Source organism: Cibotium barometz, chromosome 4 (genome assembly GCF_041138505.1).
Source record: "Cibotium barometz isolate CiBa-2024 chromosome 4, ASM4113850v1, whole genome shotgun sequence".
Lineage (NCBI taxonomy): Eukaryota > Viridiplantae > Streptophyta > Polypodiopsida > Cyatheales > Cibotiaceae > Cibotium > Cibotium barometz.
The window spans coordinates 56277541-56349629 of record NC_141049.1 but is presented as its reverse complement, the minus strand read 5'-3'; the positions used below and the strand labels follow the sequence as shown (position 1 = coordinate 56349629).

Sequence of the window (72089 nt, the reverse complement as noted above, 5' to 3'; positions counted from 1 at the left end):
TCTTCCTTCCGCCTCCCTCCACACAGTCGCGATTGTGGAGATAAGGATAAGAGTTTTTTGAATGGTTGAAAACCATTGACGGTCCCCCGGTCACGCACAGACCCTGACCCAATCGAAACTCATGCAGGGATACCAGTGTTAGATTACTGTAACACCACTACGGGCGTTACCACAAGAGGGGATGGCCTCTGGCTCACCACCCAGCCATAGAGGAAGAATGAGGATTTCCCCTCATCCCCCAAGCTATATAGTGTGTGGCCTGCCGTCCACACTAGCCATCCGGTCTGCCGTCGGTCTCATAGGCTTTATAGCCTACGTGATCGAAGAGGAGAAAATTGAGAAGAAGAGATGCAACTATTATCGAAAACTTGGTCATGTGATTGAGGAATACCGGAAGCGGACATATAGTGAAAAAAAGAAACACAATAGCAAGGATTTATTGCAATTACAGTTGACAATGCCAAGCAAGAAAATCTTGCATATGATCGCTATGCCCTGACAATCACATGCAACAATTTGCCTGCTTCTTGTCTATCATTATTGGATGTTGATTGGTACTTTGATTCAGGATTGTCACAAAACTGATGTTGGTTCATCTAATATAAATGAAGAGGCTAATATAGCTCATGATAATTATGCCTTACTATATCTTCATTGCATGATGTTGCTATGCCAGACAATTATGTGGATGATATCCCACCAATAGTTTACAGGTTATGTGAAACCACTTTGGTATACTTTAGTTATAGCATATTTATAGTTTCAGCTCATATATTTAGGTTCACACTATGAACCGATTTTTGTTTGTTATAGAAGGAGATTACTTTCCCTTATAGTATGTTATGGTTGTAAAGAAGAGAAGAGAATAGAAGAAAATTCAGCCATCCATCTCTTTTGTGTACTTGTATGCTCTTGTGTGTGTGTGCTTGCAAGGCACTCAATCTCATCCTCTTCCCCACATTATTCGCAACTAGTGGTCAAGGGCTTTGCATAAGTTGAGGGATTTGACTTGCAAGAGACATTAATCCCCAGAGCCAGGTTGACTCTCGGTACTAGCTTTGACTGCTCATGAGATGTGTCCAGTAATGTAGATGGATGTGTAGTTCACCTTTTTGAATGAACAGATCCTAGTCATGATCCATACTCCGATGATTATGCTTTATAGAAAATTTCAACTAAGTTTTCTCTATGGGTGTTGCACTTGAGGGGCGACACATGTTGTGTATTGCTATTGGTGATGTCCTTTGTCACTTATGCATTTGACCTCTCAAATATGTTATCTTGGAGACATACCTATACACAATGATGTTTTCTCTATGGGTGTTGCACTTGAGGGGGGATACATGTTGTGTATTGCTATTGGTGATGTCCTTTGTCACTTATGCATATTTGACCTCTCAAATATGTTGTCTTGGAGGCATACCTATACACAATGATGTTTAGGCTTGCTGAGATGTATTACTCTCTTTCCTAGCTTCTTATTCGAGTTGCCTCATCTTTGTAACTCATTTACATAGATGCTAATGGTGTCAAAATGTTACATAGTCTTCAACTTTGTTGCCTTGTCACTATGCATAATTCAAGCATTTCTTTACATCAATCTATGTGGGATTACCCATCTCTTTTATTTTGTCATACACACCACTGCGCATGGTGTTGCTAAGAGGTTGCCTTGTACTGTCATAGTAATGGCTAGATGTATGTCTTGCTTCCCTCACTTAAAAAATACTTACTTTCATTTTGGATTTGCTAAGAGGTTGCCGGCACTCTCATAGTAATGGCTAGATGTATGTCTTTCTTTCCCCCTTTAATAGATACTTTCTTTCCCCACTTTTGGATTTCTTTCTCTTTATTTTCAGCATTTTCAGCCCACTTACCATGTTGAATTTTTTATATATCAGCCCATTTCCATTGTTGATTTATCACCTTGTCGACTTGACTATTGACTAAGGTTACTTTGTTGATGTATGACATTCATTGAACCTTAACAACTTATGCATTACTAATGAAAATTATCCACATTGCTTACGTCTTCATGCTTATTACCAAATGTGATAAGCCTCCTTTGGCTCCAAATCAACCTTCAATTGTTGTTACAATCAACAAAATCAATAGAAATTAGCTGTGCAAATAGGTTGTAATGTGCATCAATTGGATGTCCCTACAGAGAGTACTCTCTATGTTTGCAAACAAATGGATCATTTCATCATCCTATTACTTTAGATGTGCAAATAGGTTGGAATGTGCATCAATTGGATGTCCCATCATCCTATTACTTTAGGTGGATGATTTGTTGTGATTAGCCTTGAAGAGGAACAAATTTTAACATTCATCTCGCTGAATTTCATCTTGCATTTAATGTTACAAACATGGGATTTTTACATTAAATTATTTGTGTATTCAGTTTATACAAAGTTAAGAACAATATCATGCTCATCGCTTGAGAAATCTTTTGAGCCTTTTGATGTTGCCACTGATCAAAATGCTATTGGATACTTTATATATCTATGCACTATTCATCTTTATCGACCAACATGATAGAGTCCAAGATAAGCAATCTGGAACTTGTAAGACTATCCCCATTTCATTACCTGAAAATCTAGTTAATAAATGGAGTTCTTCTTACCCAAGAACGGGAAATTGTGGGTCTGTGTTTTGGCCCTCATCCTCCAGTAGAATTTCTTCATACATGGATTAGGAATAACTAGACAGTAAGGGGCTGGGAAGTCGAGAAAACTCAATTTCTTCTCAATAATTACTTTTGTTTTCTCTTTAAAAACGAACAAATGGCTCTCAACGTACTTGGCGTAGGACAATGGATGATTTTTTCCATTGTCTATTTTAAAATGGTCTCCGAACTTCTCTCCCTTGGGTCCCAAACCCTTGATAGCTCCCAAATCTGTTACATCTTTATCCACTGCTAAAGCTTATTGTTAACCCGTTGGGAAGGCTACTAGGGATAAAACCTATTGATGACCTCAACCCGAGATTGCATCCTAGATTGCTTTGATTGAGATAGATATTACTCAAGAACTTCCAGTGAGCTTATCCATTTTTGTAGGTAGTGGGTACTCAATAGACCAGCCGCGATCATATATAGGAATATCCCTAATACAGGCTTCCATTGCGGAGCGAAGATCATTATATTAGGAACTGTCCTATTGAATTTCCTCCCCCTTCTTCTAAGCCAAAAGATCAAATGACCCCCGAGCTGCCGGGCGGACAATCAAGGATTTCAGAACGTAGGAAGGAGGAACAAACCCTTCGCCACCAGAAGCTAGCATCCCAAGGGTAATTCCAAAGTTAAACATAATAATAGATTTGCCTCCCTTCTCATGGACCTTGCTGATCCTTCCCAGCCTAAGGAGGAGTCATCAAGTGATGTGGAGGAATTTGTTCCGAGTTCTCAGGCAACAAAAAGACAAGGTACATCTGCTAAGGAAGTGGATGACATGGAATTCCAAGAGGAGCTTCATGTAGAGCAACTCCTCCCCTTGCAAGCAGATGAAGAGTTCTTTCTTGGGGAAGGAACAAAAAATCCCTCTTTAGCTGCAATTAAACAAGGGATAAGGAATGGTAACCTTAGTGACATAGGAACCTCCAAAAGAAGGCAATCTCAAGTGGGAGGGATGCATTCCCCAGCCCCCAATGAGAAGACCCCCAAGCCCTCTGGGAAACCTCCTTTCGAAACCCCCAGAACATGATGCTAGACAACTTAACAGCTTTGTTCTTTAATACTAAAGGACTCACTGATCAAATTAGACCCAGAGTGATAAAAGACTGGTTATGGTAGTCAGAATTAAAGCCTGCCATTATATGCCTTCAAGAAATCAAGGTTGTGGGAGACATATTGCAGAGGAATCTTTTGACAGTGTCCAAGAACCACCATTGGTTTGTGACAGATCATATGCAGGGTAGCGGAGGGACAGCCATGGACATAGTTGAATCTCTAGTTGTATAAATTAAAGACGTTAACATTGACCCCAAACACAGGTGGCTTGCTGTACAAATTAATACAGGGAAAGACATGTTTACTGTTATGTCAGTTTATGCCTCGGGCTGCCCTACAAGGTCCAGGCTGGAGTTGTGGACATCCTTGATGGCAATACAACCACCAATTCTCCTGCTTGGAGACTTTACCATGGTGGAAGCTCAGACAAATAGATACAAACAAATGGGGCACACTATCAGAGGCCAAGAAAGGAAAAGCTGGGAAGAATGCAAACTGTTCCATTCCCTTCATGATTTGGCATCCTCAAATGACTTCACTTGGAGCAATGGTAGATCAGAGCTACTAACAAGGAAGGCTCGGTTGGATAGATACTATTTGTCAGATGCCCTTAGTCAAAAATATCTGAGCTCAACCGTAAAAGTCATGAACATTGTTCTTTTTTCAAATCACTACTCCATTGTTGTTGCAACTATCAAATCATCGTATGTAAGGATAAAATCTAGATGGTTCCATACAGACCCAAAACTATTCCAAATGCCTTCAGTTCAAGAAGGAATCAAACAAATTTCCATTCGTGCTATGGCTAGAGCTTGTTGGTCCACAAGTAGTGAGAGAATCTCAAAACTTTTTAGTATTTGATAAAAAAGAGGTGACCAAAGCTTGTGCTCACAGAAGGAACAGCAAATACTCCCATCTTAAGGAGCTTGAGAGCAGAATGTCCACATCTCAGGATGACCTAAGTTGTGAGATTAATGTTCTCAGCAGAGAAGAGCTGAGGAATGAGGAAATAATTCAAAGCCAATATTTGAAACTTTTCATTAGGGAGTGATGTGCTGGAAAAATAGACAAGCCTTCCAAAGAGATAATTAAAATTCTTAAGAAGAAAGCAAACAAGGACTATTGCCCTTCCTTTAAAACCCTGCATGGACAGTTGGCAGAATCTATAAAAGAAAACATGAACACTGTGACACGAAGTTGGGGTTTGGACTTTGGCCACTTCTTAAAATCAAAACACACTTGTATGAAACCTCACAGCCTCCTCACCTCCCTTTCTCTCCCTAGGTTAAGATAAAGATATACACATCAAAGGTGAGATCATAATTCATGGAAGGGAAGATGAAAGGCTCCGGAGAAGCAAGAATTTCTGCCAGTCTTGCAGCTCCAAACAAGAGGGCGATTCTTTGTTGGAAGAAAATCTTCCGACTCACGATTATGTGAACGGAAACATACGGGGAATATTGGTAAGGTTCATCCGTTTGAATTGGGCGATTTGGACAGAACATATTAAAGAAAATGAATATAGCAATCACTTACAAGAGGATAAGACACATGGGGTTTGCCTTTTGATAAGAGATTAGGAGGAATTAATCATGATTAAGAAGAAAGAATGGCCAAAAGTCTATAAAAACAAAGATACACAGGGAATTACAATTTTAAATCCATAAAGGCTGTGCAAGAGAGGATTATATAGATGCGTAGAGCTTGAAGAGAGCTTCACGTCTATATAAAAACTTTCAAAAACGGGCAATCGAGTGAAAAGTTATGAGCATTTTACTACAAGACTATGAAACTGCCGAAATTCACCTAAAAGTTAGCAACTTTGGGAGAAATTCTGATCATAAATGAAGTGAGGGATTAAGAAATTAGTTACATGAGTGGGAAGAGCATATAAAGAGCTTCCTAGCTATATAATCAATTTAAGAAACCAACACGCGAGTGATGAGTAATTACCGGTTGAAAATTAGGTATTGGACCACAAAAACTACACTTCTCTCTTTGCATGAAACCTCAATTTTTACATAGCCTCTTGCCTTTCATCTCCTTCATGATTCAAGCTAGAGGGTAAGGGTTAACATTGCTCAGCGAACAATCGTAAAGATTTACCTATAGTCCCCAAAGTCTTTCCGCATGCTCATTACCGCTAAAACCATTGGTACCTCCAAAGGAGGGTGACAATAAGGCAAGGGCTACCTTGAGAAGTCACAGGCCCACCAAGATAATAACTCCTTATCCCACTTATCATGAATCATCAAAGAGGTCCAAAATTGGGTTAAGCATGAGGAGCTAATGCTAAATGAGACATTCACATGTAAAGAGAGTGTTTGAATAGCATTTGAAAGATAAGAGAATGGCAATGACACAAAATGCTCAATTGAGGAGGCTCATTCCTTGATTTGAAAGGGAGAGGAGGGCTCCTTTTATAGGTGGAGAATCACCCTCTCTTCCATTGTTACAAATTACAACATAAAAATCTTCAACCCTTCAGTGACATAAGGGTAGATGTCACCCCATCAATTGTCCTCTTAGGCTAAGTCTTCTATTGATTATTAAATTGAAGACTTTTTGACTTTGAGAGTGTGATGAGATAATAGCCAAGTCTAAGTGGCATGTAGGTGGAGATCCCACTTACACATGGCGGAATTCTCCTCTTCCATGTAGGCATTCTAGAAGAATCTTTCCCAATTATGCACCTACACACAGTCCTCCACATGCCTTCCACACTCCCCAACTTGTAGCCTTATGGTGAATACCATATTAATAATACAATAAAAATCCATGTGAGCATGAAGGCCCACTTTTATTTTCCACATCACTAGCCTATCTATCATACCAAAGTATTTATCAAGCATACTTGTGGCATTTACAATGTGTGCACCCTAAATCAAGTAAAACCATTATATTTGAAGATAGAATGCTGTTATCGGGGTAGCCGCCAAGCCGCCGCATCACCAGGCCGTTATTGCATTGTGGGCGCCGCAATCTTCTTAGACAAGCTTCCACCTTATTACCATTGAGAAACCATCAAAATATGCACAAAATTGACAATGAAAGATATCAATTTTTCACGTCACATCTTTCCCCCCCAGTAGATCCTCCATGCTTGTCTGGGGGGTCTGCTGGCCATGGTGGTCGAGGGTAGAATATCTTTAGCCGGTACTCATTGGCACGTCCGGGAACCTCCTGGCCACTTGCATCCTCTAGGAGATAGGTGTTTTTTTTGAACTTTTGCTTTATCCTGAAAGGGCCTTCCCAGCGTCGAAGAAGCTTCTTATCTAACCGTTTCTCCACACGGCCATCATACCTCATAACTAAGCTTCCTTGCTTGAGTTCTGGCTTCTTCTTCTTCTTCGTGAGAGTGTCATGCCTTGCCTTGCGCCGTTGTTGTGCAGCCTCCAAATTTTGAAGTGCCTGAAGTCGCCTCTCATCCAAGATCTCCAGTTGTGCTAGGCATTGGGCATGTGTTTCTTCTTCATTATTCAAGCGTGCAAAAGATTTGCGAAGGCTTGTGATTTCCAATTCTATTGGCAAAATAGCCTTCATTCCATAAACTAACTGAAAAGGTGTGAAACCAAGAGAGAGTTTGTGACTTGTCCTATAGGCCCATAGGACCTCTGGCAAATGCACATCCCACTTTCTCTTCATAGTATCCACTAGCTTAGACAAAGATCCACAAAGCAGTCCATTAGTTTTTTCTACTAAACCATTACATTGGGGATAATAGGGAGTTGACATAGCATGCTTTATTTTTAATTTCTGCACCAAAGCTTCAATCAAGTCATTCCTGAAAGACCTCCCCCCATCCATAAGGATTTCTAATGGACATCCAAATCGGGCACATATGTATTCCCTGAGAAAGGACGCCATAGCCACTGCTTTATTATTGACCATTGCCTTTGCTTCTGCCCACCTTGTTGCATAATCTGTGGCCACCAATATGTAATACTTCCCGTGTGAGGAACGAGAAAATGGGCCCACAAAATCTAATCCCCACCTTTCAAATGGACCATATGCTGGGATAGGGTTTAAGGGTCCAGGAACCAATTTCTTATGCCCATATGCCTGGCATACTTCACACCTTCTGCACCACTCATGGACATCTTTGCTGAGTCGAGGCCAATAACACCCTGTGTTAAGGATCCTTCGAGTTGTGCTGGCTGAGGCAAAGTGACATGAACATTCATGACGTAATTCCATAATCCTTTTAGACTTCTCTAGGCTCACCACCCTCCTAAGAATCTTATCCTTACCTTGCTTGTAAAGAACATCCCCTAGAATTGTGTAAGGATGAGCTTTCCTGGTAAGCCTTTGCTTCTGTTGAGGATTCAATCCAGGAGGGAAGTATCCTGTATCTAAATAGTGTTGAACATCTTGGAGCTCAGGCCAACCTGTATCCATTAATGCAAGAGTAGCTACTTTGAAAGAAGCCAAGGTTTTAGTAGCCAATTCATCAACCTTTTGATTATCCTTCCTATTAACATGCACAAATTTACAAAACTCAAAAGCTTCTTTCAACTCCATTGCCCTTTTATACAATTCTTGGTCCTTGCCTTATATTCTCCTTTCATTTGTCGGATGACCAATTGCGAATCCCCTTTAACCTCTACCTCTTCAATTCCATCTTTTATGCAATCTTCTAATCCCCAAATTAATGCATTATACTCAGCCACATTATTTGATATAGCCTTCGAAAATTCCCTACCCTTGGCCCATACCTCGTTTCCTTCTGGATCAAATAAAACTATCCCCCCAGCCCCACATTGCCTGGAAGGGCTAAAGGCTCCATCAAAATGCATAGTGAAAGCAGTTGGTGGTGTCTCCAAATCTTCATATACTTCTTCCTTTGCTCCTGTTCCTTCTTCCTCTTCCTTCCTGGTAAGCAAATCTGCAAGAGAGTCCCTAGTGGTGTTTTCTGTAATAAAAGTGAAAGAGAATTCTTGAAGCTCACAAATCCACTTTGCAAACTTCCCTCCTGCAGGATTGGGTTTGCGGACCAAGAATTGTAAAGAAGGTTGAGATGTGAGGAAGAAAAAAGGGTGAGGTAATAAGTATGACCTGAACTTCTTTTACTGCAAAAACAAGAGACAAACCACCTTTCTCCATTTCACCATACCTCTCCTTGGCATTAGTGAGTTGTCGGCTTGCATAATACATTGGTTGCATATGCCCTTGCTCTCCTTTTTGCAAGAGTATAGCACCCACTGAATGTGATGAGACACTTGGGTTCACATAAAAGTCCTCCTCCCACCTAGGAGGCTGCACAATTGGACTTTGACTCATGCATTCCTCAAGCAAACAAAAAGATTGAATTTGATCGGGGGCCCATTGGAAAGAAACATTCTTCTTTGTTAACAGATTTATAGGATACATCTTCTCAGAGAACATGTCAACAAAGCATTGGTAATACTTTGTTTTACCCAAAATCCTCCTTACCTCCCTTACATTGGTAGGTGGTGGGAGGGCCACAATTGCCTACACCTTCTCAGGATCCATCTCTATGCCTGCTTCTGAGATAATATGTCCCAAGAGAACCACCTTCCTTCGTGCCAAGCAGCATTTTCTAGGATTAAGACACCCTTTTGCATCATCAATACTTTGCAAGGCCAACCTCAACTTTTCCAAGTGATCCATGCGGCTTGAATAAATGCAAAAATCATCCAGAAAGACCCTTATAAACTTCCCCAAGTAAGGTGCAAATACCTGACTCATGAAGCGTTGAAAAGTTGCTGGTGCATTGGTCAAGCCAAATGGCATCACCCTATAGGCATACACTCCCTAAGGGGTGATAAATGAGGTTTTCCTTTGATCTTCTTCACAAATCCGGATTTGAAAGTATCCAGAGTATCCATCACACACTGAATACAACTCATGACCTACAACTTGATCCAAAATCTCATCCTGAAAGGGTAGAGGATAATAATCCCTCTTTGTGCATGCATTCAGAGGGTGAAAGTCCACACACACATGCCATTTTCCACCCTTTTTGGGAGTGACTACAACTAGGGAAATCCATTCTGAATTCTCTACTGGAAAAATAAATCCAGCTTTAAGCAAATTTGTTACCTCCTTCTTAAGCACCTCTGCTTGCACTACTCCCAAACGCCTTAGCCGCTGCACCACTGGCTTACTTTGGGGCTTGAGATCAATCTTGTGCTCTACTAGGGTAACTTGGCGTACTTGTGAGTAGCTGTTTGCAAAAAGGTTAGGAAATCCATCCAACATTTTTAAGTAATTCTCCCTTTTAGTACCTGCTATGGACTCATCTCAAGAAGAAGTTCATTTTGTTGGTGAGACTAATGAGGTCCACATCTCCTTTCTTACACATGGTTGAAGAAGCTTCCCCTTCCAAGGCTCCATTGTCTTCAGCATCTCCTCGATCCCTTCCTAGGGAAAGACCAAATGCAACTCCCTCCACCTCTCCTTTTGAGATGGAATCCGCGGAGCTACCACTTGTCTCTTCTTCATCGGATGACTCTGACTCTGAACTTTCGGAAGTTGAAGGTTCACCTCTTACCACCTTCTTGTGACGACTCTTGATGTTGTAGTGGACCTTCTTATTCTCACCTTGTAGAATAAGATCACCTGTCTCCCACTTTTAAATTGCCTTCACTTGGCGAAGCCATGGCCTACCCAATATCAATGGGTAAGCCCTAGCATCAAGCTTTGTAGGAATGACCTAGAAAGTTGTAGGCACAGAAATACCACATACATCCACTCCCAAATTCCTGACAATTCCTAAGGTTTTCACCCTAGTATTATCAGCAAGTTTGATATGATAGGGAGAGTTAGAAGAAGACAACTTTAAATCAGCATCTTTCATTGTTTTTTCACTCATGACATTGATTGATGCACCTCCATCAATGTATGCATTAGAAATTGTTTGCCCCTCAATGATGACATCAATCATCACAGGCACATCATCTCCTACATCAATATCTACCTTCTGAACCATAGGAGTCCCATTATCCCTCTTCTTCTTTTTCTTAGATTCCCTTGTGCTAGCCAGCTTACCCCATTCCTTTCTGAGCTTTGGAGAGAGTGCCAAAAGCTGCCCAAATGTGATTTCTTCTTCCAATTTTTCTTCTAGACGACTTCTTCTTCTTCTTATTTTTCTCCTCTTCTTCAAATTTATCTTCTTGTTCTTCTTCTTCCTGGCTTCTAGTTTTACGACCCCCCCTTTTGCCATTAACGGCATCAATGTTTCCTCTTCTTCTGAGCATATTTCCTCTAAAAGTGCTAAACTTTTATCCTCACTTTTCCTCAACTTTGGACACTCATCAGTGCGATAGTGCCCCTTCTCTTGACATTCATAGCATGTGACACTACTTCTATCCCTAGGTTTATCCTCAGCTCGTGGAACCCTAGGTGGCCTTGCATTGACTAAGTGTAACTTCAAATCAGTGCGATAGTGCCCCTTCTCTTGACATTCATAGCATGTGACACTACTTCTATCCCTAGGTTTATCCTCAGCTCGTGGAACCCTAGGTGGCCTTGCATTGACTAAGTGTAACTTCAAATCAGCAAATTCTGCCATAAGTTGTGCAATGTTATGATCCAAGAATGGAGCTTGTACCTGAGATGTTGAGGCTATCTCTGCTCGTGGTGGGGTTGGCACATTCGGAGAAGATTGGAATGTGAACTCAATATGAAGAGTGGCCTCCTTCTTCAAAGCAATACGAAGAGCCTCTTTAAAATTACTATGATCTTTGCTAAGAACTTTTTCATGCAAGCGAGGATCCAAAGCCCTGATAAACTTGCTCATCTTAAGGTGCTCCATTGCTAAAGAACTTTTTGAATCTTCCATAGAAGGTGAAGAAGAAGCAACAACATGTAAAGCAGCTTGTTGATATTTGATGAATAAGGCTTCATACCTCACTGAAAAGGCAGAAACTGACTCTCCATCCTTTTGAAAAATTTGGTCCAATTGCAATAGTAAAGCATTTGGCAACTCCACTGTGCCAAATCTCTCCTTCATTGCTTTGGTCAACCTTTCCCAATCATTCTTGGACTCCTCTGGCAAAGCCTCATGCCAAACCCTCTAAGAAATCTGGGAGTATTTCTGCCCTCTCCTTCATAGACCAACCCGTCAAGCGGCATGCTCGGTTAAACTCTCGGAGATAACTCCCCGGGTCTTCTCCTTCCCTTCCTTGGAACACCGGAATGTTGAACATCTTGAAACACCAAAAGATGAGTAGCAACAAGGGAAATTTACTTGTTTCAAAATAGCTTTCCTTCAATCATGCGGGACCTTGAGGTTGAAATAGAATAATTCTAAGTAAAACTTGCCCGCTCTCTCCACCAAAAGATGTGACACGAAGTTGGGGTTTGGACTTCGGTCACTTCTTAAAATCAAAACACACTTGTATGAAACCTCACAGCCTCCTCACCTCCCTTTCTCTCCTTAGGTTAAGATAAAGATATACACATCAAAGGTGAGATCATAATTCATGGAAGGGTCCGACTCAGGATTATGTGAACGGAAACATACGGGGAATATTGGTAAGGTTCATCCGTTCGAATTGGGCGATTTGGACAGAACATATTAAAGAAAATGAATATAGCAATCACTTACAAGAGGATAAGACACATGGGGTTTGCCTTTTGATAAGAGATTAGGAGGAATTAATCATGATTAAGAAGAAAGAATGGCCAAAAGTCTATAAAAACAAAGATACACAGGGAATTACAATTTTAAATCCATAAAGGCTGTGCAAGAGAGGATTATATATATGCGTAGAGCTTGAAGAGAGCTTCGCGTCTATATAAAAACTTTCAAAAATGGGCAACCGAACGAAAAGTTATGAGCATTTTACTACAAGACTATGAAACTGCCAAAATTCGCCTAAAAGTTAGCAACTTTGGGAGAAATTCTGATCATAAATGAAGTGAGGGATTAAGAAATTAGTTACATGAGTGGAAAGAGCATATAAAGAGCTTCCTAGCCATATAATCAATTTAAGAAACCAACACCCGAGTGATGAGTAATTACCGGTTGAAAATTGGGTATTGGACCACAAAAACTGCACTTCCCTCTCTTTGCATGAAACCTCAATTTTTACATAGCCTCTTGCCTTTCATCTCCTTCATGATTCAAGCTAGAGAGTAAGGGTTAACATTGCTCAACGAACAATCGTAAAGATTTACCTATGGTCCCCAAAGTCTTTCCGCATGCTCATTACCGCTAAAACCATTGGTACCTCCAAAGGAGGGTGGCAGCAATAAGGCAAGGGCTACCTTGAGAAGTCACAGGCCCACCAAGATACTCCTTATCCCACTTATCATGAATCATCAAAGAGGTCCAAAATTGGGTTAAGCATGAGGAGCTAATGCTAAATGAGACATTCACATGTAAAGAGAGTGTTTGAATAGGGTTTGAAAGATAAGAGAATGGCAATGACACAAAATGCTCAATTGAGGAGGCTCATTCCTTGATTTGAAAGGGAGAGGAGGGGGTGGAGAATCACCCTCTCTTCCATTGTTACAACAAATTACAACATAAAAATCTTCAACCCTTCAATGACATAAGGGTAGATGTCACCATCAATTGTCCTCTTAGGCTAAGTCTTCTATTGATTATTAAATTGAAGACTTTTTGACTTTGAGAGTGTGATGAGATAATAGCCAAGTCTAAGTGGCATGTAGGTGGAGATCCCACTTACACATGGCAGAATTCTCCTCTTCCATGTAGGCATTCTAGAAGAATCTTTCCCAATTATGCACCTACACATACTCCTCCACATGCCTTCCACACTCCCCAACTTGTAGCCTTATGGTGAATACCATATTAATAATACAATAAAAATCCATGTGAGCATGAAGGCCCACTTTTATTTTCCACATCACTAGCCTATCTATCATACCAAAGTATTTATCAAGCATACTTGTGGCATTTACAATGTGTGCACCCTAAATCAAGTAAAACCATTATATTTGAAGATAGAATGCTGTTATCGGGGTAGCCGCCAAGCCGTTCACCACGCCGTTATTCCATTGTGGGCGTCACAATCTTCTTGGACAAGCTTCCACCTTATTACCATTGAGAAACCATCAAAATATGCACAAAATTAACAATGAAAGATATCAAATTTTCACGTCACAACACAACAAAAGAATATTTCTCAAATATATTTAGTAAGCCTTCAGTAAAAAATGAAGAGAAAGACAAGGCACGCAAGGTGATTGCAAATTGCAGACAAAAAACGGTCCCTAGCTCCATAGCATCAACTCTAGAAGCTGACATCACTGAGGAAGAAATTGCAGATGCAGTAGATAGTCTCAAGAATGGAAAAAGCCCAAGCATTGATGAGCTCCCGATCGAATTCTTTAAATAGTTCAAGTAGGTTCTTACCCCAACTCTTCTTCGGGTGTGGCAAGAGAGCGTTGAATATGGAGCTCTTCCAATATCTTTGAATGAAGGGGTTATTAAATTGATTCACAAAAGGGAAGCAAAAGAAGACCTTTCCAACTCTGGAGACCAATTTCCATCCTACTGCCTACTACTGCATACAAGACCTTTGCTAAAGTTATGGCAAGAAGGCTTAGTGATAAATTGAAAATGTGGACCAGGGAGGAATAGAAAGGATGTATAAAGGGCCGCTTTATTCTAGTAGATGCCATTATTTCTTTATGGAAAGGTGTGGTACATGCCCAAGAGACGAACCAAGACTTCATTTTCTTCAAAATTGATTTTGATAAAGCCTATGATAGGCTTGAATGGGACTTCATCCTCCAATCCTTAAAGGATATGGAGTTAGGTCCTCAATTCATCCAAAAGGTTGCAACCTTATTTGAGAATGCTAGAGCAAGAGTAGTGATTAATGACAAATTATTCGCACCTTTTGAGCTTAAGAAATTTATAAGATAGGGGTGCCCTCTAGCCCCTCCTTTTTGCAATAGCTGCAAATGCTCTAGGTTGGCTTGTACAAGATGTAATGCAGAAAGGGGATATGAAAGGTATTGAACTGCCTCACAACAAGGGACAAATGTGCCTACAGCTTTTTGCAGATGACACCAATGCCAGATTGATTCATAATGATGACAAATCTATCAAAACTTTCTGGGAATGACTTCAGATCTTTTGCACGGCCTCTAGGTCCCGAATTAATCATCAAAAAATAGGAATCAAAATGATGATCAATGACCCACCATATTGGATTGTTCAACATGGATGCCAAATTTTAAAAGAGGGTGGTATTTTTTGACTACCGATCATTCCAATGGGTTCAGAGTCTCATCCAAACAACGGTTGGCAGTGGGTTATGGAAAAAGTTAAAGCAAAGTTTGACAGATGGAAGGGATACCAACAGAACTTAGCAAGAAGATGCCGGGTGCTCAAGCACCTTCTTATACCTACAACCATCTACTTCCTATCGTGTTGGATGCCATCCAAGAATAATATTAAAGAGCTAAAGTCAGTATGCTTGCAGGAACTTCCTATGGTCAGGAGATGCGGACATGTACAAAATCCCTAAGATGGCTTGAAATTACTGTACACAACCTAAACAGAAAACCTAAACAGAAAGGAGGACTTGGACTCCCAAATATAGAAAACCTTGCCACTCGATTGGAGCTAAATGGATTATAAGAATCTTGTCCCAACCAAATTCAAACTTATCAATCCTTATTCACAAGAATTTGAGTGCTCGTCGCACAGGATAATGAAAGACCGCAATGGAGAAACATTCTATTTGTACCTCTGTTCTTTAGTAGCATTATGTGATGAAAAACAGGTAGAGGGAGAGGAGACACACACACAAGAGCAAACCCTAATGTATATTGCAAACCCTAACCATAGAGGGAAGCCATCTCCCTTCTCACACAATGCATAAAGGCATAATCCATAATACACAAGACACACTATGAGTTGTGTCCACACACTACTAACCTAGCTAATGTCCACACACTATGACCAGCTGGACGCGGTCATTTATGTCTCATACATGCTGCTACCTAACATGCCAGCACATAGCACAGCTGGCACACACTGACATCGAGCTTGAATCTCAACAGCCCCTCTCAAGCTCATGATGTATTGCCATAGATGAAGATGTAGATGAGCTTGGGCTATCAAAGCTCTCAACACTCCCCCTCAAGCTCATCCCATGTACTCCCAACATAGTACGAAAGTACTCAAACTTCTCCCTACTAATAATAAGTGGCTTTGTAAAGATGTCGGCCACCTGCTCTTCAGTCTTCACATACTGTAGATCCACTGTACCATCCAGCACTTTCTCTCTAACAAAGTGATAATGGACCTCTATGTGTTTGGTGTGTGCATGAAAAATTGGATTCTTGGCCAACTGTATTCTGCTCATGTTGTCACAATGAATGACAACCTTGCCATCAATAGGCTCACCCAAATCAACCAAGAGATTCTTTAACCATATTACTTCACATGTAGCAATGGCTGCACCCCTGTATTCAGCCTCTGTACTGGATAAAGCAACAGTAGGTTGCTTCTTGCTACTCCAACTCACCCACGACACTTCCAAGTGTAAAGGCATAACCACTAGTAGACCTCCTATCATATGAGCTACTTGCCCAATCAGCATCTATGTAGCCATGTATATCCAAGCCTTTACCATTCTCATAAAGAAGACCATAATGTGCAGTGGTCTTTACATATCGCATAATGCGTCTCACTGCATCCAAATGAGGTTTTTTGGGGCTTTGCATAAATTGGCTTACTAGCCCCACAACATAACTCAAATCCGGGCATGTGATAGTCATGTAAATGAGACTACCAACCATCTTTCTGTACATAGATGGATAATCCAACTCCTCACAAAAATCAGCCCGCAACTTCACATTCTGCTCCAAAGGTGTACTCATTGGCTTACACCCTGTCATGCCATATTTTGCCAACATATCCAATGCATATTGGCATTGCACTAACCATGTACCTACATGGTCTTTGATCACTTCAATTCCAAGAAAGTATCTCACTTCACCCAAGTCTTTCATGTCAAACTGCCCACTCAATGCCTTCTTAACATGCATAATATCTGTAGCGTGATCTCCTGTGGCAATCAAGTCATCCACATAGATGACAAGTAAGACAATCCCATGATCTGTTTTCTTCACATAGAGTGAAGAATCTGCTATAGAAACCTAAAATCCAAGGGAGATAAGATATCTGCTTATCTTATCACTCCAAGCACGAGGTGCTTGCTTCAAACCATATAATGCCTTCTTCAATCTGCATACACATGAGTGGGATATTTTGGGTGTACATATCCTTCTGGCTGTGCCATATACACTTCTTCTTGTAGATCACCATTTAGAAATGCATTTTTCGCATCCATTTGATGCATTTCCCAACCATTTGCTACTACAGCCATAGCAATGACTGCTCTCATTGTTCCCATCTTTGCAACTGGACTAAATGTTTCATCATAGTCCAAGCCTTGGGTTTGTGCATAACCCTTAGCTACCAATCTCGCTTTATGTCACTCAATGGAACCATCTGACTTGTATTTCACTTTGTAAACCCATTTGCAACCAATAACATTTTTGTCTTGTGGTAATGCAACCAAATCCCATGTCTCATTATGAACCAATGCGTCCATCTCAACATCCATTGCTTTCTCCCATACATGCTTTCTAATAGCTTCTGTATAGTAGGTTCCACATGCTTAACCAAAGAGGTCATATATGCATAATGCATAGCAAAATCACGATATGTCAACCTGTCAACTGGATATCTGACCCTTTGGGATCTCTACAATGCATGCAGATCACTCTGAACACCTGTCACTCTAGCATGTGGTGGCACATATCTATCCTGCCTTGCACCAGGTGTGCGTAAAACTGGTATGCCAAGTTCCTCATCCAAACTCTCTGAACTTGACGACTCATAACCTATACTTCCAATTCCTTTAACCTTATTTTTCCCTTTATCCATAGCACTTCTCCCAATGCTCACACTCTCATGCCTCAAGCATCCTGACCATGGACGTATAGTGCTACCCTCAGCAGACTCTGCTAGCACAGACATAGAAGTAGAACTAGAAATTGCTTGTGGCAAGTTCACATGCACATCAGCTTCAAGAGAACCAATGACACCCTCATCCTTTGCTTTGTACCAACTAGCAAGCTCATCAAACACCACATCTCGTGAGATAACCACTTGCCTAGTTTGTGGATTGTAACATTTGTATGCCTTACGATCCTGTGCATATCCAACAAACACACACTTTTTTGCCTTAGGATCCAACTTCCTCCTTCTCTCGTTAGGCACATGTACATAAGCTATGCATCCAAACACTTTGAGGTGTCCAATGTCTGGCCTAAAACCTGTAAGCCACATCTCTGGCGTACTTCCATGTATGGCTGTTGGGTGTCTTATTAAGTATATACACCGCGGTGGCACATGCTTCTGCCCAATAATAGTCTGGCATGCTCTTTTCATTGAGCATTGCCCTGGCCACCTCATAAATGACTCTATTCTTTCTCTCAGCAGCAACACCATTTTGCTGAGGTGTATACCTGCAAGTTAATTGTCTTCTTATGCCATGCTTTCTCAAGAAATCCTCAAAAGCATGTGAGGTGTATTCACCACCTCCATCTGTCCTCAAACATTTTATCCAAGAGCCATATTGCTTCTCTACAAAAGCTTTGAAATCCATAAACTTTCCCAACACTTCTCTGAGAAAGTAAATCCAAGTCATTCTGCTGAAATCATCAATGAATGTCACATAATATAAACTGCCTTTAATGGATGGGTTTTGTGCAAGACCCCATACATCGCTATGAACTATTTCAAGCAGCCTGCTACTTGTGAGGTGAAAAAAAGAAAGAAAACCCTGCCTCTATAGCCCTTCCACCTCGCAAACTTGGAATAACACACACGAACGGGGGCACCACCAGCCACCGGCTGGAACAATTCTCGCACTTCACCACCCAGACAGACAGCAAAAACAGGGGCACCGTAGACCAAAGCAAACACCCAGCTTATATTCCCAGATCAAAACATTTCATACAAGCTTCTCTCGACACAGAAGCCTACTCACACAACCATAAACAAAACACTCAGGCCTGTCAGCCGAGGATACACCACATCCCTGATCACCACATAACTCGCCTGCCTGCTGTACCAATCACACCAGAATGAACCCGGCCACTCTCACTCCAGAAGGCGCCCACACCAGCTAACCCTCGAGTCCTCTGCAGCCCATCACTTCTGCATGTGTCGTCAGCAGCAGCTACCCAAACATCTCTCTCTCTCTGTCTCTGTGCTGATCCTCTGTCAGCTCACACAAACCCAGGCAGCTTATCTGCCTTGCTACCGGCCCACCACCAAGCAGCAACACTTCTCTGTCTCTGCCTTCACTTGGCACCCTGCTCTCTCCACTGTCCTGTCTCCTAGGCGGCCCACACCAGCCAGCCTTTCTTCTGCAGCTTATCTGCTCCTCACTTCTCTTCTTCTCTCACCACGCCTCTGCAAGGCGGCCCACTCTTTCCTTGCACCTTGCCCTCAGCAGCTCCCACACACGGCTGCTCTCTCTCTACCCATGACTTCGCTTGCAGCTTTCACACACTGCAGACCTCAGCTGCGCTCCAGACTTGTCCACAAGCGGCCTCTACACTACACCCCACGAGTCAGCATTCACAGCTCATCCCACAGCTCTCTCCACAGGGCTGCGCTCCACACGCCTCTCACTTCAGCTGCGCTCCACAAGTCACCAGCTGTCTCTCCACGGGTGTGCGCTCCAGCAGCCACACGATGGCCACTAGCCACCCAGTCATCAATTCCCTTTCATCTCTGCGCACGGGAGGGCCCCACCACTGCTGCACTGACCAGCTGCGTTCCAAAACCCACCAGCTTCTTTAGCCCGTCAGCCTTTGCCACAACGGCGTCTCCAGCTGCTACACGATCTTCACACTGTAACGTCGGCTCACACACCAGCGTTGCCCCCCAGGTCTGTCAACTGCAGCTACGCTGCCTGAGAACCCACGCCTCTACACGATCACCTTTGCACAGCTGCAGTGCCTCTCTGCTGGCGGACCACCGGAGAGCCCCCCGCCAAAACAACACGGCTCCTCCTTTTCCTTCAGCAGACTGCCGACTCACCACCTTCGCAAGGCTTCCAGAATTGAACGTTGGCAGTCACTCCACGCTCCACGCCTTGCTTTCCTTTTTGGCCATTAAATTTTTATATATTTATTTTATTTCGCCTAAGATGGCCACCCTCACTCCATTTCACACCAAATGCTCAATACCTTGGCCCCATCATCAATTGTTGCTCATGCACCTCTTCAAATGCCATCTTTAATTGCCCCGATGCTATCACACCTTCAAAACAAACCGGCTAGTGCCCATGTATCCTTTGGACGCGCACACACTTCAAGACGACCATCGAAGAGCTGGAACCACCTGCATACCGCTCACCGGACAAGCCTGTAAACAAACCCAAATCAAATGCTGTCCACACTGAACACCTGGCCCGGCATTCCACGGCCAAATTCTTACACACGCCACGCATCCATATGTACACTGACCAGAAAGACCTCTCAAAAAAACGCCTGACATACTTTGCCACCCCCCCATCTGCTAGAGCATTCATGCTCAGCAGCATTCAGCATAGTCAGTAGTCATCCACCACCAGGATCAAAAGGAAACAGTAACTCACCATCCCATACCCCAGCATCCATCAAACACCATGGTTGCATCATTGCACACCAAACATCAACCATATCCAGAACATCACTCACGTCCACTTCATCCACAACAAACCTCCTCGTTTTCAAAACCTGTGGCAATCCAGCATCTAGCATCCCATCCATCAACACCTGTGAAGGCCAGGTTCCAGCATCTTGACCCTTCTGCACACCAAAATCCACATCCTCTCCATCAGCAATGTCCACCAGCACTTCCAACTCTTGTACTTCAGGCATCTCCTCACAACCATACACCTCAACTAGCTCAGAATCCTTGTCATCCATGCACTTTGCTTTCAGCATTTCAGCAATCCGCAAAGAAGCCTTAGCTACACTCTCAGCCATATCAGCATCCATCTCCACCTCTGGCTCCTGCTCATCCAGGCTAGCAATTTCCCAGATATCATCCTCAAGCACAACACTGACCTCACAACGCTCTTTATCAGCCAAATCTTCATGCATACCTTCTTCAGTGCTGCCAACCCCCCTGGTATCATCGTCCAAAGACTTCTCAGCACCTAATGCATCCAATGGAAAAACGTCCATACCTTTCATCGCAGGTACCATACCACCATCCAGCTGTCCAAGAAAATCCAAGATGATAGGATCTTCCTCCACACTCTCCACATCCGCATCACAAGCCATCTTCACTTCATCAGAAGTCTCTACCCCATCCTCCTCCCTTGCAGAATCCGGGAAAGAATCATCCTCAAAGCATCCTGTATCCGGCTCCTCTTCCTTCTTCTCATTAGCCAATCCCAAAGCATCATCCTCTTTGCTTCCCTGTGCATGCATGTCATCCAGATCCAAATGGTCTTCAATAGAACCTTCCAACTCACTGTCCTGTACAGCCATAACGTGCCCATCCAAAGAAGAATCCACTGGCAACTTCTCATCTTCATTTTGCTTCTTCACCTGCTCTTCATCCACCTGCACATGCTTTTCAAACTTTGGAAAAAAATCAGAAGGCATATAAAACATCCCCCTTTGCACCTGTCTCGGCCTTTGAGGCTCCTGTCTAAGCAAGCTTTGCATAGGACTCTTACCTACCTCAACCAAATTCACCTGCTTATCCCTTGCAGACACAACACCTTCATACGGATAAATACCCATCTCCATCTGTTTCAAAACCTTGCCTTCCTTTTCCCTAGCAATCCTAAGAGCATCATCAAACGACCTGGGATTCTTCAACTCAACCCTGACCCTCAAATGGGGTAGCAGACCATCAATAAACAAGCTCTTCTTCAAAAACATTGGAGGAACTTCCTGCTTCAATGTCACACACCACTTACTCCACAAACATGTAAATACCTTCACAAAATCATCCAATGATTGCCCATGTACCTGCTTCAAGACACTCAACTCTTGCCAAAGTACACTAGAATCCTCCACTTGCTGAAAACGCTCCAAAAGGCCTTCTTTCAACCTGTCCAAGGTCAAGACACCAGCATCCCGTGCTTCAAAACCCTTCAGCCAACTTCGGGCATCTCCCTTCAAGAAAATCTTCATCAGCCTCAGAACCTGCTCTTCATCCGTGACATGATTGCTAATGCATGCCAACTCCATCTGTTCCAAAAAGTCACACACATCTTCACCCTTCCTACCATGAAACTCCGGATAAGACCACATCATGACAACCTGTAACAATCCCTGAGCTCTCCTCAGTGGAACACACGCCCTTCCAGGCAAACAACAACGCCAGAGCCACTCCTCAGTCACACAATGCTTGAGAAACTCCTCAGTGGGGGCACCAGAAGGATGTGAGGTGAAAAAAAGAAAGAAAACCCTGCCTCTATAGCCCTTCCACCTCGCAAACTTGGAATAACACACACGAACGGGGGCACCACCAGCCACCGGCTGGAACAATTCTCGCACTTCACCACCCAACCCACACCAGACAGACAGCAAAAACAGGGGCACCGTAGACCAAAGCAAACACCCAGCTTATATTCCCAGATCAAAACATTTCATACAAGCTTCTCTCGACACAGAAGCCTACTCACACAACCATAAACAAAACACTCAGGCCTGTCAGCCGAGGATACACCACATCCCTGATCACCACATAACTCGCCTGCCTGCTGTACCAATCACACCAGAATGAACCCGGCCACTCTCACTCCAGAAGGCGCCCACACCAGCTAACCCTCGAGTCCTCTGCAGCCCATCACTTCTGCATGTGTCGTCAGCAGCAGCTACCCAAACATCTCTCTCTCTCTGTCTCTGTGCTGATCCTCTGTCAGCTCACACAAACCCAGGCAGCTTATCTGCCTTGCTACCGGCCCACCACCAAGCAGCAACACTTCTCTGTCTCTGCCTTCACTTGGCACCCTGCTCTCTCCACTGTCCTGTCTCCTAGGCGGCCCACACCAGCCAGCCTTTCTTCTGCAGCTTATCTGCTCCTCACTTCTCTTCTTCTCTCACCACGCCTCTGCAAGGCGGCCCACTCTTTCCTTGCACCTTGCCCTCAGCAGCTCCCACACACGGCTGCTCTCTCTCTACCCATGACTTCGCTTGCAGCTTTCACACACTGCAGACCTCAGCTGCGCTCCAGACTTGTCCACAAGCGGCCTCTACACTACACCCCACGAGTCAGCATTCACAGCTCATCCCACAGCTCTCTCCACAGGGCTGCGCTCCACACGCCTCTCACTTCAGTTGCGCTCCACAAGTCACCAGATGTCTCTCCACGGGTGTGCGCTCCAGCAGCCACACGATGGCCACTAGCCACCCAGTCATCAATTCCCTTTCATCTCTGCGCACGGGAGGGCCCCACCACTGCTGCACTGACCAGCTGCGTTCCAAAACCCACCAGCTTCTTTAGCCCGTCAGCCTTTGCCACAACGGCGTCTCCAGCTGCTACACGATCTTCACACTGTAACGTCGGCTCACACACCAGCGTTGCCCCCCAGGTCTGTCAACTGCAGCTACGCTGCCTGAGAACCCACGCCTCTACACGATCACCTTTGCACAGCTGCAGTGCCTCTCTGCTGGCGGACCACCGGAGAGCCCCCCGCCAAAACAACACGGCTCCTCCTTTTCCTTCAGCAGACTGCCGACTCACCACCTTCGCAAGGCTTCCAGAATTGAACGTTGGCAGTCACTCCACGCTCCACGCCTTGCTTTCCTTTTTGGCCATTAAATTTTTATATATTTACTTTATTTCGCCTAAGATGGCCACCCTCACTCCATTTCACACCAAATGCTCAATACCTTGGCCCCATCATCAATTGTTGCTCATGCACCTCTTCAAATGCCATCTTTAATTGCCCCGATGCTATCACACCTTCAAAACAAACCGGCTAGTGCCCATGTATCCTTTGGACGCGCACACACTTCAAGACGACCATCGAAGAGCTGGAACCACCTGCATACCGCTCACCGGACAAGCCTGCAACAAACCCAAATCAAATGCTGTCCACACTGAACACCTGGCCCGGCATTCCACGGCCAAATTCTTACACACGCCACGCATCCATATGTACACTGACCAGAAAGACCTCTCAAAAAAACGCCTGACACTACTCATGTTGCCTTCTCTAGGAAATGGCAACCTTGCCTGCTTTCCAAACTGACAGGCATCACAAACATACATATTCCCATCATACTTGAATCTAGGCAGCCCACTAACAATGCCTCTTGCATGCATGTTCTTTAACCTTTGTATATTCACATGTCCAATCCTTTTATGCCACATGTCAATGTCCTGTACCACATTTCAGCTTTTAGAGAACATGGCTGATTTCAACTCAGGAATCCCAGCATCCAACTTAAATAACCTGCCTTCTTTCTTGCCTTTGGCAATGACTCTACGTCCATTTTTGAAATCCTCAACAAAGCAACCATGCTCGTTGAAACAAACCTGTAAACCCTATTCCACCATTTGATCAACTGAGGCCAAACTTTTTGTAATAGAAGGCACATACAAGACATCTGCCATAGACTTTGTTTCACCATTATGCAGCATAACCAATGGTACACTTCCAACATGTGTAATGGCATGTTGGGTATCATCTCCTGTCTCCACATAGCCTTTCACATCCATAGGCTTCATATGCTCAAACCATTCACCATGACGTCATATGGTTTGATGCTCCAGAGTCCATATACAAAGTGTCATCATTTTCACCATTTGACATCATAGATCCCACAACATGTTTCATGGCAAACAAGTGATTTGCGCTGCCATCATTACTGCCCATTATGCATAACCAATGGTACACTTCCAACATGTGTAATGGCATGTTGGGTATCATCTCCTGTCTCCACATAGCCTTTCACATCCATAGGCTTCATATGCTCAAACCATTCACCATGACAAGTCATATGGTTTGATGCTCCAGAGTCCATATACCAACATGTGTAATGGCATGTTGGGTATCATCTCCTGTCTCCACATAGCCTTTCACATCCATAGGCTTCATATGCTCAAACCATTCACCATGACAAGTCATATGGTTTGATGCTCCAGAGTCCATATACCAAGTGTCATCATTTTCACCATTTGACATCATAGATCCCACAACATGTTTCATGGCAAACAAGTGATTTGCGCTGCCATCATTACTGCTTGATGCATAATTTCCACCACCATGTTGTGCATAATGTCCACCATGTTGTGCTCTACCCCCTCTCAAATCATTTTGTTTGCGGAAACAATCACGTGCCATACGACCAAATTTCTCACAGTAATGGCATTCCACATTTTGCATAGATGTTTGTTGGCCTTGCCAACATCCTCTACCACGAGGATTACCTCTGCCTCGCTGAGGTGTATATCCACGACCACCTCTAGCACCATATGTAGGCTGAAAATTTTGTTGTGGTGACATGTCCTGCCATCCACGACCATTACCACGGCCACGTGATGCAAATCTCCCCTTGCCTCTAAATCCTCTTTGTGAATAGAAAGCCTGATTTCTACCATTATCATCACTCATGGCTAGTAGATGCATCATGAAACGAGTAACTGAGTTTGATTTCCTCAACAAGCAAGAGTGAAACCAACTCATCAAAGTCTAGTAAACCTGTACTCCGAAACCGAGATGGATGTATCAAAAAACTTATATTCCTTGCCAAGACCACGCAAGGTAATGTCTACCAACAAATCATCACATCAGGCATGGGGGCATTGATTGTTGCCAATGCATCTGCATACTTCTTTATCTCTTGTACATAATCATGGATGCTCCTTCTATTCCATTTCACATTATGAATCTGTTGTCGTCGTAACTGAGACTTGTGAGCACTAGTGTCTGTATCAAACAGCTGTACCAATGTATCCCATGCATCCTTGGGATTCTCAGCATCATGTATGTGTATGAGTATAGCATCCGAAATACATATAGACAGATAATGCAACACTTTGTATGCTCTTTCTGACCATTGCTTATGAGTTATAACCTGTTGTTGCTGTGTACGTTGTCGGGGTAGTTCCAGCTCTAGCTCCGCACCTGTAATAAGATTCCAAAAACCTTTTCCCTTCAGAAAACTTTTGATCCTGTACTTCCATGCCTGGAAGTTCTTCCTATCCAACTTTTCACCTACAATTTGTACTAGATTATCTGACATATTTGCTCAATGCAAATGCACTTTTTGCACACTTCCAAATCTGTAAACGAGCCTTCCTCAGCTCAACCACACTCTAATGAGTGTTCCAGATACTCCAAAGTACACAACAAACTTCAATTTTGATGTAGAAAATCAAACTGTATGCATCCAAAATGAACTGGTTTACGCAGTCCAAGATACCCTACTTTGATGCGCTTTCCAAGGCTCCAAATTGCAATGTAGTGGTTCAATCAAGTGTGGATAACTTGCATTGACACCTAAACAAGCTCAATGTTGAATATCAACACCAACCAAGGTGTGTAGATACCAATTTTGTCAAACCCCCTTCTCTGTTTTAAGAAAAACTAGAAAAACCAGTAAAACCAGTAGTAAAATGGCTTTAATTTCTTTAATCCTTGTCCAAATTGAGAGACTGGGCATTCATTAGCTTAGCAATGATGTCCACTAACTCCATGTAAAAGGAATTAGACCAATTGTTTAAGATGAGAGAGTAATTAGTCGATTAATCACACTCTATTTCACTAAACACAGTAAACAGCCTGTTTAATCAGCTCATTTCTAGCTCCATAGATCATAATTCCTCCAACCAATCATGTGGCCTCCTTCTCAGGTGTATGTATCAACTAATTGCTAAGCCAATTTTGGAATTTATCAAGCACAAGAGTTGAATTGTGGCCTCCACTTAGCAAATGTATAAAAAAATGCTTTGTTTCTACATACCAGGCTATGCCGCCTGCTGTAGAGGGAATTTGAGTTGATTAAAGTGATAATTGATGTTGTATTTAGATGCCCAACACTGCTAAGCATGTGTCCATCCCATCAATGGATTGATTTTTGCCAAAAACTTGCTTTAATTCATCAAAAGTTGACCTCTTTTTCTCTGTTTTGTGAGAGCTTCAAAACCAGTGATTTTCAATCAATCAAATGCATCATATTTGCTCCAAAATCAGTGTAGGGCTTGCACATGAGTTGCCAATACATTCATCCTTGTCACATACATGTTGCTTTACCAGATTTGTATCTATTTTCACCATACATCACCGCTTCCAAGCTCCAATGGAAAGCTTCCAAAAAACCAAAATTTTCCTCTACTTTGGGCAACCCTAATTTGCTTTGTTTCTGCTTGAATCACTTGCAATCTGCTCAAGGGTGTTTAGTAGACCTTACCCGGTAGGCCGAGCTCTTAGATCTGATAGAAATCGGTGTGTTCCAAGCTTCACAGCATCAATGGCAAGCTTCATAGCTTTTCTTCACAGCTTCTTCTCCCTCTTCTCTCACTCACTCATAAATCCTAATAGAGAGCACCAAGCTCTGATACCATGATGAAAAACAGGTAGAGGGAGAGGAGACACACACACAGGAGTAAACCCTAATATATATTGCAAACCCTAACCATAGAGGGAAGCCATCTCCCTTCTCACACAATGCATAAAGCCATAATCCATAATACACAAGACACACTATGAGTTGTGTCCACACACTACTAACCCTAGCTAATGTCCACACACTATGACCAGCTGGACGCGGTTATTTATGTCTCACACATGCTGCTACCTAACATGCCAGCACATAGCACAGCTGGCACACACTGACATCGAGCTTGAATCTCAACATTATGATCAAACCCCCTGGATCAGAGTTGGTGAGAGTATCTCTCCTCTAGCTTTCAAAGAACACCAAGAAAGCAACTGGATTCGTTTGTAAGGATTCTATTTGATTCTTCATCTAACCTACATAATAGTGTGGACACTAACAGTTTGAAGAAAGCCCACAAACTTTCAAAGAAGGGAGTTCAATGCAGGGAGGATATTTGGGATTTTACAACTCAAACACAAATGATATACAGCGGAATAACTAAGAATGCTATACAGAATTAACAAAGAGGATCTCTTGTTCATTCAATCCAAGATAAACCAATGGGATCCTGACAAGGCAATGCTCATACAACAGTGCAAAAACCCCCTCACCCTAGATGCACTTAATTGGGGACATTCTAACTCGTTGCTACCCATCCCCCCTGCCCTTCCATGGAATGCTCATGCATGTGAGATTAAACTCTAAATGGAACAACCTCTGGGAGAGAAAACGATGGAAATTCCACTTTTCATCAAAAATCTGGTCAAAAACTATCCCTCCCAAAACATCAATCTTACTTTGGCTCATCATGCATAAAGGTATCTGGACATGCTCTAGAGCCAAAAACTGGGAATTGGAGATGGATTATGCCCCAATGTAGACAAGAAGAAAAGAGTATCCCTCATTTGTTTAAGTCTTTTGAATCTGATTCACCAATGCCTCTCCCTGGTCAATGTCACTCAATTAACATGGAAGTAAATTCTTCTTAGTGATTTTACAGGATGTTCATCAAAGATATGCAATATAATAAGAGCTTAATTACTTTGGTGTGTATGGAATATGAGAAAAATACGTAGTGTTTCAAAATACAGTATCACTCAAATGCCCTAGCCTGAAGAGTGCTTTGTATGTGCAGATAAAGATGATTTTAAAAGCGGATAGGATTGTTTGCCAAGCTGAAAAATCACGGATTGTAGTTGAAGGGCTACTTGCAATAAATGAAGCTCAAGAGAAATATGAAGAGAAAAACAATGGCATCAAAGCAAACCGAGCTAGCCAAAATCAAGAATGGGATGAGATGGGGATTCGACTATCGGTCGAAGAAGAACTTGCACAAGCCATTATGGCTTTAACTAATCTAAAAAACACTATCCAAGGACTGAGTTAAGCTTCTCTAAAAAGCTTGATGTATATTACATGATAGCCATTTGTGAATAATTCAATATCTCTCATTATGATTTTAAAATAAATACATTGCATTGTTTTATAACATCTTCTTTATTCTTGACCACCTACAATAATAGTGACTAGGCAATTTATTATGACACTAGAATGTTAACCAATAGTGCCTATTTCTTCTTAAAAGTTCATGCATTACATAGCTCAATGAGAAGCAACAACAGTGACCGCTTCTAGTTATGAGACTAAATATAGAACAATATTCCCAACTACCATGGAGTGTGTAGCTCTTAGACAACCATCTTCCACCACCATTTTCACTAATGGTTAGAGTGCATTAGCAATCGAGATATCAAATTTTCATACATGGACACAACACATTGAGATGCATTATCATTATGTCAAAGAGAGACTCCATACAAGAGAGAGCCTTGACTTACGTGCCTACACAAGCCAATGTGACAAATGGCCACTTCTAATTCATGTATTTCATAGCTCAATAAGAAGCAATGACAATGGCCACTTCTAGTTGTGAGACTTAACATACTCCACTCATTTTTTTATCATTCTATGGGGTACTTCCATCTATTGATAAGATTCTAGAAATGGGATTGATCATGGTGAAGGACACAAGATTAAGCATAAGATTAAGGTGGATTAAACCACACTAAAAAACTCCATGACTAGAGAGAGAGGGAGATTGCACACTCAACACTATTCCCTTGTATTTCATATCACAATGAACCATACAATGATATAGGGTCTCAAGCCTTATCCCACTTTACATGTCATCATCCATGTGGCAACTCCTTTTCCACTTCTTTTGGTCAACTCTCACACATCATGCAATATTACATGTGGCATTCCTATCTCACCACAATATCTTGCACCTCTAGGGTGCTTTCCCACATACACACAACACCACGATTACATCTCTCAACACCCCCTCTTAATCGAGGTGTTCCACAACTCACCCATCATTCATCACCCATATCAATGTAGCATTGCACAACCGCAATCGCTACCTTTCAACACTCCCCCTCAATGATACAGTGGAGTGTCCATCAACCAAACATGTGTGCCCGTGTCTACCATCTTAGACACCTAGTCCATTTTGAGCCGACTCATCGCTCACAGCGGAACCACTGAACATGGAAGTTCGGGTGGGATCCAACCCATGCACATGCACCTCACACGTGCATCGCTCTTGCACACATCACAACAACTATTTTGAGCTTCTAGGTGAGCTCGGGTAGGGCGACCCTTATACCAATGGGTGAATACAAAAAAAATTCCGTTTTGAGCATGCAGGCTCGGGTACGGTTACCCATCATCAATTATGAGTGAATAAAAATTACAAGGTCTTTTGTGTGTGAATTCTTAAGAGCATTTGAATGGCCTCTTATCAACACAAGACAGTGGGTGTGTGTGAAGATACCCTTAAAATTTATAAGGGTCTAAAAATTAAACAAAAAAACTTATTTTGCTTTTACAACTGGCAGCGTGCCAGTCAACTCTGTGCATCGACTCTGTGCATCGCTGAAAGTTGCAGCTTTTAGCCATACGAGCAATAATTTCATTGTCATCATCTCCAAATGGCTCTGTGTTCATCTCAAACTTCCGCCATCACCATATCTCTGTAACCTCTTCACCAGTCGCCTTGGTTATCCATTTCATGCACTCAGCGCCCAGCCTTACCCTTAGCAATATGGCTGCTGCTGAGGGCAAGGTCGACTTGGGCACCATCACTGGGCGCTTCTCGTTGAACCGCAACTCAGTCCGCTTCAACGGCTTCATCAGCCACCGGGACGCCCGCCAGCTCCTACAACCTTCCTCATGACCTATGCATAAGGGTTTTTTTGCCTACCCTCGGCTGCCTTCTACTGACGAGTGTATCACATGTGTGCGAGGGGCTGCTGGCTCTCTTTTCTTTAGATCTCTATGAGTCATCGTGCATCGTTGCTATGTGAAGTTTGCATGCTCCACATTGCGCACACTGTTGTGCGTCTGGCTGCCTGCAGTTTCTCACCAACCATAACTGCTTTAATTGTGCCAATACCTTGACATTTCCATTTGAGACTTCAATGGCAGCTTCATTGCAACCTCCTTGTTGCATAGCTCTTCTTTGACAGCTTCAAGACACTTCCAATGTCTGGTTTTCAGCTTCATGAGCAACTCCAAAATCTCCATCTCCTATGGGCAGTTTCAAATCTCTCTCAATGCAACCAAATGATAATGAGTGTGCATAACTTTTTTTTTTTCCATAATAAGCTGAAAATATAATGCTTAATCAAACAAACACACAAACAAGCTAATATACATAATAAACACCATGACCAAGAGCCCATTTGGCTCTGATACCATGATAAGATTCTAGAAATGGGATTGATCATGGTGAAGGACACAAGATTAAGCATAAGATTAAGGTGGATTAAACCACACTAAAAAACTCCATGACTAGAGAGAGAGGGAGATTGCACACTTAACACTATTCCCTTGTATTTCATATCACAATGAACCATACAATGATATAGGCTCTCAAGCCTTATCCCACTTTACATGTCATCATCCATGTGGCAACTCCTTTTCCACTTCTTTTGGTCAACTCTCACACACCATGCAATATTACATGTGGCATTCCTATCTCACCACAATATCTTGCACCTCTAGGGTGCTTTCCCACATACACACAACACCACGATTACATCTCTCAACATCTATGGCATCTCATCTCTATCTCTCTCTCTCTCTCAGAGTCTCCATACAACTATGTGAGACTTTGTTTATTTGAGTGTGAGTGTGGAGCATCTACTCCCCTATCCAACATTTCGAACCTATCAATCTACAATGTTTTCAAGCAAACCGATGCAAGATTTTCATCAGAACCTGAAGATGGAAACTTCAGTACTTAAGGAAAATGGAAACTATTTGATTGCCAAGAGCGTCGCTTCATGTTTAAATGCTGGTTTGTTCCAGATTCTCAAATCGACAAGCTCACCTAGATTGCCAATACTATCTTATCATTGCCGGCTCTGCACACTTCACAGACTGCAGCTGCGTTCCAAGCAGAGTTAAATCGGTTATTGTTGCAAACCCTAGAATCGGATTCCCACTAAAAGGGTTAGAACTTATTAGAACCACTCCCCTACTAGTGTTAATTGTGAAATCATTTCAATGTTTCATACATAATCTAGTTTTAAGAACAACAATAATACATAATCTAGTTTTAAGAACAACAATAATACATAATCTAGTTTTAAAGAATATGAAAGTTCTTTTAATATCTGTAAGGCACTAGGATACACACGTAGCTTGGATTCGTTTTTCTATGCCTTGATTAAGGTAGAGTGCTTTTGAGAATGCGTTTCTTCTTGACACGTGTGTTGAGTTACATTCTCAACATGCATTTATATACACAGTGAGCTTGTATTGGAATGAAAAGTAGGAAGGATGTAGGAAAAAAGAAAGGGGAAAGACTAGGGGTCCATTGGAAAAGTAGGAAGGATGTAGGGAAAAAGAAAGGGGAAAGACTAGGGGTCCATTGGAAAAGTAGGGAAGGTTCATGGCAACAAGTAGACCATCCAGTATGTCATTTCTACTAAAAACTTATGTAGCTACGTTGATGCAAAATCATGCATATTGGAGGAGTTGTACGCATATTGAGTTCAATTGTCAAGTTGTGTTTTCCTTGATACATATGGATTGAGTTGTATTCTCCACGTGCATTTGTACACACAATAAACTATGCAGCTATGTGATGTTTGATGAAGGAATGCCTCGATCAAAGTTAATGGCCTATTTGCCCCTTACTTGTCTTGTTCTAATCGCCGTCTCAAGAATGCAATCTTACCTTTCTTGTTCTTGCTTGGCTATGGAAGCTATCATAGGGCTCGTTACACTTTAATAGAATGAGGGTAGGCAAGCTATTATATTTTTACACTTGTACATTTTAATCATGTATCAACTGAAGTATCAAAATATGCTGTTCTCTAATTATGCACTTTACAAGTTGTACAATTCACATAATTGATAAATTTGATTCACTATATCATTTCAAAGTTGCAAGTGTTTTGAAATTTGTGGATGGCCGTGAAGTGGTGTCTATGTAGGAAACAATCGTATGCTCTAATGGTACAGTTACAAAGAATGATGTCTACGTATGCTTGCATGAAAAGAAGATAAACATCGGGAGTATTGTTAATAGATTTCAACTAATACCAACATAAAAAAGCTATGTGCTCTCTTTCTATTGTGTGTGAAAAAAAAGAACCATACATAGTGTATTTTGTGGCACAGAGATGCCATAAGTCTTCCCTTAAGTTGAGAGTGCCTTTGTATGCAAGATATGCTTATGAAGTGAAAATCCCTTGTGAGTAATGCTGGTGTCCTGCATGAGCTATGAGGGTTGATTGAATGTGTGCCCGTGTGTCTTCTCCTCCGTGTGACAATGTAGCTTTATGCTTTCTTTGACTCTAATTTTTACTTTCTTTGGCATTTATCTTTCATCCCAGTCTTTGAGAATCAAGGTCATGAAGCTTTTTTGGCACCCTCTTTGAGTGGACAAGCCTTTCGTACAAGTTTTGAATCCATGCAAAAATTAAAAGTAGTAGACATGCTGCCCTGGCATGGCGGGTGAGACTTACCAATGCACATTGGTGCAAAAGATATCGTCAGTCTCGTAGAAGGAAGTGATGTTGGAATTATTCAAATTATTTGGCATTCCCGCTCCTACTTCGGAGGAGCTCATTCAAAAACTCGAGATGGAACTTGAAGAACAACCCAAATGCCAGCGCATTCAAGAAGAATTTCTTGATGTCATGCCTCCCGAAGATGATCGCTTGAGTAAGATTCTCAAATCCATTTTTGACTCGCAAACAACGGGCTCATAAAAAGGACTCCAAGATTAGCTGTTGTGCATTCACGTTCTCCAAATTTGACGCTAAAAAAGATGGTCATTTAGTACTTTCTTGGTTGACTCAATTTGATGATTATTTTGCTGGTGAACGCTTCTCTGAGAGGAAGATAAAATAAAGTGTACTACTAATCATTTGAGTGATCGAGCTTCATTGTGGTGGAACACACTTTGCACGGGTCCTACCAAACCTTTCACATGGGATCAATTCCAAGAGAAATTCAAATTTGCTTTTCTTCCTCCACAATTCCACCTTAACACTCATCAAGCATGGAATCTTCTCCACATGACAGATCGTGATACTATTTCTCAATACACAGAGAGATTTTGGCAATCACTTCTTATGCTTCGTATGCTCGAGGATGTTCCTGTGAAGAGTCACTCCAACAAAAGTATGAAGATGGACTTGAGACAACTAGTCAAGCGGATGTGAATATCCTGCAGAGAAACTTTGGTATCCAGACAAGAGAAGCAAAATATCCTACTTCTTGAGAAGGATCCCATGATTATTACCTAGTTCATAATATATAGTTGACACAATCTAACCTATATCTTAGAACAAGGGAATGGAATCTATTAAAAAAGGCATAGCTTAGAGATATTTGCTTCAAGATATCCTCTAGTTACCATACAGAGCACCTCCGTTGGGTTTAGCATGACCAAAGAGATTATATACAAAATTTGGAATCAAGTCCCTTCTTCCCTTTATACCTGTCTAACATGCCCATATCAATAGTATGTGGGATATTGTAAGATTCCTCCCCAGCCCCTCAAGATGTCTAGTTTCTTCCCCTGTAATCAATCCCCTTTTCAGAGTAATAAAAGATATTGTTTTTACCTGTTTTGGCCTAGAGAGAGAAAATATTCTAGAGAGAGATAATTCAGTTTTTAGATATCTTTTGATGGAAAAATATCCCTTGTTATTAAAATAAATTTCCCTGAAACAAAAGTTTAAAAAGAAATTCCTAAGGTGCATTAGAAATAAATTATAATGTGCACAAAAGACCTTAGCCTAAGGGTCTAGATTTTGTGAAAATTTTGGATTATGGTTCTTATGGACCAATAAGATTAATCCAAATGTAGGGAGGAGATAAATTGAAGAATAAAAGAAAAACCCCCCAAAAATGAGTAAATGCTCACATAAGATGAAGAGTGGACTAAGGACCAAAGAAAACAATTAAAAAACTGAATTTTGACACCTCATAGTGGGGATCTCCCCTCATAGTGGGGATCTCCCCTCATGAAGTAGGTGCCTTTTTTCTCATCATTACCCCTAATTTTTAATCAATAAAATGAGATATTTCATCTCTCCTCTCTCTTGTTTCAAAACTAGATTCAAAAAGTAATCTGAATTGACCCAAAAATGGTCAAAAATTGACCAAACTGATCTGGAAAATTCTAGAATCAGTTTGCTTGGTTAGAGGCTCACTTTTTCCTATAAATAGAAGAATCCCCCTTTCTAAAAGCTTAATGGTGTTTATGCACTGTTACTCTACTCCTGTCCTGAGCCATCTACATTGAATTTCTTAATAATTCAATTGTTTTTGGCCTAATCCTCTCCAAAGTGATTTGGTGGCCACTCTTGCTTCAAACAAGAGTAGAACCCTCAATCCCTCAAGACAAAGGAGAGCTTACAAGCTCCATGTACGCTAATTTTCTTACTTATTTACAAATTTTAAATCTATGGTTTTCTTGATTTTTATGTTTTACAGTTGATGGAATTAAATTCAAATGCTATGCCTTTGAGGAAAAGGCCACCCCCCCTTGTCTTCTTTACATTCCAGCCTTTCTTAATCCTAGAAAGATTAACTAAGGGATTAATTAAACTCTTCTTATTATTTACTCTCTTGAATTTAGAAAATTGTGTAGATTAGAGTTCTATGAATCTAATTTGGGTTAATTTAAGTTAAAATAGAATGATAAAAATGAGAAATGGTCAACCATACAAAGGAGGTTATGGTAAAATATTCCAGAATTTTGTGGAAAAGAAAGTTTGTTTTTATGTTATTCCAAAAGAGTAATTCCCACCATTTTTGCATCTAAAAGAAATATTCTAATTACTCCATGTACATATTCACCTATGAATATGCATGGATATCACTGATATTAATTATTAAATTTAATTTTTATGCATAGAAAGATGCATAAAGAATTTTTTAATAATAAAAGTGTTATTCTCATTAAATTTGATTTTTATGCATAGAAAGATACATAAAGAAATTTTCTTTATTATAAAAGTGTTATTCTCATTAAATTTAATTTTTATGCATAGAAAGATGCATAATGGAAATTTTTTATTATTATAAAAGTGTTATTCTCATTAAATTTAATTTCTATGCATAGAAAGATGCATAATGGAAATTTTTTTATTATAAAAGTGTTATTCTCATTAAATTTGATTTTTATGCATAGAAAGATGCATAATGAAATTTTTTTAATTATAAAAGTGTTATTCTCATTAAATTTGATTTTTATGCATAGAAAGATGCATAATGGAAATTTTTTTATTATAAAAGTGTTATTCTCATTAAATTTTATTTTTATGCATAGAAAGATGCATAAAGGAATTTTTTTAATTATAAAAGAGTTATTATAAAAATAGATTTTTATGCGTAAATAGATGCATAAAGAAATTATTTTTATTTTAAAAGTGTTATTCCTACTAAAATTGATTTTATGCATAAAAGGATTTTCTTTTTATAAAAGTGTTATTCCCATTGAAGTTGATTTTTATGCATAAAGAATTTTTATACCAAAATTAGAATTCTCTTAAATTCTATGTTCAAATTCTATGAGTATTTGATAAATGAATAATTAAATACTCCAAGAGAGAAATTTCTATCATTTTATATTCACATGGTTTGTAAAAAGAAAATTCATGAAATCTATCGAGATCAAAATATTCAGATAAAGGATTAATTTGTTCCTCATTAGAATTCGTAACTAATTTAGAAATCAGTAAAGTGAATATTCAAAGAAAGGAATTCAGTAAAATAGTAACTAAATTATCAAACCTTTCGAGAAAGATAGTTCAGGAAAAATCTTATCCGACTCGAACCTTGAATCAGACTATGACCAAGACCAAAATCTTTCATCAGTTTCAAGGAAAGAAGATGTGACCAATTTAAAAAAATATACTCTTAAAACTCCCGCTAAATCTGAAACTAAGTTTGAGACCCTTCGAATTGATCTGTGGATCAAGGTTACAGAATTCGAGGAATTCTGGTATGAAATTTAGAATTCCAATCAAGAAGTTTTGGGGATACTGATTCAAGAAATACTCCTTGTATTCAAAAGAAAATCAAACTAAAAACTTGCATAGAAACCCTGTTTTCTTAAAGGACTGGGTATATGTTTTTCTAAGGGAAGTTTGGTTGCAACAGCTGGCGCGGGGAGTGTTCAAAGGACGGCTCACGCAGCAAAGCCTGCCTAGGTCTTGACCAGCCTTGATATGGTTGAAAAATAGTGTGCTTCTGGTACGATGGGCGAGGGCCAACGAAGAGATCCCTGAGTGAAGTGCCAAGACACCTAAGAAGGATCCTGGAGGGTTCTGAGATGACCAGGCGATGCACGGGCTCGCGGTGCCTAGGACACCCATGCGTATGTCGTGAAAGATATGTATGATGGACGAAATGATTATTGCAATCTGTTACTAGATCTCATTGGCTGACCAGCTTTGACACATCAACATCCAATTGAAGGTTATATCCTTCTTTAGAAGAGCCATCAAATGCGCAAAACAATCTTGGCATATCTTTGGATGAATATATGCGATAGCACCCTATCAATCCAAGAAAACCTTGAACTTCTTTTACCGTTTTTGGTTTCGGCCAATAACTTACACCCTAGGAGGGTCAAACAAAATACCATCCTTGGACACAATAAACCCCAAGTATTCAATACGATCGAAGAATATACATTTACTCTGATTGGCAAAGAGCTCGTGCTTCCTTTAGGATTTCCAAGACTTTGCAAAACATGTTTTTCATGATCAACAAGTTCTTTTGAATAAACCAAGAGATCATCAAAGAATACCAAAACAAAATCATCCAAAAACTCTCTACAGATTTCTTACATAAGTCGATTGAGAGTTTGAGGTGCATTTGTCAAACTAAATCTTGACCAAATGCGAGGACGTAGTTCCTTACCTCTATCAAGGTGATTGAAGCTCTACCTTCACTTCTTTAGTAAAGAAAGCATTCTAATGTGACAAGAAGTGAGGAAACGATGTGACAAGGAGTGAGAACACACTAGTTAAGCTAGGACACCCACATCGAGAAGTTCCATTTTGCAGCTCTAAGACAAAACTAAACAACACTTGTTTCGGCAAAAGACTAAGGTAAGATCTTGTCTTGAACATATTTCATGGCCACCACCACAGGGTTTGCAAAGACATATTTCACAATCCCCCATGAGGTCTTTAAAGACATGCTAGGTACTAGCATTTGGAAACCCTATGACACCATGATGGTCCCAATTGATGGCTTTCCCACAAGACCCTCATCACTTCCTTCTACGAGACTGACGATATCTTTGGCACCGATGTGGGTTGGTAATTCCCAGTAGTTGATATCTTTTCCACAAGCCCTTCATCACTTGGTGGAAGCTCATGGTAGGCCCTCCATAAAAATAAACATGAAAAGAATACTCAAAGCTCAAAATAGATGAAATCTTATGCACACAACACAAGAATGGGTTGAATCTCCCCCACCATAAGAGTGGCTCACGTCCTCTTCATGGTGTATTTAAATATATTTCCTTGTACAAAAAGAAAGATCCAAAAATACATGTTGCCAAAAATATGGATCTCCACTTTGGGCTGGTATAAGCCTAAATACAAAAATGTAAACACTCTAAGGTTCACTCATGAAATAGAACTAATGTATATCAAAATGTTGCACACTAATGTGCACATAAAATATCATTGCCATTGCCGATCATAAATAATCACCATGCGCCATGCGCCAATAAATTTCTAAGCAAGCCCAGTGGATCCATGCATATCTTGAACACTAACCTTGCCACCACTGATTTGCACTGACATTCACAATATAGGCTCAAAATATGTGACAAGTTAGAGGTGATGAGTCTCGCTTGCACATAAAATAAATATCCATCAAATAAATCCATAAATGCCAAATAATTCAAATAATTTCAGTATTCCTCCCCCTGGTGAAAAGCAACTATCCTTAGTTGCTAAACATGCAACTATCCTTAGTTGCTAAACATGCAATACCTCAGAGTTGGTACCTTTGCATATTTAAACAACTATGTTCAATACCTCAATTTGATGACCTTTGCACGAAAGAAAATATCAAGTTCGAAATATCCATCACAAAATCCTTATTCCACAATATCAAAACCTCATTCAATACCTCAATTCAGTGACCTTTGCACGAAAAATAACCATGTGTGATACCTCAATTCAGTGACCTTCACACATACAAATGCCAAATACCAAAATAAATTACCAATCGCGTGATATCTCAAATTGGTGACCTTCACACATATCAATATCAAATACCAACATAAACTGCCAATCGTGTGATACCTCAAATCGGTGACCTTCACACGACTACACCGGTCTCAATACCAAGCGTAAGATTCACTGCAACTGTCTGTGAAAGGAGTCAATCTGGGCAGAGTGTGTAACAAGGGCGTGGTATGGAATCCATTGAGATTATTCTATAGGATAATTCTTGTACTTAACCAAATATCTGACATAAGCATTGCCATTGCGAGTTGTAGTTTGCTCATGATCAAGAATTGCTTCAGGAACTAAAATTTATGTATCAGCCTCTAGGAGAGATGGGTCATCATATACGAGGGTAGAAGGTGGTGTACCTTTGAAGGGTCAAAGAAGACTAATGTGAAAGGAATTATGAATATTCCAATGGTTAGGGAGGGACAAACGATAAGCATTGTCATTGATCTTAGTAGTAATTCTAAAAGGACCATAAAATCATGGAGATAATTTAATGGCTGGATGTTTCTCAACATACTTTAATCTACGCTTTTCTATGCGAAGCCAAACTAAATCATTTTCTTCAAAAGTTTTGGTCTTCTATGCTTGTTAGCATGTCTAGTGTAAGCTTGTTGAGCCTTAAGAATAAACTCACGAGCTTCGCCAAAATACGGTTATGAGTCACGGCAAAATCATCAGCCCACTGGAACTTCATGAGAAAGTCTAGTAATTGGAGTTGAAAGTTTCTTACCATAGACAATCTCAAAAGGAGCTTTGTCAGTGGTTGTATGAGGTGTGTTATTATATGTAGTGGGATATGGGATATCTATTCTTAACTGTGACCTTATTTAGATCCCTATAATCAATACACATTTGGTAAGTCTTATTTTTCTTTTCAACAAGAAGAACAGGTGCACCAAAAGAAGAACTACTAGGTCGAATAAGTTTCTTATCTAATTCTCTAATTTGGCGTTCTATTTCTTTTTTTTGAAGAGGGTTTGTATGGTAAGGAGCTCTATGAGGTGGTTGGCTACCCAGAATAATCTCTATATTATGGTCTTCTCAGGACATGAAAGAGGTAAGGTAGGAGGTAAATCTTCTGCAAAACAATCCTGAAACCTAGCCATGAATGCTTGCTGAGAAGGAGTGATCATGTGGATCATGTTAGGAGAAACATGTTTCCTTTGAGGAAGCACATGATGATGATCATTGGTGGATGCATGTTATGTGCAAGATGAGTATAACTCTATACTCAAGAATGTGACACCTGGTATTTGACAGATCTACCTCATGGCAAGAAGGCCATGGTACTAAGTGGGTTTACAAGTTAAAACGCAAAGCAGATGATAGCATTGATCGCTACAAGGCCAGACTTATTGTAAAGGGGTATGCCCAATAAAAGGGCATTGATTATGATGAGACCTTTGCACCCACATCTTGTATGACTACCATTAGGTGTCTCATTACTTTGGCAGCACATCATGGGTGGAATGTACATTAATTGAACATTAAGAGTGCATTCTTGAATGGTGATTTACATGAGGAGGTGTATGTATCGCAACCTCTTGGTTTTACTGAAAAGAGAAAAGTCTAAAGTATGCAAGTTTAAAAAGGCTCTTTATGGCCTTAAGCAGGCTCCTAGAGAATGATATGAGAAGATTCATGCATACTTGGTTGCAAATGATTTTTGCAACAGTCCAACAGAGAGTACCCTCTATGTGAAGAGGAGTAAGGGCACATTTTTTGTCATCGTTCTATACATTGATGACATGTTACTTATGGGACCCAATATAGATGAGATTTCAGCCTTTAAGGTTGATTTGGAGTCATCGTTTGAGATGTCAAATTTGGGGCCCTTGCATTACTATTTGGGGATTCAATTTATACAGCGTAATGATGGCATTGTTATGTTGCAGTCTAAATATATATAGAAGCTATTGAAGAGGTTTAATCTTGAATACTGTAAACATGTGGCTACACCCCTATGGAGATAGGTACTCGACTCAGTCTTCAAGATTTAGGAGAATCTTTTGATGCTAGTGTGTATCAGCACACTGTTGGATCCCTTCTTTATGTGTGCAACACGAGGTCAGATATACAGTATGCGGTCTCACAGTTGAGTAGATTTATACATAGCCCATGTACGAAGAATTGACAGGTTGTTAAGTGGGTTTTCTACTATTTACAGGTCACTCAATATTTTGGATTATTTTATCCAAAGGGGGGTGAGTCACAGCTGCATGCTTTCAGTGAGATTCAGATTAGGCTGGATGTTATGACACACGAGTGTCCACTAGTGGGTTTTGCTTTCACCTTCGTAATTCATGTATATCATGGCTTAGCAAGAAGCAGCCTACAGTGGCCACTTCCAACTGTGAGCACATTTTATATAGCTACAATTGAATAATACTAGCATGTAGAGTAGCATGCATCGAGAATTCTCTTTTGATACTCTACATTAGCAAAATTAAGATAATATCTATAATGTTTAAAGCTTTACCACCAAGAATAAGCATAGAAAATGCCTATAATAACCAAACACAGATAACGTCCATAATGTTCAAAGCTCTAAGTATAAGAGTAGCTTCTAAATATAAATAAACAAATACAAGAACTAAAGCATGTAAACAAGAAGGCCTCATTGGTATTCGAGGTTGTTGACTTTGTTCTAAATTTATTAAGGAAACATATAAATAAAAATATATGTGTTAACGAGAAAAATATATTTGGATGCATATTAGTGGTAATAACTTAAGCTTGAAAATTCTTATAACCTTGGAAAAGTAGGGTTTACGTAAGCCTCATCCTTCTCTAACAATATCAAATTGCAATCCATATATGTTGCTGCAAGACCAAGTGTCCCAATCCTAGAGAACAAATCCACAATAATATCTCTAGGATAGTGTGTGTGGCTCAAATGTCTTATGGCTGATTTGGGTGTTGGTGGACAGTCATCTAGCACTACGATTTTCACTGGACAGCCAGAGCGCATTAGCAGTTGCGAGGAACCCAATGTTTCATGCTCGCACTAAGCACACCAAGATGCATTACCACTATGTAAGGGAAAGACTCTACAATAGCAGAGATCAACTTGGTCTATGTGCCTAGACATGACAACATGGCATATTTATTTACGAAGGCTCTTTCTCGTGAAAAGTTTGAAGCTTTTTGTAAAGCATTGGGCATACTGACTTTTCAGGATTGATCAGCCATACCCTGTACATGTTCACATCATCACTCCCCACCAGGGGGGGATTTGTAGCATTATATGGTAGTGATGTGTGTGAACACACTTAGGACTGTCGAGACACTTTTTTCCTCACTAGGAGGTTTTTTCCCCCATGCATATGCACACCCTCTTATCTACTCATTTTGGGGTGTGTACTTATTTTTTATATCTAGCTCACATTTGTCGATTCTATTCTAGTGAGTTTGTGTGCTCTCAAGCATCTCTATCTTGTGTGTGTGCATTGTTGCAACCCTAACCATAATTCCAACATCACCTGCATCCATCCGGTTAGGAATTCCAAAGAGATGAAGGTGATTTTTTTGTCCAAGATGCCCAACATAAGAAGAAAAGCACAAATAAAGATGGATAAGAACTTGGAGGAGAAGCAGATTGGTCAACTGGATTTAGCAGTCACAAAGACATTGTGTGGACAAAAACAGAGGATGATGTGTACATACTGTGCAGAGTACTGAGAGAGTTTCAGGAACTATGTAATTAGTTTGGGTCAGCTTTGAGTTTTGGTTGAGATTAAATCTGCTGAGCAGGAGGAGTAGAGGCATAACCATCAGGCCTTGCATCATCCACATGATGTGGAGATTTTGTTGCTTTTGTTAGTAGCGAGCCTTCGGGTGTGTGTGTGTGTGTGTGTGTCAGTGCTGCCTGCATGAGTGCTGACCGTTCGCATTTGGGCATCCCCTTTGTAAATATTTTGTAAATATGTAGTATGGATGGAGATAGCGGATGTGGGTGCTAATGGCATGTGGGCAAAGGATGAAAGGCATAAGTCGCATGGGGATGTGGCTTAAGGGGCTGCACAGTGTGAACGGCCTTAGATAATGAAAATTTAATATGAGAATAGAGGCTTCAAGTTTCCAAAAAATTAAGGTGGCGGCCACCAACAACGTCTGGGCAGATTGCCCTTACCACGTGAGCAAAGGATGGAAGGGGACTACGTGGCCTCAAGAGGATGAGCTTGCTGTATGGGGGAGGAGGGAATCCAGGGGAAGAGCCGAAGGAGAGTCGCCAAGGAGAGGGCATCAACAGTGAGGAGGCAGGGGGACTGCAGAGGGCAGCAAAGCCAAGAAGGAGAGGTTGGTGCGAAGCAGTAAAGAAAAGGAGAGCACGTCAATAAAATTAAACTCTTACTTCAACCAAATGTCGTGATTTAAGAAATTTCACCATGGATAGCATAATTTTGTGCCGTTTGGTTAACCCTCCTACTTCAACTAAATGCCGCGAGTTTGAGCATTAAGACATTTCCAACCCCATCGTTGTGCATTGTTTGGGAAGGTCCTTCTCAACACCATGGAGCAGCATGAAGGTACTTCCGAAATAGGTCTATGTGAGATCTTGGATGAAACACTTGGTGAAAAGCTCCTTGACTTCATGCTCAAGGGGGGATGTGAATCAAGTTTCTTTAGTGTTGAAAGATTTTTTTTAATACAGAGTTTGATTTAGAAGCTATGCTTGATCACTCTAAGGACTTCCTTTCTAAAGAGTGGGCCAAATTTCAACTTATGTGTGAGGGTCAAATAATCAAAGTGAATGAAGTTGAGTATGTTCATTTGTCTTTGATTGGTGAAAGCCCAACAGACAGGGGGAAGGTCACAAGAAAGTTTAAATTATTTAACTTTGCTTAGTTATCAGATGCCAGCACAACAGAGATGCCATGAGCATAATACAGCTTGCATATTAATTCACAAGTCTCTTGCATAACTTTTTTTCCTGTACCTTTTGGTTGACATGAGGGAGACTTTGGCAGAGGTTGAGAATTCCTCATCTTAGGAGAATGCTTTGATTTTGAGTGAATTGGTGAAAGGAGAAATTGAAGAATTGGTTGAACCAGTAGAGGATGTTGAAAAGGAGTTGAGTGCATGTTTGGATGTGGAAGTGTTCAAAGTTGAAACAATAATTGAAGAGTCTCCTATCCTAGAGGAGGATGTTTCAGAGTCATCATTTACCTTGCCAAGCCTCCCCTCCTTCCATATCAATGGGAAAAAGTTAATTTTGCTTTCACATATCCAAAAACATTACAACCTTAGGAAGGACTACTGTCTGTCAGTTATATCATAGGGTTGTGATGTTACCTTAGGCTTCATAGACATTGAGAATAAACATAAGGAGGAGTTCATTGCTTTGAATACAGATACCTCCAATGAAAGATTTATTGATGGATCAAATGCCTTGTCTTTGTGTATTAGAAGGGCATTAGAGGAACCTCCAACTCTTAAAGAAGATGAAGACTTTGAGCAGAGGCCAGAGACCCTTTTGTTGAGAGCTTTGATAGCCCAAGCTCATCTACATCTTCATCTATGGCAGTACATCATGAGCTTGAGAAAGAGGGGCTGTTGAGATTCAAGCTCGATGTCAGCTTGTGCCAGTTGCACTATGTGCGGGCATGTTAGGTAGTAACATGTGTGAGACATCATGAGCTTGAGAAAGAGGGGCTGTTGAGATTCAAGCTCGATGTCAGCTTGTGCCAGTTGCACTATGTGCGGGCATGTTAGGTAGTAACATGTGTGAGACATAAATGACCGCGTCCAACTGGTCATAGTGTGTGGACATTAGCTAGGGTTAGCAGTGTGTGGACACAACACATGTAGTGGGTTGTAGATTATGGATTATGGCTTTATGCATTGTGTTAAGGGAGATGGATTCCCTCTATGGTTAGGGTTTGATAATACATTAGGGTTTGCTCCTGTGTGTGTGTCTCTTCTCCCTCTACCTGTTTTTCATCACCTTGGAGTTGCTAATTTTGGGAGAGAGAAGCAACAGGTTTTTGAGCCAATAGAAGAGAAGTATGGCTCCATTAATTTATGGAGAAATAAAGTGCTTGAAGAAGATGAAAATCAGAAGAGTCAACTTTTTGTTGGATTAATTCATTCTTGTCCCTTGTGCAGATTGAAATTGCGGGTTGTTTTTCTTTGTTAAATTGACTCTATTTGTTTATTGTGCAGATTGAAATTGCGGATGAAGACAACTTCTTGGGTAGAGGAATGGGTTCAAGGGGAGCTATAGAAAATGATACCAGTAAAAAATACTCAGCCCTTGCCCACTATTTGCCACATATGGACAAGGAGGTTTTCATTGTTTATCACATTGTCTTCTCAAATAATCCAAATGTACCAATGTTAGCCCTTAAATTTCATTCAATTTTGATGGGATACTCCCATATCCAGTTTAATGCAAACAAAATAATGCTCTTGGAGAAGACAACTGGAATCAAAATTTTTGGATATGGTCTTGGGTTTTGGGCCTCAAGGGCTGGTTATTTTTTGTGCTATTCATCTTATGCTATTGCAGATAACAAGACAGATGTCAACCTTCTTGGAGGATACAGTGGGACGAAATTTATGAGGTATAGAGGAGATATGCCTGAGAACAAAAATTTATGAGGTATAGAGGAGATATGCCTGAGAACAAAAATGAAAAAAAAACTCAACAAGTAATTTCTATTCAGAATTGCTTTTATGCAAGAGCTTGTACATATAACGTTTTCTGCCAATATATTTATGTTCAAAACTGGCGTTGTTTCTCCTACTTAATTCATGCTATCATTCTTTGAAGTTGTCTTCTACAAAACTAGTTGAGTAGCTCTTTCAAATGCCTTGTACTCCTAAAAAATGATTTGCATGCTTGATAATGTGATTTCTCCATGCCTTTACTCCAGGTAGCAAGTGGTCCTTGGTTCTCAGCAGCAAAGAATGGCCCATGAATATAAAGAATATGCTGCATGTGCAGGAATATTGTATATTAGCCATGTTTGTTTCATACAAAGAAAATGGCTGAAAGAAATAGCATGCAAAGGCTATTTTGTCTTACCAAATAATATGTGATATCTTTTTCTCCCCATGCCAGAGCTGATTTGCTGGAATAAGATTTGTGATTTCTTCTTTGAAATCCTATGCATATGTTACTGTTCTTTTTTGTTGTCTTAGAAGCTTGGGAAATTCATCAAGTCACATCCACACTTCCATTATCTTTTTTGCTACCTATGAATTACTTGCTACATTTGTTGTTAATTGGAAAATCTCTTTCCAACATTCCCACATGGCATTCCCACATGGCATTTACATGTTTTTTTATCATGATTTCTCAAAAATCTTCTAGTCTTTTGATCCTCCCATTGATACATCTAGAAGAACATCACTTGTCTTACCACTAAAAATATTAGGGTCTTTCCTCAGGTGAGCTTGACCACCATGGAAACCCATCTTTGAAAGCAATACCTCCATTTATCTATGCATTCATTTGCAATGTTTCAAGGCTTGATTGAACATGCATAGTCTATGTGAAGATGAAGAAGTTTATCTAATATTCTTATTTTAACATGCAAAGTACAAATATGAACATTCTGGAGTTGAATAGGGAGGATAGGATCCCAAATCATTTATGTACTTTTGAATTTTGATAAATTTACCATATTCCTTGTGGGTGGCCTTCCAATAGCCCTTGTGTTACACCACTCATTTGTCCCCATACTTGCCATACAATAAAGACACGGATGTTTAGTGTTAGCACCACCACTTATACCAAACATTGACTTTAATGCCTTTAAGTATTCACTCATATGTCATTCAATTGTAAAACTTCCAACACCATCAACATTGAGACATTGGCCTGCATTTTGAGATTCAATAATTCTAGGGATTTGAGTATGATAAAAAAGCCATTTCAATGTTTGATGGTTTTCTACCAGTACTTGGGCATAGCCAATCCACCAAAGCTCCATTTTTTGTTGCACACTATGACCTGGGGTATCTCTTATACCTTGGCTATACTCCAATTCTCTATTCATAAGAGAAATGCTTACCCTCTCCATTTTCTGCTCTTTTGAATTTGATCTTCATCCAACTTTAAGACAAATTTCAAATGCCCATTACATTCATTAACACTAACTCCATACAGCTACACCATAGCAATTTGCACTTTTCTTAGGTCCATCCATATGTTATTAAAAGCAGTATATTCAAAAATAGACTTTCTTTTCTGTTTTTCAAATGGCATGGAGCCCTCTATTATATGAAAATAATCTCCAAAGGAGTTAGGAATTTCTAGATTCAATTGATTTTGTGCTTTGACAACTTTGTGTGGCCTTGGCAATCCAAAAGCCTTTATTTTTTGATGTCTTAAATTTTTAAACCATAATCCAGATAAAGCTTGATATCCCCTCCTACTTACACCCCCACTATGTCATAAGTCTCTACAATTTGTGAAGCATCTACAAGTGAATTGATATCCTTAAGAAACTCTTTAATTGTGTCTATTTTATTCATTGTCTCATTCAGAAGTTGTACTCTATCTTTAGAATCATACATGTTTAGACCAAAAATTTGAGTGACATATTGTCCTGCTAATTTCATCCTTCTTTTTCTTACCCTAGAAGTCTCAGACAGATTATTTATATGTTTCATTTACCTTGTCCTTTCTCTCAACCCAATGGGTGTGTTTTTAAGATTTTGCAATTTACCACTTAAGTACTCATTTAAATCTTCAAGAGATTTGAGTTTTCTTTCAAGCACAGTAAGATGTGTTTAAGAATTTATCAAAGTAGTATGATGCACTTGTTCATTCCTAGATTGGCATAACCTTGTACAGTATCCTAAAAGACCATTTACACCATCTCCCGACAAACCAGATAAGATCATGAACAGAATAAAAAGAAGGACACCTTCTAGCTTAGGGATCTTTTGGGTAGAGATTACCATCAACCCATAAGTTGATGTGTTTCCTCCCTTCCATCCAAAGTCGGTTTGCTTCACTTGCATCTTTCAAAGACATCTGATTTTCACTATGCCAGGTTGTGTATTCAAGATTGAGCTTAATATTCATATGAAACTTTCTTTGGGAGGGACTATTTGAATTAGACATATCCCAAGCTAAACTTCCAAAAGATGTAAATGAAAGTTGTAAAAGATTAGAATACGTTGTTAACAAAACTTCCAAGTTCCTAAAAGATTAGAAAAAATTGTGCCGCTATGAAAGATTGTATTAGGGCTAGGTTATGAGTAGGAAAAGGTCGAAAAACAGCTTGGAGGGAAATCCGTAGACGTTGAAGGGAAATGCATAGATGTCTATGAGTGATTCAAAATATTCAAATTACAAGAGAGTTATGGCATGAAAAAGTGACTTTTGAGATATATTCAAAGATATGCCTTAAAGACAAAAAAATGGCCATGAATCTAGTCTAAACCATCATATTTGGAGACATTTGACCTCTAAAACCTTTACTAAATTAACATCTTACTCACTTTCTTATAGGGCCAAAATTTTTCATTTTTTGGCCCTAATGGGCTAGGCTATAAACATCCCATGCCTTCTTTTGGTTGTCACCCTCCCCTTTCATTGTACACGATGATGCTTAGTAAAACAATGTACTAAAAAAAGCACCGTTTTGCTGCTCTTCTCAAGAATGCCCCTTCACTGTGCCATTATGTCCTTGTGGCCTCGAAAGAATTAATGCCTATGCAAGTGCCTCCTCCTTTATTTGTAATTCTACCTTTGATTCTTAGAGAGAGGATCTGATGTGTGCTATCACTTGTTGGTGGGCTATCAATTGCCATGGTCAATTGCTCCTTGGTGAGTTTGATTTTTTTGCGAGCTTTATTTGGCGAGCTTTTTGGAGATAAGATAGTTTTATGCGAGCTTGTAAGAAAAATGATACATTTTGGCGAGCTTTTATATAGTTTTATGCGAGCTTGTAAGAAAAATGATACATTTTGGTGAGCTTTTATATAGTAAGTATTTATGAAAGAGAAATAAATACATTCACATACATACATACATATATACATGCATATTCTCAAACACACCTACCTACCTACCTACCTACCTACCTACCTACCTACCTTCCTACATATATACATACATACATATATACACACATGTGTACAATACATACATACATACATGCATGCATACTCCCAAACATATACATGCATGCATACATACATACCTACATACCTACCTACCTACCTTCCTACATATAAACACACATTTTATATCAAAGAAGCTTAAATATAGGCACAAACATACCTATCTATGTACCTTTCTTCCAATACATACAATTTATGACAAGGATACTTCAACTTTTCATGCATACTCAAAGAAAAGACCAATATTTATTTCAACACAAGTAAAAACAAGTATACCCGGTTCATATTTTCTTATAAAAAGATTGAGTTCACATTTCCTACAAGAAGATATATGGTTGGTACAACTCCTTTACCATAGCGTCGCAAGCTACCTACAATAAGACTTTAGAGTATGTGGCAGTATACTCCATCCCAAAGCTTAAGTAGGCACAAACATGAGAGGCTTGATTAAACATCCTTGCTTTGAGGACGTGATAGTATATTGCCCACATCCTCTGGTGATAGTGTCGGTTGATGCATTACCATATCCTCATTCTTATGTAATCCCAAAAATCGCAAGAAGACAAAATAGATATGCTTACATGCAACGTAAGACTTTCCTCTAGATTCTCTTTGCACATGAAATTAGGACATGTAAACCAAGGTTGTACCTTGATGTGTATAAAATAGTTCTCTCCACTCTCACATGCCAAATGAAAAATAGAGTAGGGGGATGGTTGCATTGCACTCTCATTAAGGACTGTCGCTGTCATGGCCTCGGCACTACCAATCCTCTTTTCTGCTTCTTTGGAAATCCAATGCCGCCACTTGGTTGATCTCTTTGTATTCTGTGTACAATCATGTGGCCTCTTGTCACTTTCTTTGTTGCCCGCTGCTTGTGTGGACGTTTCTCCCACCCCTGACACAAAAGGTTCTTCACGAGTAACATCTAACTTGAACCCTGCCTTTACTAATTTATCTACCTCTTGGCTGGTTATGTTGGTCCCAACATCCACTTTCCACATATCTGGGTATGATGGCTTGTATATTATGTTTGGATCTACATGCCATGTGTGTGAAACATCTGAAGGACAAAACCACATCATTTGAGCCTTTGGCCCTCCCGAACCAGGATGTCGTCGCTCTGAGTAGAAGCTAGGGGCAACAACGCCAATAGAGCTTCCCTGTATATATGAGTTGCACTTAAGTCTTCCATCAATACCTCCCAAACATTTGACTTTTGAGTTCAATGGGGTTCGTCTAATGGCCCACATTGTGCGTCCAACGGCCTCTTCCTTTACATGCATTTGTCCTCCACTCATCATGCCATAATGTTGTTTAGGCTCTTCATGTCCTACATCTTTGTTTCCTCCAGTCATTGGACTTTTTGGTCCTCCCCTTGAAGCGTGACTTGCTACACTGTTTGTTCTAGATCTATCTCCAAAACTTACTCTTCTTGCTGTTCCCCGGTTTTGACGATGTCTGCTCTGCATGACATAACTTGGACGATGTGAGCATTGGTCTACTTCCATTGTCCTCACCCTCTTCCGTTGAATAGTCTCCTTATCTCCGTGTAGAGGCCTTGATTCCCTATCCAACAACTTGCTCAAGCTTGGTCCCTCACCTTTGTGCCTCCCCAATCATCTGATATGCATATTGCTTTGCACTTTGTAGTAAAGCGTTTGCCGTATCTGAAATGCACGCATCATACAAGCTAACCTTTTCCTTATATCCTTCACCAGCAAACCAACTCCCATGTACACTTTCAGATAAGTTTGTTCGAGGGGTTTGTGCTAAATCCACCGAGCTTAAGACCACCTGCACACAAGAGGTTTCATACATGAATTCACAAAATTGACTCCAATGCAAATACATCCATACAACATATCATTTCTCCATAAAATTTCTCACCCTTGACATGAGGTTGCCCCAATGTGCTACTCGTACTTCCCACCAACTCATCCACGTATCCATTACTGATAGTTTTCCCTCATGAACATGTCCATTTCTCCACCACTTAGGAATCTCTTTACTTTTTAAGAAAGCTAACTCCTTATTGGTTGCTAATCTCCATTCTTCACACAAGTCAATATGGTGTTGTCGACTTTCTGCCTTCACGCATTGTTTAGCATGCTTCATCAAGCTTTGTTTCCAATGGAATAAGCACGTTCACTCCTTGTCCTCCATAATGTTGTGCGGACCCCCATTGAAAACGGTCCTAACTGCACACCAATTTGACCCTGATTCATCAGCCATAAACCCATAGAAGTGTGCAGGTGCATAACCGCATTGCTCCATTGTGCTATTCAGCATTTCCCAAAATAGTACTTGGCTTTTTGTATCCTCCTCCTTCATTTCGCATGTGGCAATTGTCAAAAACAGCTCTTGAACACTATAGGATTTCGGAGAGAATTTTTTTCAATCAGCTATCATTCAAGGTAAATGAAAGAAAGGAAAAAATAGAAGTACGTAGTCTCACCTTGGGTCGTAAACATGACAAGCCATTGTTGACCAACCAAAAACTCGATGAGTGTGATCAAACAAAACCCAAGAGTTTGCCAGGTCACCTCCACTATCACACCGCATGCGATTCACCAAGCCGGTCCTCGCAAAGACATCTTAAAGACATAACATTTATCATCAGGGCCACCTTGTCCTGGGAAACGGCTACCTTGTATAAATGAATAGCGAGATCTTCTCTGTATAAGAAGGATGCTATCAAAGCCCTCTCTTGCTGCCGGCATCAATTTTCTTTTCTCCTGGGATACAATGCGTCTAAACCTAAAAAACATAATTTCACAATAAAGAGAGGACCGAATGTAGAAAAATACATCCAAATATAATTAAGTTACAGAATGAATACTCACCTCTGGTTCCATAAGAGGACTCAACTCCTCCAAAAGATTGCAGAGCTCATGATCCCCAATACTTGTAGGTAGCTCATCATTTTGATTCATCATGGAGGAAAACAGCATATCCATCACAATATCCATCTGTATTTTTCGAGGACCTGCACTTCTCTGGGCTTTCAACACTTGAGAAACAAACATTTTCACGTGCTCCAACATTGACCTTGAAGTTCCTGCCTGAATTGGATGTTCATGCAACCCAGTGTGGAGCATCATTCTTGTAATAGTTGTATCACAAGGCATTACATAATACAGAACACATCTACACACTTGCACACAGTGTGCAGTTTTGCGACAAAAGTGACAAACTATTTTAGTTTTCTCATCCTCTGTCAGAAGTCCAACTGCAATCTTTTTTGTTAGATGTCCATGAAAGAAGGTGTTGTTATACCTTTTATTGTTCAAGTAAAAAGGACAGCTGAGCCTATGGCACTCCAAAGTACCAACACAATAGCTAATATGCACGGTACAACTTATAGACATGTTTGATGTTACTAGACATGTCCATAGGTGACCATCATATTTTTGCTCCATTCCATCCATATTTCCTATTTTGCCATATGTTGGTGGAAACTCTAGGATGGAATCACCATCATAATGTCTTGGCACCTCCTGGACTTGGATGACTCGAGTAACTTTTTCCAACAATGAACGTAGAAGAGAAGGTTGCTCCTTCTTAACGAAGAACTAAAAGTATACTCTCTGAAGCAATACATTCATCTTTAGAGATATTGTGCTTCGAACCTTTTGGATTGCTTGTGCCTTCACCTGGTTGCAAAACAATTGCTGAGCCATTCAAGTCACTCTCAGAGGAGGAGGAGCTCGAGATATGAACATGGGTGTTTTGTGTCCCTTATTCTTTCTCCACAGAGGTCTCCAAATGTCGGACATCTTGGGCAATGTCATTAGCACTAGAATCAAGACTATCAGCAGCACAGAGAGGACTACATTGTAGCATATATGTTTTACTTCGAGTAATATCTACAAGGTAGTTTTTATTGCCCTCCATGTCATAATGAGCAATGATTTCCTGTAGGCTTCCATTGGTCCTAGTAGCTTTCACTCCAGAAAGGGCGTGTGATGAAGGCAGAAACCTTTGTAGATATCCATGACTGACAAGCGTGGTCTGGTGGAGAAGTATTAAAGTTTGAGATTTTTTGCTGCAGCCATCAAAAGCTCCCACTCAAAGGTCATAGTGTGCTCCCACTCGAAGGCAATACGAAGATGCAGAAAGGACAGGAGAGACGAAAATGTAAAATGAAAATATAAAAATGAAAGAACAGGTGGACTTTATAAAACAAAAATAGAAGATCAGGTATCTAGGCCGAATCAATCATTGTCAGGTAAGGCAGCTGAAATGATAAAACAAGGTCACGAAATTTTTTTTAAAAAAATATACAAATATATATGTATCTTTTTATATTAATTTATTATATGTATGTTTTAAATCATACATTTATTGGTTCTAAGTATTATATGTATCTTTTTATATTAGTTTTTTATATGTAAGTAACCTTTAAAATGAAAATAATGTGTAACTGTCTATAGGCCCTATTTAAATAGTAGACGATTATTATTATTGACATCAAGGTTTATATTTCGAGTTCCTTTATTTATCTCCTATATGTATCTACATATGTATCTACATCTAACCAGACTCTCAACTCAGCTGGTGATCTAACGCATCTGTGAACAGGTAAGGTACTTCTCTTTTCTTGCTGTTCTCTGCTATTCTCTTTCTGAAAGTTTGAGGGCCGGCGGTGGTGGTGGAGGTGGCGGCGGTGGAGAAGATGGCCCGGGCGCTTAGAGATGGGGGCGGGCGGCAGCGATGGTGAGGGAGAGGGCGAGGTGGATAGAGATCCATGGAGGTGGAGGGCGGCAGCGATGGTGAGGGAGAGGGCGAGGTGGAGGTGGAGATGGAGGTGGAGGGCGTGATCTCCTCCCTTGCCCCCCGTTGCTCCGGCTACTCCAAGCACCCGGCTCTCGGGGGGGAGGGGGGAGATCATGAATGGAGATGATCTCCCCCCTTGCCCCCGTTGCTCCGGCCACTCAAGGCACCCGGCTTGGAGTGGCCGGAGCTGGAAGTCTGCAAAATTGAGTCCACTCCAAAATCACCACTCTAATGCCATTTTGCCTCTATTGGGGATGCGAAATATGTCTCCGGCTACCCATAGTCGTCGCCCTCCTACCACCAGAACTTCTGTAGCGCGAGCCATTACACCACTGTGCTGCTGCTGTGGATGAGTACCATCTCTTGCTAATGAGGTGGTGATCTTGCACAAGCTGGCTCTCTCCATCGCTCCACGTGCCCTTCTTATTTTGTGCCCATGTTTACACCCCGCATTAAGCCCACTGGGCCCGCATCTTCACCGCTCTCATCAAGCCCGTGTACCCTCCATGCCCATGCCACACATCTCACCTACCTCTTAGCAATGGGATGGTCTGCGCTAGCGCAGACCATCCCCCGGGGCTCTGCCAGTGGTGGCCGGAGCTAGAAGTCTGCGAAATTGAGTCCACTCCAAAATCACCACTCTAATGCCATTTTGCCTCTATTGGGGATGCCAAATATGTCTCCGGCTACCCATAGTCGTCGCCCTCCTACCACCAGAACTTCTGTAGCGTGAGCCATTACACCACTGTGCTGCTGCTGTGGAGAGTACCATCTCTTGCTATGAGGTGGTGATCTTGCACAAGCTGGCTCTCTCCATCGCTCCACGTGCCCTTCTTATTTTGTGCCCATGCTTACACCCCGCATTAAGCCCACTGGGCCCACATCTTCACCGCTCTCAAGCCCGTGTACCCTCCGTGCCCATGCCACACATCTCGCCTACCTCTTAGCAACGGGATGGTCTGCGCTAGCGCAGACCATCCCCCGGCTCTGCCAGTGGTGGCCGGAGCTGGAAGTATGCGAAATTGAGTCCACTCCAAAATCACCACTCTATTGCCATTTTGCCTCTATTGGGGACGCCAAATATGTCTCCGGCTACCCATAGTCGTCACCCTCCTACCACTATAACTTCTGTAGCGTGAGCCATTACACCACTGTGCTGCTGCTGTGGATAAGTACCATCTCTTGCTAACGAGGTGGTGATCTTGCACAAGCTGGCTCTCTCCATCGCTCCACGTGCCCTTCGTATTTTGTGCCCATGCTTACACCCCACATTAAGCCCACCACTGGGCTCGCATCTTCACTGCTCTCAAGCCCGTGTACCCTCCGTGCCCATGCCACATCTACATCGTGCTCATCTCGCCTACCTCTTAGCAACGGGATGGTCTAGCGCAGACCATCCCTCGGCTCTGCCAGTGGCCGGAGCTGGATGTCTGCAAAATTGAGTCCACTCCAAAATCACCACTCTATTGCCATTTTGCCTCTATTGGGGACGCTAAATATGTCTCCGGCTACCCATAGTTGTCACCCTCCTACCACTAGAACTTCTGTAGCGCGAGCCATTACACCACTGTGCTGCTGCTGTGGATGAGTACCATCTCTTGCTAACGAGGTGGTGATCTTGCACAAGCTGGCTCTCTCCACATCGCTCCACGTGCCCTTCATATTTTGTGCCCATGCTTACACCCCGCATTAAGCCCACTGGGCCCGCATCTTCACCGCTCTCAGGCCTATGTACCCTCCGTGCCCATGCTACACATCTCGCCTACCTCTTAGCAAACAGGATGGTCTTGCAGACCACCCCAGCTCTGCCAGTTGGCCGGAGCTGGAAGTCTGCGAAATTGAGTCCACTCCAAAATCACCGTCTCGCTGAGGGATCTGCATCTCTAGTTGTATTGTGGCAGTGGATTCCAGCACAGTGGGGCTTGTTAAGTTAATGATGGGTGAATTTTTCTTTCCTAGAGGTTTCTTGTTGATGTTGCTCTAGTCTCTGGGTCAACAGCATGGATCGGCCTAGTGTAGCTAGATCCTCTTCCATCTATTGACTATTGGGCACCTCCATTCCTCCACTGGAATCTCCTTTAAGGAGTTTCCCCTACTTGGTGATGACCTTCCTTTCCCGAAACTCAAACAATCTTTTCTTACCCTATCCTGTGGTGGCTTCTGGTTCTAGGGTCTTTCTAAATGGCTTAGTGATTTTAGGCTTCCCATGGGCGTGTTCCTTTGTGCCTTTGACTTTTTCTCTTTTTACTCTTGCTTGAACACTACCTTTGAATAGGGCCTCGAGATACGCCCCGATCTTGGTTTTGGTATCCGGCCTTGTGAGCTTACTGATCTACTCTTTGAAGTTGTGTGCTAGCCTCTGGAGCTTTCACAATCCTGAATGCTTTCGTAGACATGTAGTAGGGTTTGTGTGTGAGGTTGATCATCTCTACTACAAACCTTGTCTGCTTTTTTCTGTCCTCATCAACATTCCCTATTATTTTGTATTCTTTTGCTTTGCCTTCTAGCGAGCCAAACTCCATGATAAGATCTTCATCTTCTACCGGCTTGTGTTATAGTAGTAGAGCAAGATTCATGACCTTTCATCTCCTATCTGTCATTCAGCTCAAACTGTTTGCTACTCATATTCAAGGCAAAAGAGAGAGAGATGGCTCCAAGAAAAGCAGGAAAACAACAGGCAAAGACTAAGAAAGGTATATGATCTGAATAGCCAAGATTCTACTGAGATTGTGTTTTAATGTTTTTAGATATACTTACTTGGGCTTGGTGTGTGTGTCTTACAAACAACAGGGGATACTCACTTAGATCTGGGCGTGTTTGTTTGACTCTTAGCGAGGAATCTCAATCACACGGACACCTGTGTCCTCACATGTATCTCCTGTTAGAGAGGAAATAGAAGCGCATAATTCTCTTGTCCATGAGGAAGAAGCGCTTGTGTTGGAGAACGAAATTGGCTCAATGAGCTCGCCTCCTCCAACTCACACGGAGATGCCTGAATCCAAGGGAGACCCATAGAAGGCATCTCCTCCTTTTTTAGTTTCACTTACACGTCCTGGAAGCTCTATGTATTTTGCGGTCACACAAATAGACTTGCAAGAATGGGGACTATACTGGGTGGTACAACATGAAAGATTTGAGAATGAAATCAGAGGAACTGAGTGGGAGGATGTCAATGGGGTAAGAAGTTTCTTGTTTGGGATGGCAATCATCGTGTGAAGGCATGGATGTCTCGAGTGCGCGAAGGTATATTCTTTTGAATCCCATAGAGTGATTTTATGCAATATTAAAAGTATTATATTGTAATATCTTTATTTTGTTTTCTCTAGCTTGGTCTCATAGCCCCTCACGCCATGTCCGGGTCAAATGTCAATTTTTGGTTGTGGACAAGAAGCAAGAAGGAGAATTGCTATTGGCTTTGTAATCTCAAAATGAGTAAGTGATCTCTCTCTACTTAATTACGGACATTGTGAAGTCATTGTGAAGTTCTTGGCTCATTGTGACTCTTTACAACAGATTGGTGCGCACTAGTGTTATACCCACATTGTCACATGAGATCTTCATGTTTCAACGATTTGGAATGGCGGACAAACCATCCATATTGGACTACCTTGGTGAAGACGAAAGGAGGTGGGCTTTAATGGAGCTTAGTTTGGAGCGACGAAGTGGAGAGCAATGGTACAATGCTCCAGCTACAATCTTGGCACAGCTTGTGTGGAAGGTAGTGTTTGCATTTCCCATCTTTTATTAATAAACGGATTATCAATGTTTTTTAATCGTGTGAGTGATAATGAGTCCTTTTTGTTATACATAGACATTGTTTGAAAATGCGGTAAAGCAAGCTATATCATGCATTGATAGACATGCCATGGGGTTGCAAGAATATGAGACAAAATGTGAGAAAGCCAGACGTGGTGTAGAGCAAACATTTCGAGATAGAGCGTAAAAGATGCTCATAATTGCAAACCCATCCAGCCGCAAAGAGGATTGTCTACAGGTATATATCTTCTAATGCCATTTCTAATGCCATTCTATTTTTGCAAAAAATACATATACACATTAAAAAAAATATTTTAGTGCTATTTGTTTTATTTTGGATATGTAGGTAGGTCCAGCTACTCATTGGCCAAGGTCTAATGGACGAAGAGACGGAAGCAATCAAAGAACGGGCAGATCCAAATTCCTCGAAAACCATGTACTCAAAGGAATGGGTTGAGAGAGGGGTTTCTTCTGATTGGGAATATAAGAGATGTCCTTGGTGGTTGGACTATCCTCTAAATCATGTGCCTCCAAGTGAGGAGCTCCTAGACAAAGGTACTCTTTTGCTTTCTACTGAATTATATGCATATAAATGTATATGTATATGTATATGTAAGCCTTCCTACCTATACAAATACATACCTATACATACATATAAACTATCCATATGCATATACATATTAGATACATGTACATACAGATATATACATATACAAATACATATGTAAACATATATGTACATATACATATGCATACATAAATACATACCTATATACATACACTAAATTATATACTAAATTACTACATACATACAAAGTTCATGTTACATTTAAGATTTGGCATGTTAGATTTTAAAGAAACATTGTTAAGTTTTGAAGTTTATTTTGGGGTTTTTTAGAAAATGCAAAGGAGATGCTGTCCAAATTTTTTGCAAATTTGTACATACATACATACGTACGTACATACATAGTTCATGTTACATTTAAGGTTTGGCATATCAGATTTTAAAGAAACGTTGTTAAGTTTTGATATATACATACCTACATACATATACATATAAATAGATACATATACCTATATATATATAGATACACATACATATACATAGATACATACCTACATACATATACATGTACATATACATATGTTATATATATATATATATATATATATATATATATATACATATATACACATATACACATATACATACATATATATATATATATATATATACATACATATACACATATACATACATATATATATTTACATGCATATAAACTGACATACATATACATATACAAAAAGGTCTAGGGATTTCTACCGTTTTACTAAATTATCTTGATCTATTTCTTGAAGAATTTAAGAATTACCAATCTGAGCTTGAAAGAGAGCCCCAACTCAAGAAGACTCTTGAATACCTTCCCCGCAGCCAACAAACTTGACCTAGTCTCCAGTAGTTGGATCCTCGCGCGCGGCCCCAAAACCATCCACACCACTGTTTCACGAGTGCCACAATCACACCAAGAGCATACATCTACATCGTCTCAAGTGCAACGTGAGAGGTGAACAAAGAGACGTCTTGACATTATGCATGATGTTCAAGAGGGAGACCCCACAAATGAAGATCAAGAGAGAGACCCTCTAGAGCATCTTCAAGAGGGGGAGGTGTCAGGACAACGTGACATCATGGACATGACTAGTAAGAGTAATTTCCATCGCAAATATATTTTGAGAAGTGTGCTTTCGAAATGCATCTAATTTTTTGTCTTGTTTACTTGCAGGTGAGAGATGTTCTTCACACATATTGCTGGTAGACATCCACACTCTTTCGGAGGGCTCAGATAGGTAAAAAGAATAATTTCACCATATAATTAGTTTTCCAAGTTATACTTACCAAAACCAAACATCATAAATCTTTTATGTAGTGTGGAAGAATTCTTGATGAAGATTCCCAAGGCTCTATCTCATAGAGGTGCTCCCTCAGATACAGTGGCTTGCCTCGTATGGGCTGACTTTCCTACAGGTTTACAGGTTGTTGATGTAGATACAAATGGGTGTCCCTCATGGAATCAAGTTTCTTCATCATTGATACGTGCCACACTCAGTTTTGTTGGTTTGTTTGTGGCTGATGAGGGTTGGTTTGTGTGTTTGAGTCTAATGGATCAACTTCCTAAAATATATTCCATGGGAAAGAAAGTTGGATTGGTCATGCATCGAACAATGTCTGTTCATGTGGAATCAAGTTATTTGTATGAGAATGGAGAACGGGTAAATCATAATCTCTCAAATATTTCCCTTTATGTATACATGTTATGTGGTATGGATATCCAAACATTATGTTTTCTCGTTATGGTAGGTGGATACATTGGTGCTTAGTATGTTCTATCGAGTAAATTGCCATGTCCCTAATATTGATCGTGAGACTGGGCAAAATGTTTCAAAGAAGTTATTCAACGCTCAACAAAATTTCATTTTTGAGAAGAATAAGAAGCATCCATTCCAACACACGATGGTCTTGGAGCGCTACATTCGAGGTGGTGCAGAAAGATCTCCTATGTTCTTTAGGTGAGACAATTTTCATTCTGTTCATTTTCATAGCTACTTTTTCAAAATACTTAGATGCACGTTTATGATTGCATTTCATTGTAGGTGGCTAGTGGAGACCTTCTCAAGTGAAGGAGATGGTGTCTTGGACGTTTTTGCGGGATGTGGAGGCTTGGGACGTGCATGCCAAAAGAGTTAAAAAGGCACTATATGGGGATAGAGAATGACATGGAGGTAGCCAAAGCATGTCAGGTCGGGATGACACGTAGAAGAATGCTATAATTTGTGAATCAAAAGACTTTGTAATCGAGATTGTCATGGTTTGGAAGTTTAAAGATCGATATATACATTTTTGATCTTTAAAAGATTGTGTTTTATATTTAAGTAAGTAAGAAAGTATGTATGTAATGTATGTATATATGTTAGTGCGTAGGTAGCTCTTGTATGTATGTATGTATATGTATATGTATATGTACGAGGTGTATGAATTTAGGTAGATATATGTATATATATAATTATATCAATAAGTATGATGTGGATCAAAAGACTTTGTAATTGAGATTTTCATGGTTTGGAACTTCAAAGATCGGTATATACATTTTTTATCTTTAAAGGATTGTTTTTTATATTTAAGTAAGTAAGAAAGTATGTATGTATGTATGTATGTTAGTATGTAGGTAGCTCTTGCATGTATGTATGTATATGTATATTTTGTATGTGTATATGTATGAGGTACATGAATTTAGATAGGTATATGTATATATGTAATTATATCAATAAGTATGATGTGGATCAAAAGACTTTGTAATTAATATTTTTATGGACTAGATAAAAGACTGAAATTTATATTGTTGATCTTTCAAAGCTTGTTATTTATATGTAAGTAAGTTCTTGGTCCTTTACAAAGCTCATAGTAAGTTCTTGGTCCTTTACAAAGCTCATAGTAAGTTCTTGGTCCTTTGCAAAGCTCGGACTACTTGTTCATTGCTCCAAAAAGCTCGGCAAAAAAAGCTCGCAAAAAAAAATCCCCCCTCCTTGGTTTCTTTGAGTTCTCTCATCTTTATGTAATTCTCCTATTATAGTCTCTGTTCACATTATTCTATTTTTTGACTTTCCAGCACTTTCATGTGCTCTTGTTGTGTTGTGGATCCACAAACCTGTCAAAATAGCTCCTCAAGGCTGACCAAGTAAGATCATCCGTGTGAGATAAATATTATGTGATATGCACATAACGGTAGTAAATGGACATGTATTGACACAAAACACATAGTACATGTATGCAATGCTCACATAATAACATGCTCCCAAGGCTCCAAAAAAATGCAACTGGTGCCTTGTGGTGTTACCCATTCCTAGGGTTAACAAGAGCTACCACCATCATATTCCCATTGTGCACTGCTCTCTAGTAGGTAGTCTTTCCTGTTTCCCTTGAACAATGTTCCACAACCCCTTTTTCATGACATTAAATTTCACCTTGGTTTGCCAAGTGTTAAAGTTATCCCCTCTAAACTTTTCTCTCACCTCACTAGGAGCCATAGCAAGGTCTTGCCGCTTTTGCAAGAGCAAGGGCAGTGTGTCTAATGCTTTTACAAGCTCACTTTTACGATGAAAGAAAAAAGAAATTAATAAACCATGTCCTTTTCTATATTCCATGTCCCATATAGATGAAGATTTGATGCAAGATAAGGACCTAGTCCTATTTTAATGGCTTCTCTATTGTACCAGGGTTTCTTAATGCTTCTTCTAATAGTGGATAGCTTCTTTTTCCTAGAAGTAACTTCATGTGAAGATTGGGAGGGTTGGTTGACTGAAGAGGATGATAAGCATTCACTTTCGGAAGATGAAATATCTATGATTTCTACTACACTCTTACTAGTGGACATGGTGATGTAAGAGGCTTTGTGAACAAGACATTCAATAACATATAACTTTCAATGTCCCTAGTGTGAGCAAGCTCTTACAAAAGTACCATATTTTCCCTTTAGTGCATGTAAGCAGCCCTTTTAAAGGTATAGAAAACTACATATATACATATACAAGCAGCTGACCTTTTAAAGATATAGAAAACAATATATATATAAGCTTACTATAATAAAAGGAAGGCCACAACTACGATGTGCACATGGACGTCAGGATGACGCGGTGGATCAGTTGATGCGGCAGATGTGGCACTCGTTTGCAATAGCGCTGTAGACTGGTTGTCCACCCACCGATAGCGACGGTTGGCATCAGCACACTAAATTGCTTGCCTGACTGGCTGCCGTAGCTATAAATTTACGCTCGGTGACAGTAGGCTCTGAATTGGCAGCTTGCCTCTGTGAAGTGGCGTCGATTGGCATTACGCACATAGTTCTACTGGTAGAGGCAGCAAGAGCAACCTCGCTCTGATACCAATTGAAGAAAAATGTGAAAGAGAAGACTGCATGCAGAGACCATAATGAAAATCACATGCAGCTTGCTTTGCATTAGATTGAGACATTTTACAGGCAAGAGGTACAAGCTCTTATACATCACCAACAATGAGGTCATCAGACTCCGTTTTCTCCTGCTTTAAGAGTAGGAAAAAGGAGGTGGAGGGAATGTAGGAGAAGAGGCGCCTCCTTTTATTAAAGAGAAAATGCCTTGCTCTGAAACCTTAGGAAAATAACCCATAGGTTTGGGTCATTAATTCTAACACCCTTCCATGATCCAAACATGGGTAAACAAGGTAGTTCTATTTGTAGTTTCCGAATTGTTCCCAAAACAGCCCTCCATCCATGGTACGCATCTCCACGCTTGTACACCTACTTTTAGGATTTGTGATTTATTTCATAGATAGATGTGATTTGGAGCCCAATCATGTACCAATTTTTCACTTCTTATAAAAGACCTTCCGAGAATCACATCATATGAACCTGCATGTCTGGTAAAATTCATCAGTGTAAACATATGGCAATAGTGAAAAGAGAAGACGTTCATCTTCAAATTCTGCAAACTCCCATGGGTCCTAACATGGTACCGTTGGCCATCTTGAGGTTCGTCCACTCTAAGGATGACTTTTCCCATTCTTCCCAACATTGTTTTGTGACAAAAATCACCTCGTCTCCCCCTGTGGGTGGAAAAGTAGCTACTTGTCGCTCAAGGCTACTACAAAGGTACCAATCAAATTTGGTTGCCTCGATCATTAAAGCCTCTTCCTCAATGCAACACTCAGAGGCCAAGAAAAAAGAAAAGTACTCCACAACACCGTCCACAAAAGCCTATGCGAGTTCCTCAAAGAGCTCCACCAAGTCAACAAGTGTGGGTACCAAAAGATTACTACAAGCACAAGGGTAATACCAAGGAAATACCAACTCTTGGATTTCCAAGCGCTTCACAAAGCCCCCTAAGCTTACACAAAGAAGGAAACCTCAGCTCCAAATGCATCAACCACCAATGTATAAGGTTCATCAAAGATGGGTGCCTGTGCATGTGCTTCAACAAGGATACTATGATGGGGCAATCCCATCATACTATGATGGGGCAATCCCATCATATGGTTGCCAAAATCGAACAACCTGAAGAAAGCCTTACCACCGAGTTCAACCCCAATAACTTCACCTAAAGTTCGACAAGAATGGAGGCACAAGAAACACCAAGCAAGTCACTCAACCACTCTCGTGCATTCAACACCTACACAAGAGGTTGTGTTCTCAAACAACCCCAATGGTAACCAACAAGCAATTTTTTCTACTACCTTGACAATATTTGAGCCAAAAATTTAAGAATCAATTCCCACATCTGCAACAACCAGAGACTTATGAGCGCATCAAAGACAAACTCACAATGCTCTTTTCACCCCTCTAGATGTGAAGTGTAAGTGTAGAAGCTACGTAGCAGACATAAGAACCTATTCTCTAAAAAATGAGAATGGCCAGAAGAACCTGTTGCTTGTTCGCAAGGTGGTAACACCAAAAAAAAACACACACACACATAAAAGCAAGGGAGTAATACATATGGCAACTCCCAACAAGGATCATCAATAGCCATTATATTTTGTGAAGCTTATCACTTACTATTCTTTTGGCTTTCCTCTATTCTCCCCCATTATTAACATCTCTTAGTGTCCCCACACTAACATAAATCACATGTAGCCTTGCTTATGATTGCCAAAAACAAAGTGAGCCAAATTTTTAAAAAAAAAAAACAATGCTCACACAAATATAAAAAATGCAATCATTCGTCGCAAAGACCCCAACCCACCACCCTACTAGAAATTCCCAGAACCACTAACCTTTTCATTCACTAACTAGTTTTTCTTATTCCTTCCGGAGGGACAAAGACCATTGAACGTCATTCAACATCAAAGCCATCGGACAAGGCTTGTCCATTCTCCCCACACAAAGGGCTTCAACGCGATCACGAGACGAGGACGCGATCGCCATCAAGAATGGGGGGGTGTTAACCCATTCCTAGGATTAACAAGAGCTATCACCATCATCTTACATCAAGGAGTAAAGGTAGATACAACAAAGGGTCATACATTCAAGATATGAAGCAATGGTGTCCAAAGCTACAACTTGGATGGGCACCCATAATGGTGTGACGGTGTATTTATGGCGATTTTCGCCTTCAAGAGCGTGAGGTAGCAAGTTATGATGAAGTCCTAAGTGATGTACTTCATGGATATATTATGAGAGTAGTCATTGTAATAGATTTAGGCCTCTTATGAGGCTAAAGTGCCCGACCGGCCATAGTTTAAGTGAGTGTGAATACTTATGGCCATGTATATAAGTGAACTTCTCTCATAATACAATAGACTCTCTCATTGTGCAATTGAGTCTTACTTTTGCTAATCCTCTTGCTAATCTCTCTCCCTAATGCATGCTAGTGAGTGTGTGTGAGTTAAGTGAGGTGAGAGAGGAGGGATGAGTACCCATAGTGCAGCGCGATAGTGTGACAACGCTCGTCTCATAGGAGGCACGGTGGAATTGTGTCTCAAGGAGTTGTAGAGCTTGGAGACCTCTAGGGTTACGAGCTTTGCCATTGGAAAGATCCTCACGACAGTTGCATTTCACCAGGTAATCTCTTGTTGAATGTGTTTCAGGGGGGGTTAGGGTGAGCCATAACATGCGGGGAGTGTGAATCCAGATTTTTGGTTGGACTAGTGCCTTATCTATTGGGCTTCTATCAAATGTTTTTACTGTCCCATCATCTTTTCTTCTCTAAACTTAAATCATCATCTTCTTTGTCCCTCTAGTCTTTTGTGATATCCCATCGTCCCTCTTGTGATCCCTAGAGCATCTTTAAATGGCACACTCTTTGTGTTTACGTGGCCCCTTTGGTTTCTCTCACCAAGGCTAAAATTTGGCACATGTCTAGGACTTCCAAGCTTATATTGAATTTCATTTCTCTTTGGCACTTGCATAGCTCTAAACCGTAGTGCTAAATCTGTATCCAAAATGGCATTTTCTACCTCATATGTTTTGGTGAATTCATCTTGAAGTGATAGTGGCCTAGATAACCTCACATGGATTTGCAACAACAATGAGCATGACAATCTCTTGGTAAAGCTCTCCATCAATAATCTTTCATCATAACTATGGGGATCACAAAGTTTTCTTTTAAACTTGGCAAATCCACCCACATAGCTTCTCACTGTCTCATTTTCTCCTTGAAAGAAACCACCCAACATTAGGGCATTTAATGAGCTCAAGGTGGTGCAAAATGCTCAAGAATGGCCGCTACTAACCCCTCCCAGGTAGCAATCCTATGGGCTTCATACTTTTCCAAATCATAGAACCAATTTTTGCTTTTTTTGCTCAACGTTATTGGGAACCATGCTTTCCACTCATTGGGGTGCGTATATCCATCTATCATACATTGAAGAATGAAATATCTAACATGAGTGTCTGCTTCCTCATTCCCAACCCCATGATAAGGATTAATATCAACCCTTTTAGGTTTATGAGGAGTCTTGATTGTATCATTGTCTCCCTTACACTCTTTTTTGCCTTTACTCACAAGAATCTCTTTGGTCTCTAAAGCTTGGTCATCAACAAGGTTATCAAGAAACTAATCCCATATTCTTAGGAAACTAGCCTCAATGTCCTTGAGAAATTTTTATGTTCTTTATCAACTTTATCAACAGTTTAGGGTGCAAACTCTCTGGACCTCTTATGCTTTTGGCTACTAGTGGTCCAACTATACCACAAGTCCAAAAAAAAAAGCTAGCAACCTAAAACAAAAATAGGAATGTACTATGAGATCAATATATAAAGAAATTTATAAGTTCGTGTCACTAGACCACAAAGCAAAAGCTTGAGTCCCACCACCGAACGTGCCACTATCACGAAATATTATAGAGCCTAAGCTCTGGAGCTAAACCCAAGCCCAAGAACACCTAGCAAAGAAAGCTTCTTAAAATTGACAACTCTTTTTATCTCCCAAAGCGAAACCCAACAAGAAAATGACCTATGGTTGGAGTGTGCATCTATGTTCAATGTCTTCCAGAAGTATGCAATGCAATCAAACTCAAACCCTGCACCTTTCCACAAATGCTATATAATTAATATTTGTGTAATGTTTATAAAGTAACATGCAATCACTAAAAACAAACCAAGTTTAAGTATAAATATTACACACTAAATAACAATGATGATGTTGACAAGTGTGCAAAAATATGAATCAAAAGAGTTCGGCAAAATATTTAATATGTGTGATGATGGAATTTTCAATATTGTTGTTTATCAATGTTTATCACAGATAAGGAGGGAAAATGAAAAAAAAGATCTTATCTCCTTTTGCTGAGTTTTGTTTTCTAAATTCCATCTATGTTATTGTCGATGTTATTACCATTCTCTCGAGTGTGTGTGAGTCCTCTCAATGCTCAAGATACAAAATCAATGAAATTATACAATTTTTTAGCAGGGATTTTCTGTGTAAAATCACGAGTGAATGTGTGTTTTATCTTCTTCTTTTTTAGGGAGGGAGTTTCTCACAAACTTCCATATTTGCAAAGATTAATCCCACATAGTGTGGGAAAGCTTTGCATATTAGGGTATACATACAACTTTGAACATACATAGTGTGGGAAAGCTTTGCATATTAGGGTATACATACAACTTTGAACACACTATATCTCCATTAAGTACGAGAGAGAGAGAGAGAGAGCTTTATCTATCCACACCAGCGTGCACTCGTGGTCTTCTCCTCTACTGTGTTTCTTGTGGCGATGTTCTATCATTTTGTGCTATAGTAAGGGGTCATTGTTGTGCTCAGCGCGGTAATGTGGTGGCTCTATGGTCGTTTTGTGCTATAGTAAGGGGGCTTTGTTGTGCTCGACGGTAATGTGGTGGCTCTATGGTGCACGATAGTGTTAATTGTTGGCTCTATGGCTAGGTTGTATGCACCGCGTGCCCTCTTTTTGTTGTCGCCCTCCCCTCTCATTGTACACTGCGATGCTTCCTCTAAAAGGGTGTACTAAAAAAATCACCATTCTTCCTCTTTTCTCAAGAATGCCCCTTCCAAACTTGCGAGTGTGCCCTTTTTTCTTTGTGGCCTCCAAAGCATTAATGCCTATGCAAGTGCCTCCTCAATTCTTTGTAATTCTACCTTTGATTCATGGAGATAGGAGGTGAGGTGTGCTATCACTTGTTGGTGGCTATCAATTGGCATGGCCAACTGCTCCTATGTATGCAACATAAAGATGAGAATCTGCCCAAAGTATGAAACCAATCACATCCAAGCACCACATCAATGGGCCCCATATCAAGGACAATCAAATGGGCATCATAGGCATTTTATTGATGCGACTCAAGATTGCAATTGGCATTGTTATCATCACTTAGTGTTGTTGGATATTGCCTTGTGTTGATTGAATCATATGGGATGTGAAGAAGAACATAAAGCATGAGTACATGCTATTGTAATGGTCATATGATAAGCATGAGTCATGCTTAAAAGCATTTGTCCATCCCTAGACTTTGGATTGTACACCACTCTCACACACATTGTATCCACTTTGATTCATAGAATCTAGCATGTGTGTGAGGGTACCCTTGGCAATGGTGGAGAGGCCAAGGTGGAGCATGGCATGAACTCTTCCTTGTCGTGAGTGCTTTTGGTAAATCGGCAAGGAGGGGGATTAGGTACTTGGATGTAAAGACTTGGTCCCAACTTGTGCCTAGAATCGGACTAGGTATGAGGGTGGTAAGGCTTGGCCGAGAGATCGGCTAGCATAAAGCTCTTCTTCGACACACAATCGACTATATTGCAAGCATGCCGAGGCTATGGAAGCCATTGGTCACTTGATTGGATATGCTAGGGATGTTTGCTAGTGGTGGTCAAAGCATAAGGGTCACATGAGCAAGCATATGCTTTTGATGATGATCATTTGGGTCATTACATCATGAGTGGATATTAGGCAATTGCTTTTGAATTTTGATTGAGATTTGGGCCAAATTGCGGGGAAACTATGGCAAAATTTTATGATTTTCTACACTCTGTAGTGGACAAAGAAGTGCAATTCAGTCCCAACTCACTCAAGATCTCTCAAGGGCCTTTGGAAGTCTTAAAAAGGGTGTCTTAAGGTGGTCCCAACTAGCTATCAAGTGGTGGATTCGGACACCATCTCAGAGTACAAAGTGGACAGTTCTGTCAGGCTGAAAACCCTAATTCAATCAAAAATGGTGCGGACTGAATACATAGCCTGAGAACACTACTAAAGACCTTCCCAATGAGTCAACAAGTTCTCAATTATGTGATCGTATGGATGGTCAACTCTCATAGTTGACTTACAAATTGACCATACACATAGAGGTAGTGGGAACAATCCCAGATTCAACGTATTGGGTTCCTCAAGGTTTCATCACATGTATGGTGGCTACTAGCACATGCATCCAATTTTCACTGAAATCTGGAGGAGGAAGTGATGCATACATTTCTGCTTCCTCTTCCTCTTTTGAAGCTTCCACCATGGGTTGGCATATTTGTACGGATGTGGTTCGCTCGGTTGTGACCAAATCATTACCAAACAATTTCCCTTCCATGGGGTGTGGTTTCCATGTTCACAGATCTATCTTTAGAATTTGCAAGTCCCTTCGAACATACACATGGTCTAATGCCCAATTGTGCACCAATTTGGATTCCCTCATGAAGGGTCTCCCTCCCTAGGATTATGCCATATGAGTCTGGTTGGCGTAGAAAGTCCATAACCACAAATGTATGATGGTAGCGGAACGTAAAAAGTTTAAGTTACACATTCTCTAAAAGCCCAATGGGTCTTGAAGGTGTTTCGTCTGCCATTTTAACGATAAGATCTACTCTTTTTAGATCGGGTTTTCCCAATTTTCCCAACATCTTTTCATGATGATGTTGACTTCTACCCCACCATCTAGGATAGCAAGTGCTTGGTATCCGTTATGATGAATTAGGATTGTAGCATTAATGTCATCACTTTCATAATAACGCCCCAATAGATTAACCGGATATTTTGATGAATCTAGGCATTCATTCCCTTGTGTGTTTTACGTTTCTTTCTGCTAGAGGTGACTGAATCTCGTCTACAGTGTTTGCTGGCTTTAGTCCACCCTCTACCCATTCTTTTGTGTCTGCCCCCCACAATGTTGGTGAATTACGTAGCAGTTGTCCCAATGGCATTTGCACGGAAGTGAACAGTACAGCTGCTGCGCGAGGCCGCCTATGTCTCTGGGCTCTCTAGCAGATGAGGATTCCTTCCATGTGTGCATCTCATATCCATCCCTAGGGAATGAAGGAATGGACTCATCCTGTGTGCAACCTCCTCAAACATTCTTGACATCAAGTTTCCTTGAGATCCCTCTTCCGAATCTTCTGGAATTGGAGTAGGTACGTCCAATTCTCTTTCCCTTGTCGGTTCATTTCTTGGATACATTGTGTCCATGGCCCAGTTAGCTCGTAATTTGGCTTTGTGAAGTCGTTGACATTCTTCTACTAGGGCCCTGGCTTCTTCAAGTTTTTTTATTTCTTCTTTAGCATTTGGGTATTCACCAACTCCTTTAGGGGTTGATGGTCTTTCCCCTTACACCCCTTGGTCAGGCTCATTTGGTTTTAGCACTTGATCCCTCTCTTCTCTTGACTAGGTGGATCCAGTGTTGATAGTATCTTCTTCAGATCCATCCTGAATTGTGACTCTGGTGTCACCTTTACCCATTTTTTTCACCCTCCTTCTCTTGCCAGTTCTAGAAGTGGTGGCATCTACTAGGTTCTTCCCTCCTTTACCCATTTTTTTCACCCTCCTTCTCTTGCCTGTTCTAGAAGTGGTGGCATCTACTAGGTTCTTCCCTTTGTCCCCTAGTTGAGCTTGGGCTCGTGTAAGGACATTCAGTGGCGTGATGTTTCCAGGTTGCACACTTAGGGTCTAGATGGTGGCCTAGTTAGAAGTGGAAGCAGAACCACTTGCACGGTATGGGCAATCTTTGATCAAATGATCAATCCCACATTTAGTAGTACAAGTAAGTATGGGCAATCTTTGATCAAATGATCAATCCCACATTTAGTAGTACAAGTAAGTACTAGCATGTCATTAGGTGGTGCAATCATTTGTTGAATTTGATGCGTATGAACCACATTCTTGTTAGGACATTCAGTGATTTGATGAGGTCCACCACAACCAAAACATTCTAGTGTCCCTCTCCTCATATTTGTGCTTATTTCCTTACCTTTCTACTATACAGTGGTTTGAAACACAGGTACTAGTGTGTTATTATGTAAGACATAAAAGTCTCATGCAATCTTCGTAGCTTTCTCATAGTAGTAATCACCACTGATTTCTACCTCACACACCATTTCCATATCCTATGATGGCTCCTCTCAGTACTTGGTTGATTTTAGCTTGTGGTGGTTGTGGTGGTAGAACAAGTGGCAGCAGAGTTGAAGTGTCATGTATTCAAAACATCCCCCTAGGTAAATAGGAAGGGTTTGCAGCTACAGTGATTTGCACGAGTGGTGCTGGTAAAGCTAGTGGTGCTCTAGGTGCCAGCAGAGTAGCAGATGTGCTATGGTTTGGAACCTCAGAGACCTGCATGTGGAGGTGTTATGATTCCCTAATTTTACACAATGCGTACAATAATGCGTATAATAGAGTAATGACCTTGCTCTTAACTCTGCGCATTCAGCGGTAGTGTGATTCAATATCCACAGAGAACACCACACCAAATCTCTACGAGGGTAAAGATGGGTGGCCCATGCCCAGATGTTTCTCTTCCATCCTTCACCTTCAATTTATCCAGTATGGCATTACTGAGTTCATCCACAATCATGTTCCCAACTTGCTTGCTCCGAGTTCCTGGTGACTCAAAACTCACGAAGTCGTTTTGCTGCCAAAGATATTTTGACATCTTCTGGTTGTGGCAATTCTAGCATATTGTCTTCATATTCAATTGCCAACTTACAACATGCATCTAGAGTAGCCGGTTGGGCTAATACTAGATAATCATGCATTTTGTGATCTCAGACTCCTCTCTCTGGAAGCATGGTAATAATTGATCATCAGTTAGCCTCTCCTGTAGTTTGCATCTTGAATTGAAGTGCTTTAGCCAGGACACATAGTCTCGCATAAAGTCAATTTCTTTCTGTTTGATGTTATGCAGCTGTGCCACAAGACTCCATCATCTGTCGTTGCCACTTCGGGCAAAGCTTGGCACAAACACATTCTTGAGTCGAGTGAAATTGATCTTATCTTCTGGCTTGAGGGTTTGAAACCATTGATGAGCTTTTCCTTCTAGGGTTAGTGAGAAGGCATGAATCATGGTTACATCACTTACTCGCCCTCAGGTTTTGCATGAGGACTCAAAGATCTCTGCATGTTGGAT

The 72089-nt window shown here is 40.7% G+C and overlaps 1 protein-coding gene across 1 annotated transcript; it reads left to right on the top strand.

Moving 5' to 3' along the window:
• The first annotated feature begins 43624 nt into the window (after window positions 1-43624).
• LOC147639421 (uncharacterized) lies at window positions 43625-60478 on the top strand. The gene is made up of 7 exons (XM_086794116.1): window positions 43625-43640; window positions 43766-43923; window positions 45277-45349; window positions 45623-45677; window positions 59661-60003; window positions 60092-60300; window positions 60385-60478. Exons 1-7 carry the CDS (start codon window positions 43625-43627, stop codon window positions 60476-60478), a joined length of 948 nt encoding a protein of 315 aa, XP_086650242.1.
• The last annotated feature ends 11611 nt before the right edge of the window (window positions 60479-72089 follow it).

Bases quoted from the DNA above. Each gene is read 5' to 3' on its own strand.
- LOC147639421 (XM_086794116.1), top strand. The intron at 45,350-45,622 runs GTAAAAAATACT...ATGCTATTGCAG, and splicing joins AGCTATAGAAAATGATACCA to ATAACAAGACAGATGTCAAC. The intron at 60,004-60,091 runs GTAAATCATAAT...TCGTTATGGTAG, and splicing joins TGTATGAGAATGGAGAACGG to GTGGATACATTGGTGCTTAG.